The following is a 69,256-nucleotide window of genomic DNA, read 5'->3' as shown; positions in this document are numbered from 1 at the left end:
GAAAAAATTCTGGCTAAATTCTTCCTCCCGAATAAAATCTAGTGCAAAACTTCTCATCTGAAGGAACCATTCTACTGTATTGTCCTGTTAGTATGTGGGGAACATTTTCTTCCTGAATGGATGTTACTGTACATTTATTCTAACTTTATCAGAAAAAAACCCACTCTGTAAAATTCAGGGCTGTTCTGGAGATGTTGCTATCCTTCATTAACTAATTTGCTGTTTTACTGAAACCACAAAATTGTGGGGAGCATTTCTGTGCCAGGCCTTCTCAATGCCCTGGTTGTGCTCAGGTAAGTACTCAGTGCTGCAAGGGTTGTACAACTCAGTCCTTCAGCTTCTGTAAGTATCTTTTCACAAGCTCTAGGATCAGGATTCATACCTGCAATGCTTTTACTTTGATGCAGTTCTCTTAAGCAGTAAAGCAGTGTGCATGGCGTGTTTATTGGGGAAACACTGTGGCTTCAAACTCTGCAAGTGAAACTCTGTTTTATTGATTTTCACTGTCCCAGGCATACCAAGAGAAAACAGAAACACCGTATACAGTGTGGATCTTCAGATGCCATTTGGGGATAAATATTTACACGAGTTACAGGTAAAGAAATGTGCTTGTGGCTGAAAAGAAAGTCCAGTCTTTATGTTGTCCCCCTGTCTTTGCTGATCTGGCTCAGCCAGGGAAATAGCAGTGAGCACATGGCTGGTCAGCCCTGCCCTGGCACCCGGACCCAAAGCTACACAGGGAGCTGAGAAGGGATGTCACTGCTTTGCTCTGCTCTGTGTGTTAGCTGAAGAGGAGAGCCAGATGGTGTATTCATTCTGGGGAGGGAGCAGTGGACACAGCCTGCTGGGAAAAGATCCAAGCCCATCAATTCAATTCCCATGAATGGCGAGCGCATCGATTTAATCCAAGAGCTGGAATTGACAATGCCATATCCACGGTTGCTGATATACAGCTTTGCTTTTCTTGTGACTTAGCGCATCTGGAAAGTAGCTTTGAACTAATAGCTTGTATGTCTGCTTTCAGGAGGGAACTGGTGAAAGTTCATGCAGAGACATTTGCTCTGGCACAGCCCTCATGAGGCTGGAGGAATCCTGAGCAGATTGGGAACTGCCTTGGTTTTGGTCAGCTTACAAATTTCTTTAATTTGCTGAAGAAATCATACCTGACAGGGCTATAGGATTTCATAAACAACATTAATTTTCTTTTTCCCTATTCTTACTTAAATCCTCAGGCAAAGAAGACATGAAGTTTTAATTCAAAACCCCACATCCTACAGTTGATCTCCTAGGTGTCCCAGATTTAACAACAGGTTGATTTGGTTTCTGTGTTTTAAAATACACATGGAGATCTTTGACCTTTTCACTTGAGCTGAACTTACATGATAAGGCAGGGTATGATCACAGCACAGTTTCAGTGCTGCTGCCTTTTGCTGGTTTGACCAGCAGTGACTTGGATGTCAGCAAAGGGTCTTGAGACTTTCTACTTCAAAGGTCTGTAAAAATACCTCTCCTACTGTTGCTGGCACACCCCTGACTGTGCACACAGGAACCCCACCTTCACTGGCTAGTAGGTGGCTCTGATTTCCCATGCTTCTGGTGCCAAGTAATTTTGCAAATTTTTTTGTGTAACTTGGATGGAAAGTGATATTTCGGTATTTTTTTCTGTTATTGCTGATTTTGCTCTCCTTCCCCTAGTATATATCTTGGAGAGTTTATACATCTTAATGCAATTATGCAAAGGGAGGTGATGTGCAGTGGAAAGGAGAAAGTGGAAAAATTTATATAGGCCTCCAGAAATAACACAGAAATCTTTTCTTTCTTTTTTTTTTTTTCTTTTTCTGTAATACTGAAAGCCTGTTCCAGGTGACTAAATTAAAAGTGTTTGTTAATAATACACTGAGAAGACAATATAAGTGTATGGGTGTCTGCTAGGAATGCCCACCAGGACAGGATTCCACCTCCAGAAGCACTGCCAGCAGAGAATTCTGTGGGTACATCCAGGGGTTTTCCAGGGGACAGACACTGGGATGGTCCCTTTCAAATGCCATCTGATGAATCACACTTTTCTGAGGTGGTTGTGGATCAGTCTTTGGCTCTGCCTACAAATTCCACCGAACAAGTGCAGTGCAGGAGAAATTCCTTGAACGTAATACAAGGATAAAGCCACAGCCAGCCTAGCCCACATCAGCTCCTGGAACAGCCAACTCCCACATGGACTCTGCCCCACAGGGAGCCTGAACTGGCCTTTGCTTGTGGGTGTGGGCTGAGCAACCAGAGTGCTTGGGGCCAGTGTGAGCCCTTGCCCATGGTATGTACATTTCCAAAACATGGTATTTTGTTTGCAGGAATGCTGCAGGAGGCAAGACAAGCCCACTGCTTTACGGAGCACTAACCCTGGTGTTCTGGGTCTCTGGGCCTAACTTTATGTTAGATGTATATGTTTGCATGTGATTATTGCCTCTCATAGAAAAATACATAAACAGATACCCCTCACACTGCAGCTCTCTGCTAGTTTGCCTGTAGTTGCTGGAGTCATTATTGTGAAGAGAGAAAGAAAAAGGAAGAGAGGTGTATCTCAGCCACAGGTTAGATCTGGTTCAGAGCCCATAACAAAACCAGTTCACCAGTGCCCCTGTGTGGGGACAACTGAGCTGGGTGAGAATCAATGACAGGAGGGGGGAGTGTATGTGTCTCTTTTTTGTTTGAATCCTGATTTGACAATTCTGTCACAGAGTACTTAACTTAGAAGGTTAAAATACAAATCTTCACAGTTCCCTCCCAGAGCTACCTAAAATACTTCCAGGATTTGTGCAGGGGAATCTCAGCAGTGAAGGGGGTGAATCCATTAACCTAGCAGTACATGTCCCTTGGTAGCAAAATTAGGTGAGAAAACTGCCTTTGAATCCCCCATCACCACAATACACACTCCTGCCCTCTCTCAGAAATTCCCTTCAGGAGTGCTGATTCAGCTATTTGTGTGACTGCACATAAACTGTATGAAAGAATGAGATTTTCAAAAGCCCTCAAAAAGGGGGAAGTTGTGCGTGTGTGCAGAAAAACCATGTTGTGCATTCACATTAAGATCTATAGTTGTGGTTATCTGCTCTTAAAGTGTTTCTGGATTGGCACCACAGATGATGAATCTTGCTGGAATCACATGCCCAACAAATATATGACCCTGGAGCACAGAGCTGAGTGAAATCCACGTTTCACAAGGATTTTTGAGAGACAGCCAGCACTGTTTTCAAAGTGCTCTCAAATATTGTGGAGGAAATGTTGACAGATACTGCAGATACTGATGAATATGCTCAGGCTCTGTAAAGCATCTCTACATTCATGCCAGGACTTGAGATCCAGAGTAGCAAGTGAAGTGCCAGAGGAGGAGGAAGGAAAAGCTGCTAATGAGCAGATGCTTTTATCATTTCTGGATGAGCTGCTTTGGCCTCAGCAGAGACAGCTGTCTTCTGGCAGGCAGAGCTGCACTGCAGAGCAGAGCAGGCAGAGTTACCAGGGCACAAGTCATTTTCAGACCAGGGAAGAGCTGAGGGGATGTGAAACCTCCATCAGTGCCAAGGCACTCATATCCCTGACACCCTGAGGGCTGCTGCCCTGGCTGCTGACACGTGGAGGGTGGCACAGCAGCCACCTTTTGCACTGAATAAACTTATCCTGTCTCCAGACCAAGACTCCAAAGTGAGTTTACCAGCACAATTATTGAGCTAACAGAGTGAGTAATCATCAGACATTTCACAGAAACTGCAATATTTGTATGTGAGGCTCCTCACTGTAGATTAACTCAAAGCAAAACAAACGGGAAGCACAGAGAATCATTATTTTCAGCATTAAATTTTCACATTGCACTCCATACAAAAATCTGATTCAGAAACGTGAAGCATATGTAAGTTTTATGAGCCTTGAACAGTAAAGAGTTTGCTCAAACTTCTGTCACCCTTGAAGTGCATGGGAAGTAAGCATGAATGCAGTGTGAGAAAGAAGCTCTAGCTGTTTACTTGAGCTTTAAGTAACAATAAAGACCTATAAATTAAAAACAAGAAAAAATACTGCTCAGTCACGCTGAAAAGTCCGAGAATAAAACTCAAGAGCAAAGGCTCAGAAAGTGGCTTGCAAGTGTAAATATCTAAATACATGCTCAACCTTTTTTGTCCCCCTTACCCTTTTAAAATGTATTTTAAAAGTCTCTGTGACTGCATGGCAGTTTTGAGGAAGGAAGCACAGGCGCATGGGCAGTCTTGTACCTCTGTGAACAGTTCCTGTAGGAAACCCACATCCGAGCCTAGTGCAGCATGAAAGAAAAGGAACTGGGTTTGTGCTCTTTCTGATACAGAATTACCTATACAGAAGGTTTGAAAAATACTGACAATGAATATGTATGTTTGTGTTAGTTTATTGTCTTGTTGGGCTTTTTTTCTTTTTAAGGAAAAAGAAAATTAGGATGGGGTATGGTACAGGCATCTCTAACATGGGAGCAAATGGGCTCATAAGCAACTGAAAGAAATGCTCCAGGGCATAAGTGGGCTGACTGAGAGGCAAAGAGCAATGACAGCTCCAGTTCTGTCCCTGCTCAGGGCACCTACGCAGCTCTGCCACCCAGGGTGGAGGCTACAGGGCAAAGAGCCCGACCAGAGTCCCACACACCTCTTGCAGCACTTTTCTGTGTGCTTAGATAACAACTAGAGCTGGGCGTCAAGGAGTGCAAAGTAAAAACAAGTTGTAAATATAAAGAGCAATAAGCATAATTGCTAATGTTTTTTGTATTTGCATTCAAGAAAAGTAAAGCACTTCACTAATAATTTGACAATTACTAGAAAGTTGTTCTGCAAAGATCCTTTCTCCTCTAGGGCTGTGTCATAATGAAGCTGATATTCTGTCTCTATTCCCAACTAACCAGTTGTTGGCAACCATGCCAAAAACCAGCCCAAACCCTGAGATGGGTTTTGTTACCCTAAATTCAGTGTTCTACTGTTGCCCAAGAGTTACAGCAATGACTGTCTCTGGCAAATACCCACTGCTGCTGGTGGGATGCTGAGGAGGCTCCAGCAGGGCCACCCAGCGTGTGAGCTCCAGCAGGTCTGTGTTATGGCACATTTGAGGGCTTCTAGTCTTTCCTCAAAAGGAGCTACATAAAGAAGTTTATTAAGTTTGGTTGATTTTTAATCTATATTCTAAGTGGGGTTTTTCCCCTGGAGGAAAGGAGTACATGATTAGTTTCTGCATATAGGATGTTTCCACTCCCTCCTGCTGAATTTTAGGGCATCTTATATGCTTGTGTTCTCAATATATGCATTCAGAGAGCATATCTGAGCTTTCGAAATCCATATTATGGCTCTGATTTATGCTGTGATGACAGACATAAGAGCCCTGAAATCAGTGTGGCTCTGGATGGTTACCATGGTTCTTCTGTGAAGCCGGGATGGAAGGATCTGCTTCTATGTTAATACCTAAAAAGAAACAAAGGGGATTAGATTTCACGTTCTAGAAAGAATCAATGTAATTTTCATGGTCCTGCCCTACTCTCCATCATCCTAAAATGTAAAGAAGGCTACTTCCTAAAAATGTCAAGTGTCAGTGGACATCCATGTTAAATATATATATATATACACATATATACATACACACACACACACACACATACATATAAATAGCCTGGCTGTGAACACTGCTTTAATGGTACAGGAGAGAGGTGCTGTTGGAGAGATGTACTCCTGTAGGTTTAAACATTGTTAGCCACCCCTGCTCTAAACAGGGTTAATAGACATCTTCCATCAAAGGCCAGAAGAACCCTTTCTCTTCTTTTCAGTGAAATGTAAATCAACTCCACTGCAATTAAACTGTGTTAGTGTTAGGCCTCCACAATTGTTGGTACCTGGTTGCTAACCACTGTTCACAGTGATGGATAGTTATAAGACAGATTTTTTTCAGGTTTTAGACAAAGCTTTAAAAGGAAGGGCAGAGGAAAACACAGTACTTGGGAAGAGGAGGAGAGGGTGTGGGTAGTCACAGCACTGAACTGCAGAAGAACTGTATTTCACAGTAACCGTGCTGCTGTTTGTTCTTGGAAAAAATCACTCATTGTTCGCCTATCCCTGCACTGCTCTGAAGAATCTACAAAAATCCCCAAAAAAACCTGAGAAAACAAACCCAAGGAAACACTAGAACATGAATACAAGAGCAGAATGTAATTGTACAGGGAGATTCTACACTGAACTGAAACATTCATGTTTTGATCATTCAGAACAAATGAAGTACAATGCTGGTCTGTTCCCCTTCTCTTCTTATGTCTCCATTTTGTTTTACTTTGCTTAGCTTAGATTTTTTTTCCTTTTTGGAGTCCTGCAGGGAGAAAAGAAGGAGTCTTTGTTTTAAAAACTCTGAAACCAACAGTGGCCCATTGATCATAATTAAGTCTAAAATAATACGCTTTTGCTGACCTGTTTGTATTGAATCCAAAAAATTGTATGTTATACCTGTAGTTTTGATCTGCCCCCAGATCCAGTTTCTTCTCCTTGAGCTTCTGGTTGTGGGACAGTAAGCCCAAATAAACCTCTGTGTTTTCAGGGCTGTATTTCCTCTTCTGTATGAAACCAAATTTTTCATAATCAGGTGTTCTCTTTGGCACATTTCTTTGACAGATGCCTGTCCCCATAACAACCATCTCTGTTGTCAGTAAGTTCTTCACACCATGAAAGGACACACAGGACAGCAGTAGTCTTCACAGCAACACTGGAGAATTGCAGACAAATTTCAAGAAATCTTAACATGATGTGCATGGGCCCAGTTCAGAACCTCCTGAAGTCCATATGAAACTGATTTCAACGATCACTCATGTCTTCAGGGGCTGCTTCTGACTTTTTGAATTCAGATTTTTAACATAACAAACTATAGAGGCTTAACCCTGTGCACCCTTGGAAGTCTAGTATACTCTAATGAGTAATTTTGCTGATGATTAGTCACATAATAGGTATGCTTTAGGAGAATAGTGGAGAGATTCACAAAAATATGTATTTGGGCATAATTTCCTATGAATGAGGAGTGTTAGATGCTATGGACCTGCTTCTGCCAATCCTCAGTCTTGGTCTTTAGAGACCCCAAACATGCATATGCAGGCAGCATGGATAGCCGGATCCTGCTCCTAAGGATGCGTGCATAGGGAAAAATCCTTCAAGGCTCTCCCAGCACGTGTCTCCCACACTGCTGATGTGACTCACCAAGCCCACTGGCTTGGAGCTCGTTACCAGCTCGGATGCACGGGCACAGAACAGAGGGCACAGTCAATCCCCGGAGCCATGGCTCTGCCCGATCACACGGTACCTCTGGCGGAGAGGCCGAGCTGAAGCCGCAGGCAGCGCTCCCTCAGCGGGGATGGCGGCGGTGCCGGCGCCCCCCGGCGCGGGCCCATGCGCTCGCCTCTGCTGCCCTCCAGAGCCCGGCCGGCGGAACTGTGCCCGCCCGCCCCGGACTGACCGGATCTCACTCGGCATTCACCGCGGTGACTCAAATCGTGCGGGCCTGCAGTGGGGCTTTTGTCACTGCGGATGGCGAGAAACTGCTACGGCCGCCCAAGAGTGAAGGAAGCCCTGATTCCCCGGCAAGTCAAACCCCATGAGAGAGTGGCTTTGCTCGCTTATACAGCCTGAGAGCTCACCCACAGCCTGTCCTCAGAGACATTTTCCCAGGTTTTATGTACCAGATCTGCTCATTACCGTCTCATATGTTTTTTATTCTGCTTTTTTCTTACCCCCCCCCTTTTTTTTGTTTCTTTCAGGGTTTATAAAAAATTAAACTCTAAGGAGTGGCATATTCCTCATATGATCTTCACACAGGTCGTTGAGGATTTTTTGTATGATCGTGTGTCTGGATGAAGTCTGTTTCTTCAAATCTTTTGGCTGCATAAAGGAGCACAGTGTTACAACTAACCTCAAATGAAGTCTGTATTTAACATCAGCCATTTGGGGTGTTCCAGTGCAGCCTGTTACAGACACAAAATACTTTGGCTGGAGGCTGATGCATCACAGAATCACTGAATCATAGAATGTTAAGGGGTTGGAAAGGATATTAAAGGTCATCTAGTCCCAACCCTCCACCCCCCTAAGAGCAGGAACACCTCACACTAGACAGCGTGACATAATCCAGGCAGTAAAGAATTTCTTTGTTAGGTAAACTGGTGGTGTTAGGTCCATCAAAGGAGGCATCACAGAGGGCATTTCTTAAACAAACGGTTTATTTCACAAAGCCGCTTGGTTTGCCAAAGCCGCTTGGTTTGCGTAACACAGCAGCGGCTCACACTGGGAACTGGCCGGGTCCATGGACAGGGCACTGTATCTATAGGGGTGCCATCGAGGGCTCAGTCCCCAGGCATTGCCTGACTTCAGCGGAGCGCACTCTGAACCCCTTCACCAAGGCCCGCTGGGCGGGTGTGTGAGGCTGATGGTGTGGATGTCTCGCCACTCCTCGTCCTGCAGCGACCTCAAGCAGGACAGGGCCCGCCGCCAGAACACAAAATGGCGGCTGCCAGGGCTCAAAATGGCCGCGGCGCAGCCTCCCTCGTGACCCGGAGCCAGGCCCCGTGCGCGGCGCCGTGCGCGGCGGGCCCGCCGGCCCAGTCACGTGACGCGCCGGCCGAGCCAATCGCCGCGCGCCGTGGCGGTGCGTGCAGCGCGCGGGTCCCGCCTCGCCTCGTTGTGGTGGAGGGCGCCATTGGGAGCCGCCGGAGCCGCCGCCACCTTCCCGCCAGCAGCGCCCGCCGCCGCCGCCATGGACTACGGGGAAGGTGAGGGCGCTCCCCCGCTGCACGGACAGGGCCCGGCCGCCGCCGCCGCCGCCGCCGCGGGGCCCGGCCGTAACTCAAAATGGCAGCGGCCGCTTTGTTACGCGCAGGACGGAGCCCCCCTCACCCACGTCCTCGTCCTCCTCCCCCGCCGCCACTGCCGGCCTGGGGGAGCTGCGGCGGCGGCCGGCGGCGGGAGGGCAGCGCGGGAGGAGGGCCCTCCCCGGGGGCGGCGCGGGCGGGCGGGCAGCGCGGGCGGGGGCGGCGCTCCGCGGGCAGCTCGGCGCCCTGGGGGCGCGGGGCGAGCGGGGGGCGAGGGGGCGGCGGCGGGCGGGGGGCGTGGGCAGAGCCGGGGGGAGCTCGGGCGAGCTCTTGAGGGGGTCGTGTCAGGAGCCTGGAGATCCGACAGGAGAGAGAGCCGCCTCTTGGTGCGGCTCCCTGTCTCTCCCCTCCAGCTCTTGCTAAGCACTAAGTCATTCTCACTGACCCATCCTCTCCAGCTGAAGACAGAGATTGGAGATTCCCAGATACCCCCATGCATTGTGGTGTGAACATGCCCAGTGGGTCAGTCTCAGGTATGAGCTATAAATACGTCTAACCTGTAAAAAGCGTTGGGGCTGAACAATCAGTGTTAACAAAAACAAAAAAGGAAACGGGTTTTTTAAAGTGCGTGACATGGTTAAAGTGCTCATGTTGTTTTCTGGAGGAGTTGTAACTGTCTGGGAGTGAGACTTGATTTTCATCTTGGGCATGTCAACATGAACTGCACGTTCCAAATGAAAAATTGTGAGATAAAGGAGTGGGGATGGGGGGGTGGGGTAGAAATGCAGACTTTTTAAGATGATGCTTTTTGTAATATAAACTACTATATTCTTACAGAGTACTATTTTTGTTGAAAAGAAAGGATATTTTCCTTTTTTATATAAACTAGAATCTGTAAGTGCTTGGGTTTAATTTGCTTTTTGCCCCCATAAAGTTTACTTTAACTAACAGTTTGGAAAGGAGTATAGAAAAAGCACGTAAAGCCAAGACCAAAAGCTACCTCTTTTTATTTTTTTGCACTGTTAAAAATACTATGTAAAAAAAAAGGAGTGCACATAGTTTGATAGGATGATTAAAGGTATGATTTCAGAAAAGACTCAAGAAATGTTTTGACATCTCTTGCCAGCATGCAAGCAAGTGTTAAAAGGATCTTAATATAAAGCTTTACTGATACTGTATCCAAGCTGCGTTTACAGATCCTGTCAAGTAAGTGCTTGCTGTTGCTTCTCTTGACACTCCTGCTGGCTGTTATTTCCGTATAACATGTTGAATTACACATGCGTCTTTGATTGCAATATAATAATTTTGTTACACATTTCTCGAGTCTTAGCTTTTTTCTCCCCAATTATACTATTTTGTGTTTATCTTTTTGCGTAGTAAAATTAATAAGTAGTGAATAAATAAATATATTGCCCCGTGTTTTCATCTTCTGTATTGAGTACTAATTAAATATGCCCTTGATTTTTAGAACGAAAGGTTATTCTTAAGTGCTAGTTTAAGTATCTTATTGGAATATTCACTGTAACTACCAGAACTTGCTTTTCTGAGATCTGTTTATACAAATATTGAAGTTAATCCAGGCTCATTGTAGGGGAACTAACTAATCAAATGTGTATTGTACAATTAGAGTGTTCCTTTCATGTACCTCTGTAATAATAGTTTTCATTGTGTTAATTAAGCATTGTGTTATTTGTAATTATCACAAAAAGTTTAATTATGATGTATGCAGCTTGAAACTTTTACCATGACTGTTTATACACTGTATGTACATGAGCAAGGCATGCATAAAAATTGCTTTACCCAGGTTCTACACAGGGGACTGAAGGCTGTTTTGTGGGGCTCAGAAGTCAGGCAGCACAGGGTGGATGTTGGGAATTCTCATCTTTGCCTAGATTTCATTTGGGCTCTTGGCAAGGTTCTTCCTGTTGGAAACGTTCAGCCAGTGGGAAGCACTTTCAGTTGTATGTCTCATGACTCCTGTAATTGCACCATTGTCCCTTCCTGATGGCTCAGTTTGAGCCCAGAGTTGACAGGTCCTTTGGAATAAATTTTTAGTGTTGTTAGCACAAATATCAGTAAATATTCATGTTAATATTTTAGTTACTGCAGCTGTTGTCCTTTTAGTCTGGAAGGGGGAATGGCCTAATGACAAAGTTGTGATACAAACAACCTACACATGGTGTTATGAAAATGTAATGTGCCTGGAAAAATTACTGCTTCCTATTGCACAACAGACCCTTAAGCTTCTGGTTGTCAACATTTAGCTTTTTTAGTTTATCATTTATTTTGCAAGGTCTTTCTCATTTTCTTAGCCTTTTCATCTGCTTCACGTGGAGCACACTGTTTAAAATGATTCCTTGTCTTTATGCTGTGAATATGATTTCAATGTTCTCTGCTCTAAAGCTTTTTCTTTTAAATTGAGTTCTTCGTACCAAGAGGTTCTGAGTCTTACCTACTGTTTGTTTACTTTGTAATTCTTTTCCTTTGGAAAATTTGATTTTTCTTTACTGGCTATTGAGATTTATTTTGCAGCTATTTTAAAAGCTCTCTCCACCAAATATGGCTTCTTTTTTTTTTCTTAATTAATCTGAAGAAATACATATCCGTTAACATTTTAATTTTTAAATTAAACTTGTGTTTTAGTATACCATTCTTTTATAAATTTAGAGTTAATACATTATTTTCACCTTTGACATAGCTCTTCTCCCCTCTTTTCAATACAAGTTCAATACAATCTAGAAGTTTAAAACCAGATAGTTCTTTGCAAGTTCTTCTATTTCCCTACTTAGGTTCAATGGCTCATTGATCCACAGGGTATTTATGCAAGAAGCTGCAGATACCAAAACCTGATTTATTCTGGTAATAAATTCTTTGTTTCAGATGCTTTGATAAAACCTTCGTCTCTGAGGCTCACTCTCTGTTTTTGAGCTTTAAGAGCAAATATGGACAACTGGTTTTTAATTTCTTTTTAATTCTGTGGTTTTCATAGATACACAGATAAAATATTTCTTCAAAGGTTTCTTTGATAAGCAGTTACTATTTAAACTTAAATGAACTACTACTCTTTTGAAATTTTGGTTTGAGACACTAGGATGCAATTCCTGGTGTTTTTTCGCTAGTGCTTAAATACATGTTCTCTCAGCATGTGAAACAATTTCACATTTAGTCTGCACAGGCATGCAGCTTCTCTATATCTCTACTGGTGGTGACAGTGATTATCATCAGTTACTACACTAAGGTCCTTTCTGTTTTCATTTATCTGAATGAATATTTACTGTTGTCTTGTATGTTTCCCCCTTTTAGGATAAAGCCTGTCTGAAGAACATACTTTGAGAGGGAAGTTTAATACCTGGAGAAATACTGTACTTGTTAAGTTGAATGCAGTTTCTTTGTCATGCTCTGGGCATGAAGTATAAAATGTAGGAATCTTTGGTGAAGTTTGCAGCTGGTGACTGAAGCAGGAGGGCAGTGGTTGGAATGATAGATTAGCTGATCAGCAGTGTGGAACAGTTAATGATATGGTTGGAAGGAGATTATAAGATCACCTTCAGTAGATCAGGTCAAAAGTGTCTATCCTACCTCACCGATGTCCTGTATGTCACTCTCTGTTTGGAGGCAGGGAACAAATTGTACAAGTACTCCTTTGGTATATTTATACGCCTTCCCTGGTTTGCAGCTTGAGGACTTTCCCAGGCATAGTCTGTGTTTGACATGCTGTGAATTTCTTGTCAGTTGATTTATCCAATTTCTGTCTTAAATCTCTGTTAATCATTAGTAACTTACTACTTGTAACTCGGTTCTGGGACTTGTATGTCTGTTTTGTGAAAAGTGACTTGGATCCTTCTTTAGATCGTTACTTGTAAATTTCGTTTGCTCCCTCCAGTTTCTTGTAGTAAATCATTCAAGTGATGAAATCATCATCCCTCTTCGTGTCTTTGTACCTTTTGTATCCTGTGTTAACCATTTTCAAATGTGAGTCTGTTATAATGTAGGTAAATGCAGGGCAGTGAGTCTGGAAAGGGATGAATGAATTGTTCACTGTCAGGGAGGAGATGGTGGTGGTGTCCTGAAGGCAGGGGTTTGAGGTTTTGAGGATTTAGGGACTGGTATAGCTCTACAGTAAGACTGCTGATGTTATATAACATGAATTGATTAAGGAGTGTTAAACAAGTGTGGATGTCAGAAGTTATCCTGTGATTGTAAATTGTATTTTAGTGCTTGCTTTCATGCTAAAAATTTTAGACTAGAATACGTATTTAAAAATGATGCTTTTTAAACCATTTTTGGGAAGAGTTCTTTGCATATGAAAGTTTGTGTGTTTTTCCAATACTGAACTGCTGGCATATGCATAACATTGGTCCCTACTTCCTGTGCTATAGTAGAATTGCATTGCAGTGGCAGAGATCTTGATAGAGTGTTGTGTTCTTCCTTGTTGGATGACTTGATTCAGTTCTCAACTCTTAAACCTCACTGGTTTTTGTGCCATCTTAGGGCCTATGGATAATAGGGAGCCAGTGAAACTAAGGTAAATTATTGGGTGCTTTCAGGTCAGGTATATCAGTTTTCAGAATGTCAGTGTCTTCTGATTGATTTGACGTCCTGTATTAAAAAAACTTAACAACCTGGATCTGAGATTAAATTATCCCATGGTCAATTTTAATTTCTGTGCAACTGAGTTTATTTTCTTGACTATCTTCTCTTCTTGCTGTTCTGCATCTTTATGCATACAGTCTTGAGGATAATGTATTGGATTAGGTGGCAGATGATTCAGAAGCACCAGAGAGGAGCATTAGATGTTTTTATTAGAAGCCTCATCAGTTTCTTTTTGCAGTAACTCTTTGCAATTTAAGTTGATGATGGGTGGTGCTACATTATTAGTATTTTGGAATGGTTTTTTTATGCTTTGGTTTTTGAATCTTTCCTGTATGTTCAGAATATGAAAAGATAGTGTGACTTCTATGTTAGAAGTTTTTTTTTCTTTTCCCAGAAGTATCATCTTTAATTTTTGTAGAAAGTACCTGTGATCATTAGAATAAAAATCAGCAGTAGGTCTTTGTGTGTTGGAGTCTCTGTTCAGGCATGCTAAGAATATCTGTGTAAAAGTGATACAGTCATCTTAATATAATTTGCAGAATTTTCATTGTTGACAGATACAAGAAAGTAAATGACAGTGACTTGGTGCTAACAAGAACTAGGTACAAATGGGATATAATTTATATATATATTTTCAGCACTACAGTTATTTTCATGAGATGAATGCACAGAGAGTTACTGTATTTCTTTAAATAGGACAACTTCTTATGACTTCAGGGGAGCTAATTGTCCTGGAAAAGTCAGTGGTTTATATGTGGAGATACTGAAATGTATAAAATACTCTCTCTTGTCAGATTAAACAGCTACTTAGTTTTATTTTTATCCTTTCTTTGTTCATTGTGTATTCCTTCTCTGTGTTACTTTTCCTGTGAATCTTGACTTGCCAGGTTTTCTTGGTATTACCCAAACCTTGGTGTTGGTTGGTGTTGGGAAGTAGTTTTGGTCTCCAGAATGCCACTGAGGTGCAGATTGTGTACATTATAGGAAGACAGTGGATCATAGTTGTTATACAGATCTGCAGCATTGTTTTAGTGCTTTGAATTTGAGTGATTATTTGCCCAGAATTTTTACACAGACCTTCCAGTGCTGAGGAGGAAGTTGGTTCTTTTGCCAGATTTCATTGCAGGATACCGAGATGAAGATGTCATGAAGTGACATCAGTTTGTGAAATGCCAGCACCTTAGCACAGTTAGTGGGCTGCAGCTCAGTGCTGATTTGGGTTGATTTTTGTTTGGCTAGATGTCAGGAAGTTCTTTTGTTTGACTCTAGCCTATATACAGAGCCTGCACTGCAGCATGACAGCTTGTAACCTTGACCCAGAGTCTCTCAGTGAGAGTGAAGGTTTCTTGGAGCATTGGATAGAGAGAGCCTCTGAGCTCTTTGTATTATGAGAGGGTTGGAAGTGGTCATAATTCTCTGCAACTTCAGACATATTGTACATCAGCTGTCTTCATTTAATTTGCTTAATTTATGATGATTCCAGCTGATGGAACAATAATCCTGAGTTACTTACTATTGGAAAAAATAAGGAGCTTATTCCAGTCAAGAGGTGCTCAGATGATGACAAAGACGTGGCTTCTCTAATCACAGTGTCAAAATTGGTTTGCAACTGTCAATTCTGTATTTTGTTTGTAAGCACCGTGGCAATGATTAAACCTCTTACTTAAGAATTTAAGCTAGATTACTTAATAAGAATTCTCACTTGCTTTCTTTATAAACATTTTTCTGCTCTTTTTTTAGACATGGACCGGGATTATGGGCATGGAGGCTATGGTGGCCCACGATCCATGGACTCTTACCTTAACCAATCCTATGGGATGGAGAGTCATGGAGGTGGAGGCGGAGGAGGTGGTGGTGGTGGTAACAGGTAAAATAATCCTTCAGTTGTCCCAAGAATCGATCCAATACAATTTAAGTTTAAATCATTCTTCTAACTTAAGTGTTCCTGAGGCATGTTGTTATGATTTTGTATGAACCCTTTCATTCTAAGTCTTCATGTTTGATAAATACTGGCAAATACTAAACTGTAAGTGCTAGATCTTGTAATAATCAGCATTTTTTTGGAAAAGTTTGACAGTGGAACAGTGCGTCTGAAAGAAAATAGCCAAAGTTTTGTTTTTCAGTATTGTCTAGCAATTTGCAGCTGATTGGCCTGACACACCATTTCTGACATTGCAGACTAGACCTAATTGGTTTAGTGTCTTAGACTGAATCTATCAACATTCCATTTTCAAGGAACATTTAGGATATGTGTTCTTTGGTTTAAATGTGCAGTGCTCAAGTGGTCTTGGTATTGAATCTGAAAGTCATGTCCAGATTATTTCATTGGAAGGTACTGATTACACTTGAAACTGTGTGCATGTTCTGTGCTGCTTTGTAAGATGTAATAGTCTAAAACTAAAAATTCTCATGCAGTGGTCTGAAAGTTGTGTATTTAATGCTAGGGTACTATTTGCTCTTTCAGATGAAAACAATAGGGAGCAGCTGATTTGATTTAGGTCTTCAAATTGCATTCAAGAAGCATGCTTTTCAGAGTAGTGATTCTATCTTGGAGGAGATAAAATGCGAAGAAAACTTAGATAATCTGATGGTTTTCTTGTGTGCATCCTTGAATTTTTGTCTGGCTGTTGCCAGATTATTGTGTGGTTCCTGTCTGTAGTCACTGTGGTGCCACTGGGGAAGGACACTACTAAAGAGGGAGGCTGGAGAAGTGTTGTGTCTTGCTGCTCGGTTCTGTTAAGCATTTTAGTGAAGTATGACTTGTTTAATAATGACTGTTAATACTGATTTACAAGTCTGAGCAGAGATTGAGGAATGAGCCGTACCTACCATACAGTAATCTGCATATGATGGAGGTTGAATGACTTCTTGGACACAAAAATGTCGCTTGCTATGTAACCTGATGTTATGCATGGACTTTTTCTAGTGTCATTTTCTGTGTATCTCTGAGTCTTCTGAGATGAACAGATTTTAAAATGAAGGCATTCAGTTTGCTGTAGATACAGTTAGTAAGTTGAGTCTCTTTTAGGTTGTATTGTATCAGTTAGGGGATTGTCTTTCCCACCTGCTCAGTCACCCTGTTATAACCCTGCAGGGACACTAACGTGTTTCCCTTCCAAGCAGTTACAGATACTGATTTCTAGCCTGACACTGCCCATGTCCCAGGCAAAGCAAACTCTTGATAAATAGCTGAAGATTGTAGCTCCTTGTTGCTTTACTCTGACATTCCAAGGACTCTTTGTGTGTCCGCTGTGCATGCGTTGGGGAGACTTTCAGAATCTTGAGTTGCTAGACCTAATGGTCTGCAAGTGAAAGCTGGATACACTGAAGACCATGAACTTCTTTGAGTGTGAGACTGAATTTTACAGGGAAAAAATTTCAGAAAGAAAAGATGTGAACAGAAGAGCATATGTATTTTTCCTTTAAAATGAGAACTGTGGGATACTTGGAACTCACAACTGTACCACTAAAAAAGCCAAAACATTTTTTTTTTTCTTTGTTCAGAACTAAGCTGCCTCTTAACTGCTGTTTAACTGTTAGACTGTGAGGGTATGATTTTGAAGAAAGGGGAGTTTGACTAGGCTTTGAATGTCTGCAGGTGATTATTTTTGTGAGACTAGGGCTGGGCTCCAATAATGTTTTAGTAAATAAATGTTGCTGAAAATTTAAGTAAACAAAGTTCAGGTATACTGAACTTTAGAATTGTTTGTAGCAAAATGGCTCAGATAGCTTTCTGTCTGGTCATAGTGTGAATTGCCCAGCCCTAATCAAGATTAATCAATAACACAACTGTACAGATCAGTATAGTAATAAATTGATTTTAGTTGATAAATGTCAACTGCTAACTTGTCTTTTGAAATGTATAACATTAGTAAGCTTACTTTTTTTTCTCCTCACTGTGCAACTTTTCCAGGTTTGGACCTTATGAGTCTTACGACTCCGGGTCTTCTCTGGGTGGGCGAGATCTGTACAGATCTGGCTATGGTTATAATGAACCCGAACAAAGCCGCTTCGGAGGTAGTTATGGTGGTCGATTTGACAACTCCTACCGGAATAGCCTTGACTCTTTCGGAGGTAGAAACCAGGGCGGGTCTAGCTGGGAAGCACCTTACTCCCGTTCAAAATTGAGGCCTGGGTTTATGGAGGACAGAGGAAGAGAGAGTTACTCTTCCTACAGCAGTTTTTCTTCACCCCATATGAAGCCTGCACCTGTAGGCTCTCGGGGGAGAGGAACGCCTGCTTATCCTGAAAGTGGATTTGGAAGCAGAAACTATGATGCTTTTGGAGGACCATCAACAGGCAGAGGCCGAGGCCGAGGAGTAAGTACAGAATCTTTTCAGATTCTTTTCACTAGACACTCTTTTAAACCCTTTCAAGACCACTGCTTTAAAATGAATGCACTGTTCAGTACAGTGTGGGGGTTTTGTCCAAGCAAACGATCATGGTTGACAATGTTGTTTATCCCTTTGAAGCTGTCTTCAAGTAGAACCCAGTCCCTCTTTCTGCTGAAAGTATTGAGTAATAGACTAGTTGATAAGGTTTGTTAAATCTCTCCTTTTGTTTGAAAGGTGAAGATAAAAGTAGTAGGTTTGGTCTAAAAGGGATTAAAAGGACTTTCATTTTTCCTTGTAAACACTAGCATCTCTGCTGCTGGTGGGGAAATTTTTGAATATTGTGAAAGTTGAATTCAAAGTCTTTTGAAGTTTTGAGTAGGTTAAAGGTGCAATGTATAAGCAAAAAATAAAACCCAGGTTGTGAACGCTAGAGCAGTTTTTGGTTCATGTAAAGGAAAAAGTTGAGCTAATTCTTTAATATGTTGAGTATGGTTTATCAAACATCAAGTCTTCTTTTAAACTTAATTCTTACTCTGACTTGTTTACTGAAAGGGTGACGGGGAGGAAATGGCAAAGGTGAGTGGTTAGCAGTTACAGTGATTTTTTCTCAGAATTAAAGCATGGTTAAAGGGGCATCATCAACTTGAAATCAGGTCCTTTCACAGAACTGAAATAATTTCTACACAGTGTGCTTAGTCCTCTTACTTGTATTCGTTTTGAAGACTTAAGTTCTAAGTGCCTCTCAGCGGATTCCTTTCCAGTATGGGATGTAAAACGTGTATGTCCTAGAAACAGCATGATTAATTGTATGCAAAAGAGTGATCAGTTTGAGGAAGTAATGCTTAATGTTAAGTGACCTAGGGGAAAGAATTAAAAAACCCCCAAACCGGACAGAAATACTAACTTTGAGTTGATGGTGTCCCTTTGTCTTGGTTTTATAATCCCAATTTCAATTTTTTTCTTAAGCACAAAATATTCAGTGAACACCTTCCTGCCTGTGCCTCTAGGTGTAACTTATCTTTTAAAATTCCTGAGCGTGCTGTGTTTCTTTGGGAAGTGATTCTTTAAGTTTAAATTATACAGCTTGAAGTGTAGAGGACAATTATTTTTTTACTGGGTTTTTTATATGCTTAACATGCGTGGTGGTTTTGTTCCAGAAAGTCTACTTTGCAGCATTCTTGAGTATTGTAGTTGCCATATTCAACTTTTAGCTCAGATTTGCACATGGCTGTTAGCTAGCATGTAGCATGTATGAGAAAAAGATTCTCATCTTCATTTCTCTGCTTGTGAAGCTGAAAATGTTACATTCTTAAGCCTTTATGCTATTCTTTCAGAAATCCTTTAGATCTGAAAGCTTTGTGCAGAGTTACAACCGAGTTCTTTTTTCATTTGCTTTGGAAATTTATCCTTTTAGTCTTTTCTGTAATAAAGGAGAATGTAAAGGCTAGACTACTTACCAGATGTAAAATGCATTGCACCTTTAATAGGTAGATTGTCTGTTTCAAAAAACCCGAACTTGAAATTATCCAGTGCGTACTTCATGTCAAATTTGTGTCTGATGTAAATGTACGTGCTAGGCAGTCTACAGCTATCTCAGCTAAATAAATTAACATGGAGATCTTGTGCATGGACTTCTGACTAAGGAAAGTGCCTGTTTTGGTACATTCTGTCTGTCATTTAAAATCTGCTTTAAAAAAATCATGCTTTTCTTAAAGGTTTTGAATTTGTTTTTATGTTCTTTTGACAGTGTAATACTAATTATCTTCTCATGGAAAGAGATATATTTCTGCTTATCCAAGTCACTCATCCAGTCTGTGGGCTCTCTTCTGCCCTTTATTAATCAAGTAATTAAGTTAATATTAAGAAATATGTTTGCACTTTTGAAAATATTACAGCTACTTAAATTCCCCTCTTCAGATTACTCATTTATTCTGTGTCTTCAGAGAGGTAACTTTCATATATACGAGTATCCACAAATGACTGTGTGTAATTTTAGAAATAGTGGAAAGGTTTAGTCTTTCAATGGAATTTTCATTCCTATTGCTGCATTGTTGTTGTATCACTCTCTCCAGGCCCAGCTTAAAAATTCTGCTTTTTATTGAATTGGAAGATACTGGAAAGATAGGTAAAAGAAAGAATGGGTTTCCTTCAATTAATCAGTATTCCACAGTGGGCAACCTTCTTCACTCAGTTTTCAGATCACTACTATATAATTTCGCATAAGATGCAAAGCAAGGCAACTTTTTTGTTAAAGCCATTATTTTTTTAATTTTTTTTTTTTTTTGAGGCAGATGGAATTCATTATCTAGAGAATCTGAAGAGAGGAGCCAAGATGTTAGGCTGAGATATGACAGATATGTTCATTGCCTGGACAATGGTTCTGAATAAGCAGAAACACAGTTTATACATAAGTATTAGTTCTATTGGACAAACACCACAAAGCCATTGCACAAACGAACATCAGACCAGGAACTTAAGTTTCCTCCTACATTTTGCTCTAGAACACAGATTTTAGTTAAGGTCACAGTCATACTGTACCAAGTAGCTGTTTTGTTGACATTGCTTTCATATACTAATACCTTTCTCTTGATTTCACAAATTTTCAGCATATGGGAGACTTTGGCGGAATGCACAGACCTGGAATTGTCGTTGACTATCATAACAAACCCAGTCCTGCAGCAGTTGCTGCAAGAGGAATAAAAAGAAAAATGATACCACAGCCATATAACAAACCTGGTGGGACATTTATCAAGAAACCCAAAATGACAAAGCCTATTTTGAAGCTGAGCCAGAAAAAGTCACCTAGTAAGTAGCAAGTGTCAAAATTTTTAAGTTAAAATTAGTGATTTTTTAATTAATTTGAAATTACTTAGTTTAAATATTCAGGAAGAGGACTGTATGTGCTGTTCTGTAATTCTTTTCTACCTTTCAAGTAGTCCACAGTGGATTTTAGGAATTTACATATCTGACTTTCCTACTGCAAAGATAATTTGCTAAATGATTCTGAATATTTTGATGTGCTCAGATAGGTACCATTGAAGACTATCACATTGAGATTTTATGATGATACTTCCTGGAGGCAAATTTTCACCACTAAAAATAATGTCAGAGCTCAGGTTGTCTGAAGAGACAATGCCTGACAAATATTAAAATGTGCTCTTGCATGAGCCTGGGCCCTGCTATCCGCATTCTTTGGATATAAAAAGCAGCGCATCAGCTGCTGTGCAGTTAAAATAAAGATACAGGGCGTGGGTGAAGAGGAGAGGGAAAAGGAGGGAAACTGCAAAAATGGCAAAAACTGTTACATAATAATTTATGAGAGGCAGAAAGAGATTGCTCCCACTTGTAAATGAAATGCTCTAATGACAAGCAGAACTGTAAATGACATAGATAAACATAATACAAACTGCAAATTGTATTAGTGATGTTTGGTTAATTTAACTTCCATAAAGATATTCTACAACTCTAATATTAAAATTTTATATTGCAGTCAAAGTTGGAGAAAAAAGCCACTAGTGAGGTTTGAATAAAGTACTTGCTTTAAGGGAATGCAATATCGAGTATTATATCTTGGGAACAGTGTGTACAGCAGTCAGATTTTAGTTTTTATGCTTGTGATTTCCTAGTAATTTTGATGTGCAATGTTTTATGTAGTTTGGTTTTAAATGACCCATGAAAATAGTTTAAAGTTGGTGTAGCTCACAGCTTGCAAGGCAAATGCACAGACTTGGCAGAAACTTTGAGGCATAAATTCTGTTTTTGATTTCATTATTCTGGTTACATTATTTTGTATTACATAACTGTTCCCTTAACTGTAATGTCAGGAGTACTGTACCAGTTCCAGGAACTGGCTGTATAGAACACACTCCTCTGCCTTTTGTATAGGGAGCTTTATTGATGGTCTCATCAGCTTTGTTGTTATGAAAAGGGTCTCTAAAATTCAAATTCTTTCAGTACTTTTGTACATTCTCCTTTCTAAGCTACATCCAGGCATAATGCTTCTAATTTATTATTTCGTCCCCTTCGCTGATTTCCCAATCCAATGACCAATACATAATATTTGGGTCACTTTAGGAAATGGGATATATGTAGTACCTGCAAGAATGCAACCTGTCCTGTGGCTCTGAGATTAGGGGGAAGAAAATGTTGGATAGTTTAACACAGTTTCTGAAACTTGAACTGAAAGACCTAAGCAGTATCATGCAGTTGAAAACTAAAACGTGCAGTTGGTATCTATTGTATGAATGAAAATATATCTCAAAATACTGTTATCCTTTCAACCTTGAAATTCTTGTTTTGGAATTAGATACAGGTGATTGCTTCTAAAAGTGTTTAGTTTGTATTTCTAAGGGTAGCTGATTTTACATTATTATTAAACTATGATAAATTGTAAATGTAGACAATCTTCCCTGCATAACAAGCTGATTTTTTTTTTCCTAAATATCTTATTGTCTTAAAATGAATTGTCAGTGACAGCAGTTTTGCATTGTTTCTCATTTTATGTTAATAGACACGAAGACATCTTACCAGGATTCCACTGTAGAGGTAAAGATTCCCAGAACTGGAAAATTTTTTGATTTTTTGATTCTTTGAGAAGTTTGCATAGCATACCTGAAGACACACAATTCTTAAACTAGAGTTACCAAATTGAACATTAAACTAGATAAGTTTTTCTGAACATGATTTTGGGTTTTTTATCTAAAGCTGTCTTATTTTGGTGGCAGCTGATTTTGAGTGAAAGATGTAGCTTGTGCAGATAGCCTGGAAAGTGAATTTTAAGGTGTATTGGTAGACCTTACCTGTTCATGTAATGCACAAGAGCAATATGAACACTTCTCATGTTGCCACAGGTAGACAGCTTGAGCTCATGCAGCTCTGACTGCTTGGGTGGGTGCAAGGGAGATCACTAAACAGAAGTGAGGAGGAATGGCTAAGTCATAAGACACATCAAGGAGAGAGGGTAAATAAAAAAGAATCGGTGTTAAAAGGTATTCTCTGGTAGGGTGGGAAGATTGGTCCCTTCCTTCAGACAGATCAGTTGCAACACTATTTGAGAATGTTAGTAGTAAGCTAAGCATGTGTCTATATATATCCTGGTTTAATATTGCAGGACTGGAGTGGCATTTCCCTTCTTGTTGAGTGAGGGTATTAACACCTTCTCAACTAAGTAAAAGTCTGGATTGGAAGTCAAAATATTTATATAGGAAACTATTTTGATTGTGAAGATAATTTAGTAAGGCATTATGGAGGAATGCAGAGCTAGAAATGTTTGTACATGGATTTCCACAAGATATTCACTTTCTTTTGTTGTCATATTTAAAAAATAGAAAGTAACAGATCATTCGAAATAATGTAAATTACACTGCCTTTCTGGATTTAGAATGGCTTTTTTAATTTATGGATTTGACTTTTATTAGGAAATTGAAGTTGATACAAGTGGTGCAGTTGTTATATATGAAGACTTCACAAGAGATGCTTATGATCTTGGTTATCAGACTTTTGGAGGTAAGTCAGTTTGCTTTGTCAGGTGAGGTATTGTAGGTATTCTGTTTATGAGACTTTGAGAGATTACATTTTGTAAGCCTGTATTTATGACCTCTAGTAGTTATTTGGTAGCATGGCTGCCTGGTTTTTGTTTAAAGAGTTTAAAAATTTAGACTGTGGAAATATGGTTGTTTGTAATACCTATCTATAACTTGTTTGGTTTTTTCATGCTTACTGTGTCTCTGCTCTCTGATCATTTCAATATGTTGCTGTTTGCCCTTTTTTTTATTTTTGTGGAAAAAAAGTGGTTTTCTTTACCCACTACCATTCCATTGCATTGAATGTTGTTCATCCCACTCGTTCCTTACCCATATCCTATTATTTATCCCACTAGCTGATCAACCTCACCCTTAAACCCTAGGTGAGTCACTTTTAATAAAGTGGATTCAGGTATCCTGGAGAGCTGCTCTTAGGAATGCGGGGTCTGTTTCATGTACAGTTTTAATGAAGCAGGTTTATTATTAGTTTACAAAAGTCAGTTTAAGTGTGTATGAACTGTAGTGATTCCAGACACATAGAAAAAGAAATCCTGAAATTACTTTTAGTCCCCCTTTCCTTGTATGCTGCCCTATTGCATATGGCATAGTCTCATTTGAGGGCAAGGAGGGCTGGAAGTTTGCAGCCAAATGAGTGTTTCTTTTCTTGAAGTAATAGTAAATATTTTGAGTTTATTTTTAAACTCTGTGAGTTTCTTTTTGTTTTAAAAGTTTGCATAAGTGCACTGAAGGAAAGAGGGAGTTGTTAGTTTATATATAAATTCAGGTCTCTATTCCCCAGCTTCTCACAGGACAGGCACTTCAGTTTATGAGCTTGAGGGTCAAAGTAGAGGCCATTTCACAGCATAGAATATGATACCAGATGGTTATTACAGCAGTAAAACAAATGGTCCTTTGAATATTTCTAGGGTTAGTGGTAATGCACTAAATGAAATTTAAATCCTGAGATCAGTATGGGAATTTCTTCTATGGGTAGGTAGGTGTTTTTTTGTTTTCAATTTGATTTTTTTTTTTAATAGTCTCATGGACAGGAGTTTTTCTCCTCTCTGGATGACAGTAAATTTTGAAACTCTTTGCTACAAAATGGTAGACCTTGGGATAATCAGGAGCTGTTAGTCTAGAAGATTTTTTTAGTGACACTTCTTGATCCACAGAATGTTTTGCCATCTTGGTGTTTGTGCGTGATGCTGTTGTACCTTCCTTTCTGTTGCTGTTTGGATGGAGGTAGATTTCCTGGAGGTTGACCTCTCTTCAAAGGTTGATCTGTAAAAGAAAACGAAGTGGTCCTCTTCTTTTTGGTCTAAAACTACCCACTGGATAATATTGTAATTGTTTCTCTTTGTCCAAAGACTACTAAAGCAGACATAGGAAAGACAAACATAAGGGCACTTATGCAAAAAGTTCATGTCCTTGGAAGTCTTAAATGTTGTAGAACTAAATTCTATTCATTTACTCATTGACACTTTCACTTACATGCTAGGTAGTAATTTAATCAAGTTCTTCCCTGAAGGTCTGCTTGGGTACTTTGTGTGGTAAATCTTTCTGTCCTTGTCTCTCCCTCCTTCCTGCCTCCATTAACTGGTTTATTTCTTTGGCTGAAAATCTTCGGAATATTTTTCTGTGAAACCAAGTGAAGTCTAGTGGGTAAAAATAATAAAGTTGTTGAATAATAAATTCTTGAATATTGGGTACCATATCTTGAAGCAACACTGTCTTGTCTCATTTATGAGAATATTTGCTTTCACTTTTGAGAACTGCCTTCTCAGTAGAAGAGACAGCCTTTAGATAGTTTCCTTTTTTGTAAGGGGACTGTAGCAGTGGTGCTCTAAAAGCATGGGAGAGTTTTAAACAATGTGTTTTTCTCTGTGTGTTTCCAGTTACCTTTTTCTGGTCACATACTTGAAGAGGCCTTTAATAGCTAGGCACAACAGGGACGGAGTTGCTTTAACTCAGAATTTCTTATATGATTGTAAACTAGAGTGTAAAACCTTAGCTGCAAAGTTGAAAGCAAGTGCTTAAATTGGTTGTCTCTAGAGGAGGACAATGAAGCAAAATTTTCAGAACATTTAAGAAAGCCATCAAACTATGTTGTTACAGGGTCTTTCTCTGCATTTTGAAGTGTTTGTGGAGGAGATAGGTACTTCTGCTGTTGTTTGTTTGATGTGAATTTGGTTTTTAATCCTTCAATTGTATGTTAAGATGGCAAAGGAGAAGTTAAAAGTGAGGAAGAAGAGAAGCGGCGGATTGAGGCCAGAAGAGAGAAGCAAAGGCGCAGAAGAGAAAAAAACAGTGAAAAATATGGTGATGGATACAGGTTTGTGCTCTAACTTCTGTGATGTGTACAGTGTTTTTCTTGCCCTTAATGCCTCTCTAAGAACATGATTTTTTTCCTTTGGACTGATATTAGGAAAATAAAATGCAAGAAAGAAATGATGGAAAAAACCCACCTCCTTCCACCCGCCGCTCCTCAGCAAAAGCAAAAAGCTAACCCAAATAAAGAAAAAACCTCAAGCCAAAACCTGGCACACAAATTCAGTGGTGTAGCCTGGGTGTTTCAGTTGACCACTGTTGTATCAGAAAATCCACAATTTACTAACCCCTTTTCCCCCACAAGTGCACTCTTCAGAAGCAGATTAGAATGGTACTGCTTTTGAAGTATATGTTCATGTTGACTTAAAAAGCTGTTAGAAATTGGTTTTATTTCTGTTTTATATATATGTGTGTGTGTGTATCTGTGGTCAACTGTTTTATAGCAAAAATAAGTGCATAGGTTTGTAACTTTCTTAGTCTTGCCCAGTGGCTGCACCGTACAAAACTGTTCAATGTCAGTGCAGTATATGATCCTAGCTAGTGATTAGTGACTGTTCCTCATTGTACTGAGGAGTTTATATTTAAAGATTATATAGTTTATTGTATGGAAAATGAGCTTTAAATGAATTCTTCTAATTACAATTAGGAATTCATGGCCTGGCTGGACTATGATTCTGTGCCTACGAGGTGACAGGAAGTAGAGAACTTCAATAGATGAACTCGCAGAATAATGGGGCTTTTAAATGCCTGGCTTCTGATTTCAACAGTTTTTGTCTCCTGAATAGATAATTTGTTACTCTGACACTGGCCTAATTTATATTTGATTCATGTAGCACTTACCCTTTGTAATAGAAAAACTCTAGGTTGTTTTTTTTCTTCATTTTTTTTTTTCACTTAGGCTGCTTCAAAGAATGCTTTTCCTGTTCTCTTTCTGATTGGGTTTGTCAAGTGTCATTGTTTTGAGGAGTTTTAACAGTAATATTTAATATATTTCTCTTGATAGAATGGCATTTACTTGCTCATTTTGCAAGTTTCGAACGTTTGAAGAAAAAGAAATTGAGTCACATCTGGAGAGTGCAGCTCACCAGGAGACATTGGATCATATCCAGAAGCAAACAAAATTTGACAAAGTAGTGATGGAATTTCTTCATGTAAGACAGCTAGTTTTGATCTGTATAATACTTCTACGTAAGAATATAGTTACAATTTACCATTTATTTTCAAAATACACTTTACTTACCATTAATCATTTTGTAGATGACTTTAGGTGCAGCACATACTACCGCAAGTTGAAGCAAATGAAGCAATTTCAAAGTCTCTAAAGTACCGTTACTTTTACTGTTGAAAGTAGTTCCTTAAGAAGTAATAGCAATTATTTACTCTTTGTTGTAAAGAATTTTCAAAATCTGGGTTAATATTGGAATGTAAACAATTGTACATCACAGGTATTTACAATTTTTTTTCCCTTTGTAGGAGTGTATGGTGAATAAATTCAAGAAGACAGCAATGCGTAAGCAACAGACAAGTAACCAAACAGAGAATTCCCAAGCTGCTGAAAAAGATATAATGGAAGGTGAGTAATTTGGAGCTCTCCTGGTCTGTTTCTCCTTTCATTCTTCTTTAAATTTGATAAAATGCATCAAACCAGTTGGTTTTCACGTCTTTTCTGTACCTGGTTGAGATTCCTTGCTTCATTTCTGATCCCATGTGGAAAGTAAGCCCAGCAGTAGATGGCGGTCCTTGTGTGTTGGGTATCCAGGTAGCCTTATCAGAAGGTGAGAACATCCTGCTGGGTACCTGACAAAAAATTCTGTGGGCTCTGCCACGGTCTCATTCAGTATAACGCATGAGGAGTGACAGCAGGTGGATGCAGTAGATATAGAGAGAGTATAATAAAGCAATAAGGTGACAGTGGTCAAATATAAGGACTTGGAAAAGTGCAAGTAGGAGAGTTGCTGTGGTTTGGAGGGACAGTGCCAAAAGGGAGGAGTTGGAGCATTTTTTGGTTACCCAAGATATCTGGAATTTTTTTCCCCTTGACTGTCCTACAGGCATTTTTCTGGAGCAGTTAATGTGTCCCTGCCTTACTGTGCCATATCCTCCCCTTCTTTGCTTGAGGGATTTCAGAATATTGGCTAAAACCAAATGAGACATCTTTATTTTAGGCAATAACTATTGCAGTATTACCTAATTTGAACTTAAATACTAAAAACTACTTAAAAATGGATATAGTTAACATCTTAACAATCCCACAAATTCTTTTGTACTTCCCTTAAGTACTGGAGGGCCTTTTTTCTTTGTGATGAGAATGTTCTATTACCAAGCTAATACTTAAAATTACAAGAGGAGTTGGATTCAATGTGCCTCTTCCTGATGGTGAGGGAGGGCAAAGAAGTAAATTAGATTTTATAAGGGGTAGAGTAAGTGCAGTTACTTCAGTCAAGCTTTGTTTGCTGTATCAAAATGTGTATTTTTAAGGATATTGACTACTGTTGATTAAAAAATCAATGCTGTTTTTGTACTTTGCCTGGGTCTCATGTGTAGTCTGTGAAGAGGTGGAATGTTGAAGTGAAAAACTTCCTCTTCCAATGTTGCCCACAGAGAGCCTAATTTAGGTGAATATTCCTCAGTGGTTTAGTTTGACATGTTTAACTGAGAGCTCTTAATTTTGGGGTAAAAACCAATCAGGTTACTTTTCCAGTTGCCTAAAGTAACATATTTTGTGTTACTGATTTGTTGCATCTTCTTTGGCAGGGGTTACAGCTGATGACCATATGATGAAAGTTGAGACTGTCCACTGCAGTGCTTGCAGTGTCTATGTTCCTGCATTGCACAGTTCTGTTCAGCAACACTTAAAATCTCCTGATCACACAAAAGGAAAACAGGTAAGATATTTTATATTATTAAAAAAATGATGAAAAGTGTTACAGCTCTTGGTGTAAGTAATTTCTAAGTTCTTGTTGATGTGGCTTGTTCTCTAGAAAGCTGTAATGTCCTTACTGCATTTTGTAAGTTTAACACCTCAGGAAGTAGCCAGCACTTAAGCACCCCAGCTAATGAAATACTGGTGTGCTTAATAGCTGCCAGTAGAAAATCATGGGAAAGTTACTAGAAATCACTTCTTCATTTGATGAGGATGTGCTTTATAGAGTTTAATTATTGGAAACATTTTGTTATTCAGATTGAAAAGCAAAACACATGAGTTTCCAGCAAGATAGACATACTGTCTCTTTTCTTGGCCATTGTCTTTTGAATTTGAAGGCAACTTAGAGCAGTTTAGAATTAGCAGTTGTGTTGTATTTGTCCCTGTTTAAATTTATAGTGATAAACTTTATAGGGCTGGTAGAAGAGTTGAAAGAGTAGCATGAGCATGATAGTAAGCAAGATTGCCAAAGTTACGGGTTTTTTTCATATGAGCTTTTGTGATTGTGGGATGTTGTGGAATGTTCTGAATTGGAAGGGACCATGAGAATGAGCAGGATCACCTTCAACAATATGTTAGACTGTGATAGAGAAGCCTGGATGTTGTCTGTAGATGAGAACAGATAACAGGTGGTAGTCCCTTACATAAGCAAGATCCATCTTTTGATCAAGTTAAAGTAACAAGATGTAAACACAACTAAACCTAATTGGTTAGTTACTTTGGGCTTATGTACTAAGAACTAGCAGTTCACACTGTAGTATGTTCATTATTTTATGTACAGAAACTGACCATGAATTCAAATTCCTGTGGCAGTTGTTATAGGAATGTGATAATTATTCACTGTTAAATTTGTTTCCTAGGCCTACAGAGAACAAATAAAAAGGGAGAGTGTTCTTACTGCCACCAGCATCTTGAATAATCCTATTGTCAAGGCACGATATGAGCTGTATGTGAAGGTATGATGCAAATGAAAAGAAAATAATTGCTGTTTTCTCCATGTTGATAGAGTTTAATCTCAGTCCTCTGTTTCTTAGATAGCTCACAGATTTAATGTATTTTCAATGTATTTTGCCAGATAAATTATTTTGCAGCAAAAATAACCACCTCCAGATTCACCAACTTTTGGTTGTCATTTAAAACTTGTATCTAGGCAATTTTTAATTGGATTCTCTAATAAAAAAAAAAAAACTTCAGGCAAACATCAGCAGTGTCTTTATATGTAATGTTAACTGCAGAGCACAAAACACAATCTACTTCCATCTTCACATTTGGAAGCAAAAGCTCCAGCATGTTGGTTTGTACTGAAATACAGTGTGCACACTACTCAGCTACTTTTTATTCTTCAAAATGTTTAGGGTTCATGACAAAAACAAAAGCTTGCAACAGTAGTTGATGAGATGAGAGAATTTAAAAGGCATGGAAGCCTATGTTGTAGATACGTGGCCTGAGAAACAGGTGAATTCATTTTAGCAAAATGGAGAGAGTTTTTTTCTGCTGGGTCACTTACTTTGCTAAGTGACTCTGTAATACTGTTGTTAGCTATTTCTGGATTACCTTTAATTGGTTTATGATTCTGCCTGTACCATAGCAATAAGACTCCTTCAGACAAAGCAATACTGTCTTTTGGAGATATGGCAAGGTATGAGCCAGTGCCCAAGTTAATTGTGATTTAAAATGTCAAATTAGTTGTGTCCTGAAAAATTATGTATGGATGGGTGTGTGAATCAGTTTCAGACAACTGTTGTGGATCTGTTAAGGAAAGGTTGCAGATGGCCAGATAGCAGAGCCTGGAATATCTGCTGGTGTTTCCAGCCACCTCTTCCCAGTTCCTTTTGCCTGGTGTGCCTTGTCCAATACAGCCCCCTAGCGAGAGACTGGCAAAAGGGAGAATGGAAATTTGCCATTCATCAGTTCAAAAATTGAGGAGAGAAAAATTTGCAAGATTGTCTTCACAAGGAGACCATGATGTTTTCACAATGCCTAGCACTGGTGATTTCTGTAGTGGACTGAACTTAATACACTTTCACCAGGACCCGCTCAAGGAGATGTGTCTGGCTCCTGGTTGTGCAAATATTTCATCCTTATTCAAATTTAGAATTAACTGAAACTGAAGTAGTTCAGTTAGCATACTTGACTTTTTCACAGTGCCATTTCCACTTTCATTGAAAGAGTTTCTTGGGATCCCAGTTTCCCATGTGCATAAAGATGTGATGTTGCTAGTTTTAAATCCAATGTGTTTTGATTTTCTTGCTAAAACCCCACAACTATTAAAAAACTGTATAAAGTAATATAGCATTTCTTAGTGGCTGCCCCTTTCATTCACTGAAATGATGAGTATGATCTTATATTTGAAATAAATATCAAAATGTTTGTTTGTAATCTTCTCCTTCAGGGTGAAAATCCTTTTGAAATTAATGATCAGGCTCAGGAGCAGCAAACGGAAGAAGAAGAAAAAGCTGATGAGCCAGCTGAGGGTGAGGAAGAGGAGGAAGAAGAGGAGGAAGAAACTGAAGAACAAACTGACTTCACTTTAGACCACACTGAAGATAACTAAGTGCAAGAAAATGAAAATAAATTAGTGGGGGCAAACCAGCTTTTTATTTCTGCTCTAAAGTGGCTCAGACTTTTTAATAGTCTCAAATGGATCTGAAGGTTCCCCACAATATGCATGCATTCCATTCCATGGAGAACTTGTTTATATAATTCCTCTGTGTTTCTGATTTTGTTAAAATGAAATTAAGACTATTTTAGTTGAGCTTTTTATAGAAAACTGACTGTTAAAGCTGATCAAAACATTGTGTTGTATATTTTTTTAAGCATCCTATTTTTTGGTGTGTGTACTGAAAGCTGGATATGATAACTTCTGGTCTAATCAGTTGAAAAGGAGGATGGGTCTGTGGGGTAAAGATTTTTAAGGTTTTATGGTGTAAGCTTATAAATATTTACCTCATAGTACAAGATGAGTAACTTCAAAAATTGTGCTGTTGAGTGTGGCTGTTTGGAGGACTGCATTGCACTCTGTATAATAGAGTATGTGTTTATAATATGCCTTGTAGCTTTTTGTGATAAGATGTACCAGTTTGTAGCAATAAAATACATAAGAGGTATTACTGTTTTAAATGTCTGTAGTTTAAGTATTTCAAAAATTTCCCCATGCTGACTACTAAACTGGTTTCAAATTAAATCTTGATTGATATTATAATTGAAGTTTGTAGTTGCATCTTAAGTGACTCATTTATTGCTGAGTTTTTATATATTCAGAGTCCACCTGCCAGGACAGGTAAGTACTTGGGCCCTCATAGTGTGCCTGGGGAAAGTGTGCTCTCTGTGTGTTTACATGTGGTGTACTCTTCTCTATCTTAGGAATTAACAGCATGAGCTGTATAACTTTTTAGGGTCTTGAGTGGAATCAGTAGAGGAGGCTTGGTGCCTCTTATCTGAGTAGTCAAATGGTATGGAATGTTTCAGGTGGTGATTCACATTATACAGGAGTGGCAGAGTTTTTACTTGCATGATGATACTAATGCTATTTTTATTTCTGCTGGAAACATCCTGAGGCATTTTTAGTCTTTCATAGGACTGAATGGTATTTTTGGTTTATAGTTGTGCTGAAGAGTACATACAACTTGTCTCACATTCTATCTACCTCAATCTTTTTGCTCTGAGAAGTGTTGACAAATGCTACGTGTAGTTTTGTGGTTTTGTTTCCTTTAGGGTTGAACTTGCAAGATAGCCAGTAGAGTAGTAAGAAATATGGGCACTAATCCTTGCAGTTTGCTCACAGGGCATAGTTACCATATTTGCAAGCTCTTATGTGCATTGCAGCCAAAATGCACTAGAGTTTTTACCTACAATTATTTTTTGCTGCACAGTATAACTCTAGGATAATTAGTATCGTACTTGTGTAATACTTGGTTTGATTTCATGCTGTGTGAAGGATTGAAATCTTGAAACAAGCCTGTAGATTCTCTTGCTTTGGCTTTTCCTGTTTTTGTTACAGTTAAGAATGTGGGAGATATGGAGACTTACCATCTTCGTTGCTGTTTACCCTGGATATCTTCCTTGTGGACTCCAGAACATGTATTCCAAACTGTTGCTGTGTCTGTACAGTGAAATCAGTTTTCAGCTTGCTGAATAGAAGCTTTACATTTTCTTCTTGTTGTCTATCAGACTTTTACAAAAAAAATGAAGCTTTTCTTTAAATGTATTTTTCAGCTTCTAGAATGTCTTCTGCTCTTTTGAAGTAGCCCCAGAATAGAGGATCCAGAGCTTTTCTTCAGTTGGTTATCCTACTAACTGAAATCCTCACCCACTCAGATATAAGATTGTAGGGAGAAACTTTATTGTAAGGAATGCCCCTAGCAAGCAGGGAGTTGGATCTCTCCTACCCTTGCTAAATCCCACATCCTCTTGAGTCAAAAGCCTGCAGTGAAGTCCCTCAAATGATGTGAGAGGATTAGCATGTTACATTGAATTTAGCAGTGAAGTCTGTTCTGACCTAAATGTAAAAATGAGTAATATAGCATCTGTTTAATTTCTTAAAAGTTAATTTCTAAAATTGTGTCATGTTTTTAGGCTTACAATAGTGTATTTCTCTTTCAAGTCAAGTCCTGCATCTCAATTCAAACAGATTTGTCTGGTTTAAAGTAAAGTTAGCTGATGAATAATAAGCCTTTTGGTATAAATAAAAAGGTGTATAAACTGAAGTCCAACATCTAATACAAAAGAGCTTCTGATCTTACTCTGCAAATCTAAGCTTTCCTCATCCCATTCTTTGTTACTTCAAAGCTGATGCCAACAGGGAAAGGAGTAAATATCCAGAGGGTAAATTTGAGCATCAGAATCTGCTGAGACAAAAACAAAAGAGAAGACTTCTTAAGACCCCACAACCCCTTACTATACTCTGATTCTGATTTAAAATAAAGTCCTTTCTGTATGCAGAAGTGTGATTGAGGGGTTTTTGTGGTGGTGGTTTTTTTTTTCCCCCATGATTTGAGGATTACCAAGTGTTACAGGAGAACAAGGAATAAGTAACCTGCTTGCCTTTCTGGTCCCCTGCAGGTGAAACATTTGGGTATTTGCAACAAACATGCCTGTTCTTTTTATGAAGACTTATGATCTTCATTCCTGTCTACCCTGGACATCTTCCTTGTGGACTCTAGGACATGTGTTCCAAACTGTTGCTGTGTTTGTAGAGTTCTTTATGTACCCAAAGCTGTGAAGGTAAGTCAGCAATATTGAGAGTTTTTGTGGGTCATCAAAAAAGCTAGGGATGGGTAACATGGTGGCAGGAGCAATGCATGTACTGTGAATAAGCATAACCTACTGTTGTGTAATAACTGAATATTTGTCAAAGATTTTGAAGAGCAGAACAGCTGTGTGGGCTTGGGAGAAGGGCCACAAGTGTTAACACGGCCCATTTAAAAAAGAACACCTTTTATGGTATAATCCTTTTCAATCTTCTCACTTCAGATAGGTGATAAGAAAGGTGTCCTTCATCACCAGCTAATAACATGATTGTCCATATCCTTTTGTTTTCTTTTGTTGTCAGTAAGGCTGCTTCATCATTAACCATCAGTTAAAGTTCCTCCAAATCTACCTGTAAATCAATCTTTTTTTCACGCTGAAACACTTTGGAGCCTGTTTGAATGTCTTAGAACACAGCTAAGATAATTAGCTGCTGCACATGTGGGAGGACAGTTAATAGTTGCCTTACCATGGGAGTTGGGGTCAAGCAGTGCTGGATGTCCTGCTCCTTAGAGCTTCTTATCTGGGCCTGCTCTCCATATGTATCATGGCACACTAGAGTCATTGGGATGGAGTGATGTCTGTGGCCTGTCCCTCTTCTTGCCTTACAAACATCTGTGTGTCTGGGTTTTTTATTTCTGGTCACAGTTTGTATTTCTCCCTGACTTTATAACAAACTGTGTGTAGCATTTGGAGTCAGGCCAGGTTGCAGGCCAGTGTTGTAGTGTTTCCTAAGACACAATTTGCAGGATCTCTCTGGTATTCCAGTTCTGAATCTGACTGACTGAACACCCTCTTGGTAAAACATAAGTGCTGTGTGAAATGGGTGTATTCAAAGGATGATGGCTTCCTACTTTTGTGTCCAGTCCCTGAACACTGCATTATAAATGTCTTCCAGTGAAGGGTTTATTTCTGCAATTGAATTTTGCACCTTTTGAAGTATGAAGATTTCTATATATTTCTGTATAAATGCTTCTATCAATACATTTAGCAACAAAAGGAAGGATAAGGAGACTCTCCATCTTCTATTGAATGTAGGAGGAAACAATGACAAGTGATGGGGAAAAGGCTGAGGTACTTAATGCCTTCTTCACCTCAGTCTAATATAAAAGCATATATATATATATTCTTGTCTGGATAGCCAGCCTCCTGAGCTGGAAGGCAGGGACAGGCAGCAGGAAGAAGCCCCCATAATCCAAAGGTAAATGGTGAGTAAAGGATCAGCAAGAGCTACCAAAGGCTACTGAGGGAGGTGGCAGAAATGCTCATCCCTACTTTCCATTGCTGACCTGCAGTCCTGGCTGACAGGGAGGCCTAGATTGTTGGAATTTTGGTGTCACATTTGCCATCTACAAGAACGGTGAAGGGAGGATCTGAGGACCTACAGGTGTGACAGAATGACCTCAGTGCTGGGGAAGGTCATGGGGCAGATCTTGAGTGCAATCACACAGGGGATCTGCACCAGCCAGCAGGGGTTTAGGAAATGCAGGTCCTACTTGACCAACCTGGTGTCTTATAACACAGTGACCTGCTTAATGAATGGGGGAAAGACTGGATGTTACCTGTCTAAACTTCAGTAAGGCCTTTGATGCTGTCTCCCACAACATTTTCCTTGAGAGGGCTGGAGGGTTGGGCCCAGAAAGTGGTGGTGAATGGAGTTAAGTCCAGTTGGTATCTGGTTACAAGTGGTGTTCCCCAGTATTGGAGGCCAGGGTGTACTGGGACCAGTTCTGTTTAATATCATTTTCAATGATCTGGATGGGGGGATTGAGTATACCATCATTTTGCAGGCTTTCTGCCCAAATTGAGCAGGGGTCTTTCTCCTGGAGGGTAGGAAGGCTCTGCAGAGGAATCTCAGCAGGCTGGTGTGCTGAGGCCAGTGGTATGAGGTTCAACAACACAAAGTCCCAGATCCTGCCCTCAGGTCACAATGACCTCACGCCCTACCATAGGTTTGGGGAAGGTGAGTGGAAGAAAAGGAAAAGGAGTTGGGGGTGCTGGTTGACAGTGGCTGAACACGAGCCAGCAGTGCCCAGGTGCCCAAGAAGGTCAGTGGCACCAGTGGCACCCTGGCCTGCATCAGCAATGTTGTGGCCAGCAGGAGCAGGGCAGTTGTTGTCTCCCTGTACTTAGCATTGGTGAAGTTGCACCTTGAATACTGTGTCCAGTTCTGGGCCCCTCACTATAAAAAGGACATTGAGGTGCTGCAGCATGTCCAGAGAAGGGCAACAGAGCTGGGGAAGCATCTGGAGCACAAGTCCTACGAGCTGCAGAGGGAACTGGGGATGTCTGGGGTAAAGGAGGCTCAAGGGGAACTGTGTCGCTATCAAAAACTTCCTGAAGGGGGGGTAGTGAGGCAGGGGCCAGTCTCTTCTCCCAGGTCACAGGCAGTAGGACAAGCAAGAGGAGAGGGCCTCAAATTGCATCAGGGAAAGTTTAGATTGGATATTAGGGAAAATTTTGTCACTGAGGGGTTTATCAACCTTTGGAACAGGCTGCCCAGGGAGATGGCCGTGTCACCATCCCTGGAGCTATTTAAAAGACATGTAGACGTGGCACTTAGGGTCATGGTTTAATGGTGCACTTGGCAGTGTTAGGCTAGTGGTTGAACACTGAAAGGCCTTTGCCAAACTAAACAATTTTATGTTTCTTTGACTGTCAGTAGCATATGTTAAATAATGTCATAACATTTTGTGTACAGCAATTATAATTTAAAGAATATCCCTCATTCCATCTATTGCTTGGCTGAAGGTAAAACTTAGTGGTAAAACTGTTTCTACTGTTAGAGTGCACAGCAGTCTTAATGCTGGAGTTCTCAACCCACTGTGTACCAAGGGGTTAATTTGTTTCCATCACTGGGGATTTGAATTCCTTGTCTGTGCTGAGGTCACTGTCACTGTTAAATGACAGATGTCTTTCTGAAAATCCCTTGCATCTTTCCTTGTGTTGTAAAGTTCAGTGACTGCAATAACAGGGTGTTGTTCTTTAATAACTGTTAAATTTATTCTTTAGAGAATTTACAAAGATGTCCTATTGCTCTGGGAGAGCTCCCTTGATGCCGAACTCTGCATTTTCTTTTTGCATAATGCCTACAGATTTAGAGCCACTGTACTCCCAGTTGTATAGCTGCTGTATCCCTTGTTCAGTGCTGCTGAAATACTCGTAAATCTCCTTTCTTCTAGTGGCTTTGTGCAGCAGCTGGGGTATGACAATAAGGTCCCTGATCTATAATTCCAGACAGCCCCGGAGGGTGAACAGATCAACCAATCCTCATCCCCAACGTAAGCCCAGGGAACTCACTGTCCCTGGGAGGTAGTTGTCTAATGCTTTCTATTTGTATTCTGCATGAAACTCTTCTTGATGCTGGACTGTTGTTCACTTAGAGAATTATCCAGTGCACAGTATATAAACTCCCACTAGAGATTGAATGCATGTAAATAAAGCATGCCTTAAGTCTAGCATAATGTAACTTTAAGTGAGAAGAAATAGACTCAATCTAAGCACCTTGTAAAGCTGCATTCACTGCTAAGATCTGCACAATGCAGTCACAATCTGCATTTCTATGTCACACGGATAAGAGGTAAGGAAGACAGCTGTATAGGTTTTCTAATTCCAGGGATTTCCTGGCTTTTTATTGATTTAATGAGAATACAACACTGGCCTTTTAAAATAACATCTGTTTTTAAATACTCTTGTGAAATAGCAACATTTATGTTGTAACAAAGAGACATAGTTTGAAAAATGTGGTTGATTGACCTTTATGCTGCACATGCCTCATGAAAATGTTACTTTATACTCTGTTTTCACACCACCTAAAAGCCTGGCAGGCATTTCAGAGTACAGACAGAAGATGATCCCTGCCCTATAGCTGTTGCTATCTCCTTGTAATCTCTAGCTATTTTCACTTCGGCTGTATGATTTTTGCAACTTTCATGTCTGTGTAGCAGCATTGACATGTATTTTAACTATAAATTATTTAGAACATATCTACTTGAAAGCTAGCACTCGTTTACTCCTAAACCTCCATCATCTGCTTAAACATTGAGATTAATGAAGTGTAAAAGGCTATTTTTAAGTGTGAGGAGTTATGTACATGCTATCAGTCTTTGACTGCTCTTGGTTTATCCAAGCATCTTTAATGCTGACAAAATTGTCATACTATTTTTATTTTCTGCAACATCTTTAAAGGACAGGAAACTGCTTCCGTTTGGTGATTTCCTATTTGCCAGAAAAATATATTCAGCATATGGAAAGCAGTCACATTTTGACAGAAGTAGTGTGCTCTGTGCCAAGGCCCCCCCTGCACTGAGGCCAAAGGCAGCAGCACAGGCAGGGCAGCTCCCAGCCTGCTTTAGTAAGGCTGAGTGCTCATCAGCACGAATCTTGCAAAACTGATGGTTCTGCTGATACTGCAGAAGTACAATTCCATACATGTTCTGTGAAAGCTAATCTCTAAAGAAAATATGGAATCTTTTATTGTTTTCATCTGTAATTTCGCATTGGTTTCTTGTGCATATTTTTAAGAACTGGTAGTCTTCTCTGAAAGGTAATGCATGACTGGCCAGCTAGAAGGTGTAAGAATAGCTTACTTACAGAGGACAAACCATGCAAGTCTATCTGACTTGTGTTTCAGTCCTTTTTGTAAAGATAGCTCTACATTTATGGTCTTTAACCTGTCCTTTGTCACGTGGGAATTCCCGAAGGCTGAGAAAAAAATTTCAAACAAAGGATTCAGTTTCCCAAGTTAAATATCAAACTGTATGAATTCATCCCTTATAAACTTGGATTTGGACTGAGTTAAAGATTATTAAACTACAGTAGCCTTTTTGAATGAGGGTGGTGTTTGTTTTCAGATGATCTAAACAAAGGATATCTCAAGCTCTGAAAGTAAATGTAAAGTAATCAGTATCTTTAGTCTTAGTTAATTGCAGCAAAATTTAGCTGGGACAAAGTCCTTGTGAATGTAAGAACATTTACATAAAGCACTGTTGAGAGCACTCAAAGTTCCATGCCAGAGCACTGTGGTTTCCTAATTCCTTTTGCATAAGAGCTGAGCACTGTGCTTGTTGTGGAGATGGACATTATGGTTACAGTATTTGTGTAATGTATGATGTAATTAACATAGTCTTGGTTAGCTAAAATGAACATCACATCAGCATTAATTTGTATTTCTTTTATCCTTGCTGCTTTCAGGAGGTTTGTTTTATCTGGAGATTCATGACAATATGATTTTTTGGACATTAAGTATGGCCAAAACAAGGAAGGGCCTTCATTGAAGAGAACTAGCTTGCTTTCATTTCACAGAGTTTTCAAACAATCACATTATCATTTAGTTTCTTATAAAAAATGCTCACAAACTTATCAAACTTCTTTAACAGTGTTTGAAACATTTTTAATTATGATTGTTTTTCGATAAAGTATTTCAGAACATTTAAGGTATGAAAGATAACAGCATGGGACATTTTAAATGCAGTGGGCTTTTTAGTGAAAATTTTATTCTTACAAAAAGGCATTACTTCAAGCAAAAAGCACCCAACTTCCTGCCTTACAGATATTGTGGGTCTCAGAATGTGAATTTTGCCTGCTGTTTTTCTAGATGCTGTAAACTTTACTTCTGTTAATCCAAATAATGAATACTTATGTAATTTCCACAGAAGTAAGCCAAGAGAATATGTCAAGATCAGAGGCGGCTAAATTCCACATATTTGTGAGAATATAATCTACATGTACTCTTTTGCTCTCTTCTAAGTGTCTTTTGCTCCCTTCAGAACCCTCCATGTCTCAGGCCTGTGGAGGCTGCCATAATGTGCCAGAGTAGCCTGTTGTGCTAATTGTTCTTTCTGCATATTAGCTTTGTCAAATCTCATTTCTTAGGTTGATGTCATTGGTGTAAATCAAGACTGACTTACGTTCTCTTCTGCCTCTCTTGGTTCCTTCTGCCTGTATCACATTTCCTTTTCCACTCATGGTCTCTAATTTGTCATTAAAGAGGTAAGGATATTTTATACAGACTCATTTCTTCTTGCTTTTCCCACAGTTGTTCTATCACTACTTTTGCCAACCTGAATCAATGATAAATATTGCTGGAAGTGTAAGTATGGACAGACAGGTAAATATTAATCTTTGAGAGAACACAAAAAAGGAGTTGTCCACTTTCCAATATTTTTATTTACTATACATTTATAGTAGAAACTTTATTTAAATCCAGATGCAATTGTAGCACTGAACACATAAGCTCAGATAGATCTAACTTCAGTGTACCTTTTGTATTTCAAACTAAAGTGCCTGAGATTTTAAGTAACTAAAATAAGGCACACAAAATGCAGAACAAGAATGCAATGTTTCGTGAGTCCTTTCATTTAATTTCAGACCCCTACTCACTTCCTGTAAGAGGTTTTTAACTGTTTAACTCCTGAGAAATGTATTTTCTTTCCAAATGGAGTTTGGCCGTAATTTCCCCCCTCCTCCAAGTTATTGGGAAATAATTTTTCCTAACTTCAGAAAAATAATCCCTATTATAAAGGGCTTGATTTTTATTTTTTGTAAGTTTAAATCAATGTTCATATTTTTTAAAATCCTTTTGGACCTTTTTGGCAGACTGTCATAAGCTCAAGCTCCTTAGCCTTTTTTAGCATTACAGTAACAGCATACAAATGCAGAATATTTATATTTTGCTAGTGATATTCCCTAGCAATAGTACATTTCCACTCCTAGTTTTGTTGCATTTGCATGACGGAGTGCAGTTGTGATGATACTACTTTAAAATCCTTAACTGTCCTCACAAAACTTCTTGTATTTTCTCCTTTCCTCTGAGGGGGTCAGAAAACATCACCCTTCACAGGAGAACAGGCTTCAGGTTGCTGCACTTCTGTCAGTGGAGGTAAACTGCCTTCTTAAAGTTGTATGGTCCTTTACATTGACCTCATTTGAAGAGCTGCTATGGGTTAGGAAAGGATTGCTTTGAAGAAGTTTTGTTGTGCCCCTTCTAGTTTCTTATTTGCTTGCCTGCTATTTGGGAGCACTGGTAATTAACAAAATAAGACCAAACAAAAAAGCCCCAAACAAAACACCAAAGTGTTCTTGAATGAGTGGTAGTAACACAGTGAAGCATTGCTTTAGGAATAACTGAATAGGAGTCAAGCAAGGATTCTTCCTCTTCCAAGCACTTCTGATGTTTTGTGGGAATTCATTTAATAATGATTAATCTTCTCATTTGGATAAGGAAATTATAAAAGTTAATAAAGCAGCTGAAAATGTTTTGAGATTCCAAGTGAAAGTGTCTACCACAGAATCACATATTTTGTTGCTACTATGATTTAATAACCCCAAGACTTCTGTGTTCTTTCTTGAAGAAAATGCTTTCATTTAATTCCTTTTTCATGAGCAAAATTTAATTCCTTTTCCATGTGCTGGCTCAGTGTTTCAGTCCTTGAATTTCCAAAGTGGCTCTCCATGGTTTCCATTCAAAAGCTTGTTATTTCTTGTATTTGAAGCTCATCAGGTTTTCAGGTCCTCTTGAAAGACTTCGGGTTTGTTTGTTTTTTTTTTTTTTTTTCTTTTCTGGGAAGTTCACAAAAAAAGGAGTTGTTCTTTAAAACAAGCTCAGGATTAAAAAGAAACCCCAACAAAGTCTGAATTGCTGAGTCTGTCTGGCTATCTGTCTTTAGACTTTATAATGGAGCCCACTGGTGTAGTTTCTGTGCAGCTGTGTGGTTAATAAAATGAGATCCCAAGTGAACTTGGAGGCTTTTTATCCTCTGTGGTGGTAGACAGCAGAGCCTGGTGTCATCTCAGATCCTGAGATGATCAGTGTTGATTTGTTAGCTTTGTCAGGGAATGGAACCCAGACCATGACTGAGAAAAGGCCTTTTTGCCCCTTCTCACTCACTGGATAGTGTACGCTCTTCTTACATCTTTACAAGCTTTACAGAACAGGAGCTGTCTCAGAAGTTTTGCCATTAACCCTAACAAAAAGTAACTTTTGCTCACCATCCTGATTTTTGGATTTTAGTAAGAAGCAGATCTGAATGGCTGCTTATATGACTGGAATAAAACATGTTGAGACAACCATTAGTGGGGTCTGACTGTGAAGAAGGGCTTTTCTCTGGAGCAAATCAAGACCATGTCTAAAAAAGGTGCACTCAATTAACAAAGAGGACGTAGCCTCTGTTTTTACACTCAGTAGATGCAAAAGCTTCATTACATTTTAAGGTTAATGACTTGCTCTGGATGTTTGACCTGATGTGCTGCAGTGTGTAATACAAGTAGCATGAGTCATCTGTCTTAGCTTAGGACTTCATTAAAATACAGTGGGTGTTCATTATATTCCATGTACACCTACTTTTGGCTGATGGCTTCAGTAACAAAAGCTGAGCTGACAGGGTGGAGGGTGTCTCCTTAGCTTTTAATTTCATATCAGCAACAGCTGGGTAATTGCTATTTGGTTTTAGCCATCATGATACTAAGGATGTTGTCTGTCTCTTGATTTCATAGAACTGACTGGGAATATTGGAAATATTCACTGGAAGATCTTCTTACTCTTCAGTAAGAGAGGAGGATGGACAGAAAATGGCATTCAAAGAGGAGGTTTTTTCTTTTGATGTTTTAATTAAGGGAGTATTAGGAGAAAGCAGTGAACAAACTGCAGGTTTAAAAAGGAGGGGTAAAACTGTTGACATCTAAATTAACAGTGTCTGAATGTAGTAATCATTGTATTGATTCTGTGATCACAAGTATTTAGCACAAATGAAACGTAAATTTCTCATGGAAAAAGGAGAGTAATGAAGAGAGGTTTTCTTCTGTTTCAGTGATTTCAGTCATAGATGTTCAGCACTTTTTTGTGCAACAGAAAGAAAATCAGAGCAGACTGATTCCTGCTTTCTTGTCCAGGTCTTGCCTTATGTAACAGCAAAACAAACTCAGAATTTTTGTAAAAAGAAAAAGACTGTGAGAGAAAGCAGAGGTAGAAACATTGATGTTGTCCTTCATGCACTGACATGAAGTGTCTTTGGCCTGTGGGAAACCACGCTGGTAGCTTTGGTAAGGGAGGACTGAATGAGTAATTTTGGGATAGTATCTTTCAGCTGAATATGATTAAAAGCATTTAGCAATCATTCCTCCAATGGGACTTCTCATGTTTAATCACAAACTGGTTTGTTGGTCAGCTTTTATTATATTTTCCAAATAGTTTTAGACAATTCATAAAGCATTTACAGCATGACAGGCTAGTCAGTCTCATCTCAATGCCTGGCACGATCATGCAGCAGATCCTCCTAAAACTTGTGCAAAGACATGGAAAATTAGGTGATTGGTAACAGCCCACATGGCTCTGCTAAGGGAAAATTATACCTGACAAATTTTGAGCCTTCTACATACGGAGTTGGTGCTAGTGGATGAAGGAAGTACAATTGATGTCATCTACCTGGACTTGTGCAAAGCATTTGACTCTACCCTAACATGAGATCCTTGTCTCTAAACTGGGCAGGCATGGATTTGATGGATGGACTACCTGGTGGATAGGGAATTGGCTGAGTGGCCACATTCAGAGAGTTGAGGTCAACATGTCAATGCCCAAGTGGAATCCAGTGGGTAGTAACTGGTGGTGATCCTCAGGGGTCAGTATTGGAACTGGCTCTGTTTCACAGCTTTGCCAGTGACACGGACAGTGGGATCAAGAGCACCCTCATTGGTGACAATGACACCGAGCTGTGTGGTGTGGCTGGCACGCTGGAGGGCAAGGATGCCACCCAGAGGGACACTGGCAGGGTGGGCCCTGTGAACCTCGTGGAGTTCAACAAGGCCAAGAGTAAGGTCCTGCTCCTGGCTCAGGGCAATGCCAAGCACTGACAGGGCTGGGCAGAGAATGGATTGAGAGCAGCCCTGGGGAGGATTGGGGGTTTGGCTCTGCATGAGCCAGCAATGTGCACTCACAGCCCAGAAACCAACCCTGCCCTGGGCTGCAGCTGGAGCAGCGTGGCCAGCAGGGCCATGGAGGTGATTCTGCCCTCTGCTCTCATCAGACAATACAGAGAGAGCTGTGGGGCCCCAACATCAGAAAGAACTGGACCTGTTGGAATGAGTCCAGTTGAGGACAACAAAGAAATCAGAGGGCTGGAGCACCTCTCCTGTGAAAACAGGCTGAGAGAATTGGAGTTGTTCAGCCTGGAGAAGGGAAGGCTTTGGGGAGAGCTTAGAGCCCCTTCTAGTACATGAAGGGTCTGCAAGAGAGCCGGAGAGGGACTTTTCACAAGGACAAGTAATGATGGAACAAGGGGGTATGGCTTTAAACTGAAAAAGTCTAGATTGTATTAAAAATAAATTCTTTACTGTGTTGGATGATAAGGCTCTGGAACAGGTTGTCCAGGGAATCCTTGATAGGTCTTTGAGAAACCCATTCCATTGAAGGTGTCCCTGCCCATGGCAGGGGGTGTTGGAACTGTATGATCTTAGTCTGCCTCACTGGAGATACTAAAGAACCATCTGGATGCAATCCTGTGTAGTGTGCTCTTGGGAGAGTCTGCTTGGGCAGGGAGGTTGGACCAGATGATGCCATTGTTCCTTCCAACCTTTCCCACTTGGTGATTGTGATTCTGTCATCTTCAAGGTCCTTTCCAACCCCAAGCATGCTATGGTTCTATTTCCTCATTTAAATTCAATCACTGGGGACAAGAATTGAGACTTTGGTTTTCTGCTTGGTCAAGACAGGTTGTGTAAATGTAGCTGAATTCTGACCTCTCTTTAGAATTCTGTGGCGTCTGGGACTTCGGACCCACTTTTGATTTTTTCTGTCTTGTTTCACAATCTGGGAGTTGACAGGTAGAGGGCAGCAAAGTTCTATTTTTTTAAGTGAAGTTCAAACCGTTTTTTTAAAAAGATAAATGATGATTATGTCAGTTTGATGCATTGGTTAGTACTCTTCTGATTCAAAATTAGTACAAAAATTGCATTTGAAAATATTTGCTAAAATACAAATAAATATGAAAGAACCTTGCTGCAGTATGTCTTAACTGGTTGTGAAATAGCTACAATAAAGGAAAAGAAAATCATTTGCAAGACCAATTAAGGACTAGCTTTTTGACATCATAGTGAGAAACTTGTGCTGGTTTGTGCCAAAATCTATAATTAGAGACTGCATGCTGAATTTTTTAACTGGAAGCCAAATGACATCACCCACAGATATTTCCACTTCACTAAAGAAAGAAAAAATGAAAGGGAATCTTGCATGCAGCTCTGGATTGATTTTTGGATAAATGCCCTATCTTTGCCTCATTTATCTCACAATGTGAAATTATTCATTATTACTCAGTGGTGACACTCAATTCCCCTGTGAGTCCTTAAGTGTAGTTATGAAACGATGGCATTGAGTTTGAAATCAGCTACTCCTCCAGGATCAGTGTGTGAGCTGTAAACATTTCACAAGAGGAACAGAAAAAGCATTAAAATAAAACTACAAGTGGAATTTAATTCTCATGAATTCACCCAAAAGGGACTACCCCGTGCATTACTTCTGCCATTAATAATGAGTGCTGATCATTAATGCAGAAAGTAGAATTTACTTGTTAAATGCATTGGAACATAGATATTATCTTTCAGAGTGGTTATGATGTTGTACTGTTTATCTAGTACTGCTGCCTGGTAGTAGTTCCAGCCTGTTACATACCATGAGTGTGCCCTGAGTTTGAGCTCAAAGCCCTGGATTGGTGAGGAAGATCAGGGTCAGAAGCTGGCAACATCCTTTACTGTCTGAAATACATCTGTGAAAAAAACCCCAACCAAACAAAACCCCAAATCTCTATTCAAATGTTGTGGCTCATTTTCAGAGTCAACTTCCATGTCATGTATCTTCTCTGAAGACAGGGAGTTGCACAGCTGTGTAAGGACTTTGACTTCATACCTCACCAGGTATGAAGTGTTCAGCTTTTCTGCAGTCTGATTGAAGCTGCCAGGTTATGCATACTTGAAACCTGTACTTTCAGCCATGTACATGTTAGCAATTAATGTGACTTCTTTGTGCATAGTGGATTAATGAATGTAGGGAAGAAGTTTGCAAAATGGAAAAATTAAGTCTGAGTTTGAAAGGTGTAAACACAAAGATGCTGTTTGTACTTTAATTGCATATTTCAGAGGTGGAAATATTTTGCAGATTTAAATTGTGAGACAATGTTAATGCCACTCAAATATTTTTAATTATTTTTGGGAGGTTTCTGTCAAAGTGGTTTAATTGTTTTAAACATATTGCATTAATTTTATCTCACGTGCTTGGACTTTCACTGCTGTCAACAGGTGCCCTCTGAATGCTGTGGAGAGCACAATTTGACATTCACAGTCTCAGCCTTACTGTGCTTGAAAGTTTGCATCATGTTTTGTTTTCCCTCTCTGTTCATTCATCAGTTCCTGGGGAACTAGTACTGTTCTTAGTTCTAAAATGTCTTTTTGAAAGACATTGTATTAGATTTTCCTTGCCCTTCCTTTGGATATGATTCCTCTTGAATCTCTCCCAGATGAAAAAAAACCACTCTTGCAATGCTTTTTCTGGCTGAAATTGTCACCCCAAATTATTGCAGATATTTTTAAATACTTCCTGCTTTATCTAAACCAAATTTTCAGGCATATTGCTTTGAACCACATCACATCTAGATAAATAAATCTTAAGTTGTGTTTTGGCAATGGTTTTATTTTAAAGTCTTGTTATTTATTTATGGTAACAATTTCATATACATCAAAAATGTATTATCAAAAATGAATACACACTTGTAAGTACTGTATTGAAGTAAGAACTATTTAAGTATTGGATTAGGAATAGTGTATATTTAAGTATTAAAACATTTATTGCATATTAATTCTTCATATAGGTGACAAATATTTGTATCTGCCAAAGAAATTGTAAGAAATGTATTAATTTTCTACACAATAGTTATTAAAAAACAACAATCCATAAATCAGAAAAATAACATTAGCTAATGTATTGCATTGCAGTCTGAAGTTACATGAACCTTTATGCTGTAAGAGCATAAAGCAGCTCTAAGCAAATTGGCTGTTTTAATTTCTGCATGGCTAACGTTTAGGAAGTATGATTAATGAATTTTTAATGCATGTGTTGGTTTTGTGATTATTTTTTTAGTTGTTGTTTTGTTTTGTGGGTTTTTTATAGCAGAAAATTGCAAGGAGGGTAAAGCCACACTTAAGGCATTGCTAGTGTGAATCCGAGGTGGGTCCAAGACACACATTTTTGTGATCAAATCCTATCATCTAAAAATAAGCTGCACTGAAAGACTGAAACACCCTTTACTATGTAACATCACAAAAGCACAGCTACTATAATGTGCAAAATATTGCATTTTTCATTGGCAAGGCTACGTCTGTAGCGCTGCTGGTAAAAAACAGATTGACATTTGGTCATTATTTCTTATCAAGGGTGTTTTACTTGTAATGCTATTTGACAGCTATATTCTAGGTCTGACAGCATTGAACCAGCTTAATTCCCACTGAACTGCTCTAAATACGTGGTATTGCAATCAGTTTAACAACCCCTGGAGGCAATAAAATCTCTCCTTTGAACACACACAAGGGGAAGAAATCTAAGATTTATAAAGGGCAGCAAGTATTCAAGATAGGGGCAAAGTTTATGTGTGAGCCTATAATTGATGTTTCCTTTGTTGGAAAAGAAAGCTTGAGGATGCTTTAAGAATTAATCTTTAACAAGATCTAATCTGCACTAACAAGATCTGCTCAAGATGAGTGAGAGTAAGATATGATACCAAGAGTTTTGTCATATTCAGCCAACAATGAAAATTCAAAGGTACTCTGTAGTTTAGGAACATTTTTGAGCAGATCAAGAAACTTCACAATTAGATGTGAAATCTGCTAGAGCTCCCTGCCGCAGGTGGAGGAGAGCAGAACTCCTAACCTGGGCTGCTTTTTCTCTGCCATCTATTCAGGTGAGCACTCCTGAGGCTGTAAGAGCTTCCCATTATCCACTGAGCATACTGAATAAGTGTGAAGGTACTATAAGTTTGCTCCTTTTGTTCCTGCAACATATAATTTGGCAGATCTGGTAGAGGCAAAACAAGGGTAGATGATGATGAACTTATCAAATAGTATCTTACTTTCTAAAGGATACCCATTGCTTAAAAAAAATTACTGTATTTTGTATTACCCCTCAATAAAATGTAGCTGCCTTTTGAATGAGTGATGGTCTTTCACCCAAAGAAAGAAGAGTATTTTGGGAAAACATAAACCCTGTCATTTTTGTATAATTTAATAAGATACTATTAATGCCATAGGAACATGTCATTAAAATGTTTATAAGAACTTTTTATCACATATCTAGGAAGAGCATGATGGAAAAAGGTTTTCAGAGCCTTCCTGGCTTCCATTTGCAGAATTACACTACAGGACTCAAACATAACTGTCTAAAGGAAGACTTTTGGTTCGAGGTTACCACCTGACCACTGCTTTTATATCTATAAAGTATCAGTTGATACAGTGAGCTTGAGGACAGTCTCCCTTGTGAGCAGTGGTATTGAAGAGGACAGAAAATCTCAGCTTGTCCTAACTTGTGTGAAAATCTCTCAATATGGAGAAAATGAGCACATTTTCTCTGATATCAGAAAAGTGGATGCTATCATGGCTTTGCATGGTGGAATTGTATCTTTGGTGGTATCTGCTATTGCTGTGAGAGGGAGCAGAAACTTGAATGGGTGGCTGTGGGACTTTGCAGGCAAAGACTGAAGCAGTGTGCTGTTGTGTGGTGGGCATTGTTCCAGCAAAACCAGCCAGTTCCTCAGTGTGCTGCTTTCCTTGGTCTGTGCTGCCACACATTGATGCAGACAAGACAAGGTTCTAGGAATTTTCCATCTGTTTTTTTTTCCAGAGGTTGGAGAAAACTTATCTGAAATAATTTGTCTGTCAAAAACAGTTCCTTCTAGTTCTGTTGAAGAAATAATCTTGTTTAATTAATCATGTCTTGAGTATTTTTGTGGCAATAGTTGAGATTTGGGGCTGTCAGTCTGCTTCAGTAGTGTTTCCTTTTCCTTCAGAAATAAAGGGAGCCTTCTTTTTTTTAGAGATAGATTAGCAGCTGGCTTTTGAATTTCTGTAAAAAATTATTTAGGTATTTATATGGCAGGATAGATGGTTGCAAGTTTGATACTGTGCTATATTTTGTGTTTATTTTTCCTTAATCAACTATAAATCTGATCATTCAGGGAAAGGGACCATAATGTGTTACAGAGAGAGGCCACTTCAGTCTCTGAGCAATAACTTCAGTTTGTGTGGAAAAGGGGAATAGGAAAACCCCTCTTGCCTGTGGTGAATAGATTACAAGACAACATTTCTCTATAGGTAACACTAATGTAACTAAGTACTTGTAAGGTACTACAAACTGCTAGGCATATCTTCTAAGAATATGAAAACTACCTCTGCCCCAGCTAGTGTCACTAGAACTCTTGAGAGTTTTCACCAGATGAGAAATTCTCGGATGTTGCTGTCTTTTCATGTTCAGTTACAGTTACTAGGTCTTGTCAGAAAATACTGTATTCAGAGGTTTCCAGCAATGCCTTCTGGCGAGCCCTTGGCCACTGTACTGCTTCCATTTGGAAAGCTTCTTTTCCTTTGCTATCACTTCTGGTTTTACAGATCTTTAAGCTGGTTTTGTTAGGGTGGGTGTTCTCATGCAGCCCATGTGCCTGTTTCTGGGTGTAGGGCTCTCCTGTAAGCCCAGCTGTAGCACAGTCTTGATCAAATCATTGCCATGACAATCAAATACACTCTGTAATGCAGCTAATTTCATTTGGCAAAACAGGCTACCTGCCTGCTTTATTCGCTTCTCTTTGTGCTCGTATTCTAGTTTCTGAGACTAATTTAGCAGTGTAGTTCTATCCATAAGCCCATTTATTACTATAAATTTTGTTTGCTTATTTTCTACTCTCTCTCCTTATGAAGGGTTGCAGATAGTGACTAACTAGAGACCTTTGTGAATCTGTCTTGACAAGTGCAGTGCTGTGGCTTTTCAAGCTGTTATTTTGGTCAAAACACAAAGATGTTTTTTAAAATCAATTGATTCAGTGTTTATTGCCACTAGAGAAAAACTCTAAGCTCCTGCCAACATAGGCTAGTTTCAAAGAAATTTCAATGCCCCTTTTCTAATATTACAGTAGAAGCTCAGCTATGCCTTTCATACCTGGTAGTTTTGTGTTATCCACACACCTCCTGCAGGAACAGCCTATCCCTTTCTGCCTGACAGTAACCTGTGCTAGTAAAGTGCAACTGTGATACTGATATAAAATGTAATGTACTTAATTCTATAATGCAATACTTGTATTATTAAAAAAAATTTGGTAATCTTTTATTTCTTACATAGCCAGAAAATTAAAACAAATCTGACCAAAATCTCCTCAGCAGGTTTTGAAGAGGTTGTTACTCATTAATGTGAATGAGGAAGGTTCTATCCTAAGTAATTAAAAACAAATTAAGTAGAGGCACTAAATCTTTGTCTCATAAATGAAGGTTTCATCAGGGTGAAATTATATCTCATTGGTCATGGAATGAATAATAAATGAACCAGTGAATCTACTGGATCATTTCAAATGACTAATCTTAGTCAACCAGGTAAGTGAAGATGGCTATAAATTGGGTTAATTACTGTAGCTTGAGTTTTAACTCAACAGCTCTTAATTTCAACTTTCAAAGGCTACACAAACCAATTTTGTACTCTTAGATTATAATGAGCAGTCTTTATTCTTTAATCAGTTCATCCAGTATCTGGCTGTCTACTGTAACATTCCTTTGAAGTCGAGAAAGATCTAACATAATTGAAGAAATGTCTAACTACTTGACTCCCTCTTTTTTAATATAAAGGAATTAAACATTAATCAGACTTGTGCATCTCAATTAAGCCAATTAAAATTATCACAGAATGTAGTGCACAGAGCAATAGGTAGCTTTAATGTTTGAATACATTATCAACTTTTACCTAATGTTCCTTATTTAAGATGTTTGTTACTCAAAATGGGAATGCACGCAATGCATTAAAGAATACTACCATTATTTTAAAAGTTTGACTAACTTAATTTACTTAGTGTAATTGCCTACATTTATGCGCAAGATATGTTAAAATTTGTTGCATTTAGTTAAGATTAATACGTGGATTACTTTAGGTCTTCCTGTGCCAGTATAATTTTCATATGTTTTTGTGCTGATTGGTTTTTTGCTAAGAAAAATATTATATACTATATCTGACTTAATTTATATCACAGGGCAGTATGGCTTAGTCTTTACTGGCTGATGTATATATGCAAAGTCCATATAATTACTAATAATTTGTAACAAGTGTTAATTGATAAACAACTCCCTCTGGTAGCTTAATTAAAGCTGTAGGATAGCAAGGCGATTTACAACTGGGATTGATCTCAATTAGTCAACAAAATCTGTGTAGTCTGTTCAAAGAAGAAGGAGGAAATTTAGCCTAGCGAGGCTTTGGGGATTTTGTCTTGTATTTTTCTTTTTTTTTTTTTTTTAATCAAGAGAAATAAAATCACAAAGTACAGTAATGTTTTCTGCAGTTATCTACCTACTGTACACTGTGCTTATCTTTTACACAACCCAGCACTTGTTCTTTCATTTGTTTGTTCATTGTCAGGTTACAGAACAATATTCAAACATTTCTTTTCATTATACACAATGTGATAAAAAAGTAATTTCATACAGGGATGTACATTTTAGAATAACACCCCCAGGAGACCACAAACTAGAGAATGAAAAACATTTAAAATATGTCAGTTTTTGATCTTACTTAGAGATTTGTTTATAAACTGGCATTATGCAGCCTTAATTAAAAGATAACACAGGAAAGATGGCATTAGGGAATAACTGGATATGTGGAAGCACAGTGATCTTATAAAGTCAGCTATGCTGTTTCAGGATTCACTACTCTTTTATCATTTGGACTGATAGTAAGAATATAATCTACGAGTACTTGAAATTGCCCCTGTGGAATAAAAAAAAGTGTCATCTCTGTTTAAACTAGATCACAGACTGGCTGCAAACAGCTGCTGAAACATTAATTAATTTGTTTGCAAATAAATCATGGATATGTACTAGCTGAAAATACAGATATAAACAAGCATGAATGTTGTGCTTCTTAGATTACCTATGGATCCCTGGTTTGCCTACATTTTTAAAGATAATTGTATATGCACCAGAAAAACAAACACATAGACCAAATAATCTGAAAGAGCTGAGCCTTTTTATTAAAGTTGTTCCATAGATACATCGATGTGCTGAAATGCAAATCAGTTTCAGTGCTTTAAAAAACACACATTCATTTTACATTTGTGTAGGACTGAACCTCATTTAAGAAAGATTTGTTAATCAAAGAGAATGAAATATTTTGGTGGAGGCATATGAATGTGGGTTTAACAAGTTTGCAGCTAAAAATACAGCTTGATTTCAGCTCTGCAATTTATGTCCCTCTGTATCCTGAATGCTCTTTTGGTAGCTGTGTGGCATCCTCTCTAAACTCTGCATTTCTTGCTACCTGCTTTTCAAATCCCACCAAGGATGCTGTTCAATATCTATGGATTGTTTAAGGAAACAGGCTAAATGCCACAGCCTTGTACTTCCCTGAGCTAGAGGAGAGGCAGATGTACCCAAATTCACACTTGTAAAGGACACAGGCACCTCCGTGGGGCAAGCCTGGAGCTGTTGTGGTGTTTCTCGTTGTAAGGGCAAATCCTTGGCTCTTCCCAGTGCTCCCCTAGGCTCTGCATATGGCAGGCAGAGAGGGGGAAGATGGCTCTGCAGGCCTTGACCCCTTGACATAGGGTTTATTTTGAAGAGTGGAAAAATATAAAGGTTAGATTCTGCCAAAGGATGGGACTTGCATGTGCAATATGAGCAATACAGGGAGGCAGTGGATCCTAACTAACCTTCAAGTGGCAGGCTGCTCTGCCACAAACCAGGCCTGTTGGTGGAGGTTATAGTACATGGCCAGGAAATGTTGCATGGTCCAAATTCTGCATTCTCCAAAAATGTTATCTGCCTCACAGAGCTGCTGTCTTATGTACACAACTTTTTCTCTGCTTTTTAAAGAGGCTTTGTTTTGAATATTTTCTAACATGATGGGTATCCTTTTTAGTCTTTCGAAAATTAAGTGTTTGCTAACAGGAAAAAAAAAATCACATTTTGACATGAAAAAAATGAAGTCAGAACCCTAGGGAAAACACAAAACTATAGAGGAGCTAACATGATGATGTGAATTTGATTTTCTTCTTCCTTCTAGGGTCTGTTTTTTTGTACACTATCTGAACTGCCATATGAAAGATCCTATTCCAAGCAGATCCTGCTATCCAGATGTTTTTGTTAGTGAAGGGATAGATTTTCTTAAGTTTGGCTCAAAATTACTTGAGCAGTATTGATTTTTGCGTACTGAAACTGCATCATGTCTTAAAATCACCTTTTCTGTAGACAGTGCAAGCTTTAGTGTTGGTTCCAAGAGCAGTCTTTGACCTCGGGGAGCATATTCCTGCAAAGCACTCAGGTACTGCTAGCACCCAGCTCCCTCCTTCATGCCTTCCTTTAATCCTGAAGAGAAAGCTTCAGGTCATTCAGTCTTTGTACTCGAGTTAACTATAAGCCCTGTGCTTGGGCTCTCAGAAAGCACTGGCTGGAGCAAGAGTTCTTTCCACATTCAAAGCCTGTTAGGGCTTTATCAGAGGTTAATGTGACCACTCTAGATAGTATCAGTCATGTTTGTTTACCAGTCCTGCCCTAAGGTTCACCCACCAGCTGCTCCAGGTTCAGCTATTTAGCTTCTTGTGGCATAGCACTTCCACAGTCTGATTCAGTGATATTATCTGTCTAGAAGCTTGACTTTCATATGTTTAGGGAAAGAAGGAGAAATTTTACTTTATTTTTCTTATTACTTTTGCCAGTAATACAAGCTAAGCTTTCCTTCTGTAGAAGATCTGAACCTTTGGGGTTTTTTTTGTGAAGTGGGGGAAGAAGGGTTCATCTGAACGTGTGGGCAGGAGTGGCAGTACCTGCAAGCCTGTGACCTGAGGGAAGCCTTGTGCTTCTACAAGTTATGATTTTACATGAAGGATGGTGACAGCTTCTGGAAGCCAGTTTTTGTTCCCTGGCCAAATTGCTCTGTTACATCAGAGGAGAGAAGTCAGGAGAAAAGGTTTCATGGGTGGTGCTATTAGGAGAGATTTTATTAATGCTTCTGTATTTCCAAAGAAATATAAAAAAACTGAAAACTCCAAGGAAAGTGGTAACCATCACAGTTTTTTGGATCAAATTATAGAGGTATAGATTTTGAGAAGTCTTTTTGCTCCTGTATTTGTCAAGAAAACAGAATTTTCCTTTTATTTATTTTTTTTAGGTCTGCTTTTGAACTTTAACTGTGTATGCAATCATTTTGGATGAAATGTAAGTTCATTTCTGCTCACAGCAGTTAGTAAAGTCAATGGGCAGCCAAGGATAAACAAAGTTCTCAGAAATGCTAGCAGTGCAGTTTGCCATTCACTGTTAGAGGTCTGTGCTGTTATGATGACTGGATTAATCTCTAATGTCTCCTAACCTACACAACATGGTGTCTGTGTGGTGTATAATGTTGTCTGAGTGGAACTTTGCCGTGCGCCTCCCGTTTGATATTCTTTGCAAGGTCATAATTGATGGTATACCTTGTCATACCTTGGACTAAATTTGTGTTGTATTCTCAGAACTGACTCCTCTTTGAGTGTCTCAGGGATGTTTTGTTGTATTTGGTTGTTTGGGTTTTTGGTTGTGCTGCCTCCTCTTCCCCAGTGCTGTACACACGCATTGACCTAAAGGGACTTCAGACAAAGCCGAGGCATGAACTGGGGGTTCAGGCTGGGAACTTTCCAAATAACTCTGTGCTGCTGGTTTCCTTGAGAGCTTATGTCCCCTCTGTGATCAGCTTTGGAAGGCTTCATTGATTTATGTGCCAGTATCCCTAGCTGCAGTGTCTTTCCTTGCAGGAGGGCAGAGCCCTGTGCCAGCACGGCCCACGAGCTGTCTGCAGGGCGCTCCTGGGGCAGGCGACGAGGCAGGGGCTCTGATCCTGCTGCCAGACCATGAGGATCTGTTCTTAGGACCTGAACACAGCCCTCCCTCTGGCTTTGTCTGCTTGTTGTAGCTAATTATAATTGTAAATTTGCCCTTAAAATCAAATTCTGTTTAAAGAGCAACTTTTGCCTTGGGGCACCCTTGTAAGCGGAAAATACTTATCCAAAAAGCAGTTTACTTGGCTTATGATTTCCTGTAATCCCTATATTGTTCTTCAAGAAATCTGTATGAGACTTAGGAATTGCTTTTCACAGTTTAGCCTCCCCTCTCTTTATGTCTGATCTTGTACAGGAATTGTCACCTTTTGTTTTATGGTATCACAGCCAGTTCCATTGAAATAGCTGGATGCTCCCAGGTTTTATGTCTTCCAGCAGGGTCTACCTTTTAAGCTACCACTTTCACAAATTAATGGTTGGGACATGTCTTCTCAGAAATTTATGCTGTTGGTCCTTTCAGCTTAGGACAGTTTAGATAGAATTGCTGCCCAAAACTGCATGTTATTCTGGGCTAAAACAACACATATTTTTCCCTGTGGCCACACTACTCAACAATTTGGGATCAAGAAGCAAAGAACAGCATCATGCTTAACTGAGGTATGCTCTGACACCTTGAATGTCTGAAGTCTGGTCCACTCTGAAACTGGGAAAAGGTTATCTGCCCAGTGATGTAAAGTCCTGTGCTTATTTGGGAGATTTAAATAAATTTGGATGCATGAAGCTATTTGTGCAAAATAGGCCATGGAATCCTTGAGTACAGCAGGTGCAACTGCCATTCTTCCAGCAGGTCTGGAAGAGGGCTTTGAGCTGCATGGGTTCTTTCTACTGGCACTCATCAAGAGGAAGTAGAAGGAATAACTAAGTTTAGCTAACCCTCCTCGTTATCCCATGTCCTCCTGATTCATAGAGAGTGAGTTTCTGAGCAGTTTTGGCACAGTTTGTAGCTTTGATTCTTGATTAATAAGTTAAACATCAAGTAATGGCTTGCAGGGTCTGTCAGAAAAATACACCTGCTAGGACGGCAGCCCTGGTAATTTGGTGTCAGTTTGAGCATAGTGCACTCAGATTTACGTAAGCTAAACGAGAGTCACTTACGTAAGTGTGAAAGCGTACCTAGAGGGATGCAAGCTGGGAAATAAGTAAAGAAAAACATATTTAAAAAATAAAAAGGTCCCAAGAATGCTATTCTGTTCCAAAATGCCATATGGTCAATTGCTTGGCATCATCTTCCCAAGTGTGTTAGCAATGCTTTACAGGTTGCTGAACATCAGTGCCTGGATGGAAGGCAATGGCTGAAATAGCACGGTATGAAAAAGGGAGCAGCTTGAATGCTTTCATCCGTGTGTTAGCAGTCAGACAGCATGGGACTGTCACTGCTTCAGAACTTCCTTCACTAAGAGTCACTAGGAATTGTTTGGATGTAAGTGATGGAAAGATGTTTTAACATTGTCCTTAGTTTGGATAACTTTAAGGAAAAGTTGTCAAGGTTTTTTTTTCTATCTAATTATTTATTTTTGCAATGAATAATTGGATTTGTTGTTGGGGGCCAAAACATGCATCAAGCTACTTAAGGGTGAACAACAGGAGTAAACAACACTTGTGAGTTATGATGCACATAATGCAGGGAAACAAGGAAAGATATTATTGAAGCAAAACTAATTTTTGTTCTTGTATAACATTCTGAACAGAACAGTGAAGGACATCATAAATCCATTCATTTATTTCAAAATTTGCAAAACAAATCCCTTCTTACACGTAGTATTTGTACAACATGAAATTATTATTCAATAAGTTGACATTTTAAACCTATTACTGCCTAAACCCATCTATTACTGAGCTATTCAGAGCACTAAGTTAACATTTACCAGAACATTCATCCTCACATCATGGGGAGATCAAGCTCAAATCCTTTATTTCATATTCAGATCTTGTTGGGTCAGGATTGAAAACTGCTACCTTTCTGATACTTTACCGAAAAGCCACTCTGAAATCCACAAAAGAATTATTATCAAGTTACTGCAGTTATTCAGCTAGATGTTGACTTTGATATGTCAACTCTCTGATCTTTAATAGAAAATTGATGGTCTTGCACTGAGGGTCAGTCATATGCATGACCAGGACAGGCCAAGGTTTGCATTAAATTACACCCAGCCTTGCATTTTATTCTCTGGCAGGCAAAGTCAAACAAAGCCAAATGGATACCTTGTTAGTTTTGTTTTCTTCATTGTTTTCTGTTGGCATATGGATTTAATTCTGTAATGGGGGACTGCTGGGCACAATCTGCTTTATTGATTTTTCTGGGGAAAGTTTTTGTGAGAGCACACAGAAGTATGACAACACAAAAGCAACTGGTGCTATTTTTGTTCTTGTTGCAGTAGGTGTCCATTTATTTAACAATTGACTGTGTCACAAAAAATCAGGTTGAATTTGTGCTTCTAGTAATGTTTTCCTATAGCCTTGGGCTGAAGTTATGAAAACCACTCTGACTTTTTTTTTGCTTCCTATAATTTTTGTTCCTGTGATGACTGCAATGAATCATGCAAACTTTGGCCCTTTTCAGTGTTGTTGGCTGTCAGCTCATACAAAGCTGCATTTTTAACTTGTCTGAGGGAGGAGTGCTGTATGGCAGAACTAGGGTATCCGTGGTCTAGGACTGCATTTTGAGTCCCAGCTTCTAAAGTGTCAGCTGAAGCCACAGGGGGTTGGGTGAGCTACTGCTCTGTGCATAATTTCTTTGATGGCTGCAGATGAATATGTTGTATGGCAGCAAATAGGAAAATGAAAGCAAGGGAATGCATTTGCCTTTAAAAAAAAAATAATACCAAAAAGTGTTCTTCATCTTCTGTTTCCTGCAACTGCTATTATGCAAACACCACATCAAATATGCCTATAGAGACTTGAATGGCTCAGCAGCATCTTCTGGTTTTATGTGTAGCTTCCTGCAAGATTTTCAGGTTTGCTGTTCATGTAACACTGATCAAAATAATGACAGAAGGTGAACATACATTCTCTCTTTTTCAGAATGAACCAAAATTTTCCTACCAAGTCCTTGTAGGAAAGCATGGACAAGTTTGGCCCCTTTGGTTAATGGCAGCAAAGAATGTCTCATTTCTTTGAGTGGAAGCTGGCCAGCATGGAGCCCAACACAGTGAGCCTTGTCTGGACAGTCACATGAAGCATCTGTGGATGAACTGGGGCATCCCTTTCCTCATGAAATCTAGAGAGGCTCCTGGATAGAAGGTAATTGTTTTTGAGATGTCTTACCATTGTCTAAGTGGACTGATCACGGAAAGACTCAGTTTACACAACTTTTGTCTATTGTTTGTGTTGGTTTTGTGTCAGTGTTTTTTTGTTGGCTAGATTTTTCAGAGCCTTAGCTGGGAGGCAGCCAACTCGCACTGAAGGGCATAGGATCTAGTGTTCAGAAAACCCAAATGATTTAGGAAGATGTCTCAGTGACTTTCAATAGGATTAACATGCCTGAGTCTCTTAAATGCTTCTGAAAATGCCAGCCTTGGATTTGAAAGCCAACCAAATGTGTGCTAAGCATTTTCACAGAAGCAGACTGGTCACAGTACGTCCACTCTGCAGGACCAAGTTTCTCAACAGATGCATACAAGGCATTTAGCTGTTAGAGAAAGGATGTCAGACTTCAGATTTGAAGGGGAATGCACAGACTCATGTAAGTATTAATGCAGCCCTTAATGCCAAGTTAAGAACATCAGTGAATTGATAGGAATGATTTTTAGGAATAGTCCGTGTTACTACTTTGATGTGAATCTCCTTCATCAAACTCAGAATTAGCTTTGCTGAAGTCAATAGACTCTTGCACCCTTGTAAGTGACTGCGGTTAGGCAACCCTCCAAGTATGTATGCTCTTATAGAGCAAAACATACAGATTATAAATAACATCACAGGGAGACTGGGTCTGCTTTATTTCTGCAGTAATTCTTCTGATATGCTTTGAGTTACATCAGGATAAATTTGGCCCACTGAGATTAGTATAAAAAAGCAGGTAGTGTTTCTTAGCTAGAAAGGTGCATATAAATCCCTGTATCTCTAACTTTGATCAGCTTAACACTCAGCTTTCTATGTGAATCCTTTACCTTCTCTCTTATTTCAGAGCAGCTAATGCTGGCAAATGCCTGCTGGACCTACAAAATTACTGTGCTGTACAGCAAAGGTGCTGTGAAACTCCCAGAGCATACAAGTGATGCTCAGATCAAACTGCCTTTCTCTTCCTCCTAGTCTATGAAATTGTGTAGATGACTCCTTCAAATCTCTCTTTCATTTTAGAGCCTGATCCTGTGACCCACTGATTCGTCTCATCTCCCTTTAAAGCTAATGAGAATCAAAAGTGCTCATCACCATTCATGGTGCAGGATTAGGCCCTTAATTATCCTCAGAAATAGTAATTCTCTCCTGGATGATGAAACAGTGTTGTACCAGCCTTACCTGGTGATGGTAATGCTCTTCATGTTTGTCTTAAGATGCCTTGCTTTGTCAATACAAGGAAAATTTCTGTGTGTGCCCTCCCCTCCCCAGTCATTCCCATTATACAGGAATGTATGGCACCAGCCTGGTTTCGGTTTGTCCCTAAGGAAAGAAATGATCATATCCATGCTTGAAAATAGCTCTTCACTTAATACTTCCCTGTGTAATTAGGAAATGATGTTCATCTGACAAAGTACATTCATTAAATAATTTCAAAATAAGCCAGAGGCATTGTTTAAACATAGTGTCAACATAAACTGTAAAAAAATTTGCAGAATAGTTAAATTTTAGCCAAAAGTCTATGTTAATGGAGCAAGAACACTAAATGTTTTTTCTGCTTTTTAAGGCATCGAACTATCTTTTAGTGCAAGTTCTGCCTCACAGCCAGATCTGGCCCCTTCTTCACCCTAGCCCTTTCATCTCCCTTTGTTCCATGTCTATGCTGAGACTGAGATTTTCCCACCTCTCTCAGTCTTACTGTGGCTCTGAAAGATGATTGCCTTCCGGTGAAGCCCTTTCCCCTTCTTCTGTACCCAAGCTCCATGTTCAATGAACATCAAAAAGCCTTATCATACCCTGATGGTTTAAATCTTTAAACAGAGAGTAACAGCCTGAGTACATCCAGACCCCTCACATCCTATAGTCTTGTCACTATGTGTTCCTGCAACAATTACCAGGAGAGGGAGGCTGCGGAGTGAATCAAGTAGCGTGTGTTGTCTCCCTGGACTCCATGCTGATGCTCTGATCAGGACTTCAGCAAAATTCTGTTTGAAATGAGAATAGACTAATTTTCATCAGACTCTTCTCAGAGGAATCCCATGTGGGCTAGCATGCCAAGGGTCATCATTAGAAAACTGCCTTCAAAAGAGCTGAGGTTTCTTGTGGCAAAGCTCTTTCCCTTTACTAAATTTATAAACATTTATGTAAAAATGTATACATTAATTGTTCTGCTTCCTTGTATGCCTGCGAAGTAATGTCCAAAAACATACTTGAGGAAATAGACTTGTAAAAATAGCCCAAGTAAGGACAAAAATGTCCTCATTTTGACTGAAAATTCAGAATACTGTGATCAAAGGATGCTGTAACTCCCAGCTGTTCAAAGGGACTTGTATTAAAAAAAAAAATCAGATGTGACCAAGAATAGAAAATAACTCATTAAGAGCTTAACTAGATGATGACAGGTGAAGCCATCAGTTGCTTAAACACTGTAATGTTTTTCTAAGCAGTTTCTGTTATTTTTCTTTTTTTGTTTTATTTTTTTTCTTCCCCCTGGAATCAATTTATACTTTCTAGAAATAATTATGAGATCAAGCAAAGTTTGTCTGCTATGTGAAATAAATAGATACACAAGACACTGGGCTGTGGGGTAATGAAGACATCACTTTACTGCATTTTTTAAGCATAGATAAATTACTGAATTTATTTTACCATTCCTATTTATCAATTTTCATCTGAAGTAGCTGCAGTTCTTAAAAGGCAAAAGAAAGGTAATAGGAGTCTGTAAGTAAAAGAACCATCTCTGTAAGTTTTAAGCCTTTAGACATAAAGAAAAGGTCTTTGCTCTGCCTTTTGTGACTTACAAGCAATGAATAGTAGGTGGATATGATTCTCCTCATTTTTATACCCATTGTTTTGCTACCACAGTGTTTGTAAAATGCATTAAAAAACTCTTTATAATTCTCTTAAGCAGCTTAAATCCCTTTTCACTTTCCCCAGGCAAAACCTGATTCACTTGCATGTTTTTGGGCTCTGACCTTCACAACGCTGATCTCCCAACAGTAGTAGCCAGTTTCTTATTCTTTAAGTGCTGGAGGAATCATGAAAAATTCAGACACTGGGTTTCCCTGAGACCAATCTGGTGGCATTGTCTTTGTGCTAACTGCTGCTTTCTATGCATCATTCAAAAGGTACATACTGTTGTCAGCCCCTGAACTGCTACTTGGTGTTAAACATGAATATTTGTAGCTTAGCAAGGGACTAAATTTAAAAAAATTAATATTTGACAACCTTTGAGAAGGCATTACTGGCATGAAACTATACGAATGAAAGACTGTGTTTGTGAAAAATGAAAACTTTCTTCACTGGGGCAGTTCTAAACATTATCAGATCTGTTTTGAAACAGCTCTGGTTGCTGGACTTTCTTCCTGATGCACAGATTATGATTGTACCAAAGAAAATACTACAGTACATTTGTTTTTTCCTGTGTACTGCAGGGGAAAATTCATTCTGTGCGTGTGCCACTAATCCTATCTGACCAGAAAGCAGAGAAAGATGGCGTGTGGCTTACTCTGGCTACACATCAGAGATACATCCAATGGTAAAATTGCCTTTTTCCACATTTCTTAATTAGAAATAGAAATGGCTTCAACTAATAGAATCTCTTATTAATAAAAAAAGGAATTGCTAGCTCTCTAGTTCAAGTGGCATATCTGCATAACTTATAGCCTTAAGAGCTTGTAGAGTCACTCACACTCCTGGCAGAATGCCTTTTACTCTCCCATATTAATGAGTTGTTCTAAATTTAGTCTACTGTGACAAACTAATATTAATACAGTATTTTATGGCCCAGAGCATTGTTAATGCATAAGAATGAAACACTGAATCAGAAGAAGGGGAAAGGAGGCAAGATTACTTAGTATGATTGTCAAGATATAAGATAATCCAACTGTGTAGATATTAAGACTTAAATATAATGCTCTGCTTATAGATTTATATTATGTGAAACATTTTCTATTATTTTAAATCCTTGCAGTATTAGTTTCTTATTTTCAAAGGTTTATAACTCGGTCATAAAAATTCACTCTGGGCTGAAACTTGGCATACAAGGTCTTAACCTGGGAGCATTTTCTTAAGTAAATTTTCAAACAAATCAGTGTTTTCCTTTGGTAAAAATTAGACAACAGTCAACATGTATGCAATTTTCATAACAGCTCAGAAAACAATGGAAACAAATAAGCAAAGCTAATTTAATTGATATTTTTTGTATTATTTTAATTCTTTTTAATTGCAAAATGCTAACAGGACAACATATTTAGCAGGTAGTGGCTATTTTGATGTCAGAGTTTCTTCTGCTGCAATCAAGGAGGTTTTTGTCACTCTTTGAAGGGTAAGCAGGATACATTACTCCATTTGATACCTATTTGACAGTGATGATTTTACTGTCTTAGTATTTACCCAAATAGATATTTGCATGAATTTTAACTAAGTATCATTTTACAGGAGAAAAAGATTTTATGCAGAGCTTTTATATGACTTCAATAGCTGTGTTTTATAAACATGCATATGTACAAATGCATTTCATCTTTGCAACCTAAAGCCTGATCCAAACAGTTAAACCATCTACCTGTGTAAACTAAGGGGAAGAGAAGCATTTGAGCCTAACTCATGGGAGGGATGCTGCTCCTAACCATGCCAAGTGTGTCTGGTGCCTGCCAGAATGCTGCCAGTTGTAAGGTGGAACATGGATTTTTACAATGAACAATGAACAATGAACAGCAGGCAACAGACCGCAGAGGAGCTGATGTGGAAGCATAGGGTCAGCAATGGATTCTATAAGGGGCTTGACTACCTGTGCCATTACTGAAAATCCACCTTAAACAAGGAGGGATGATGAAGTTTTTCAATTAGCTAATGGAAAAATTAGCTATATTGGGTGATTTTACTGACAAACTTTGGAAATGGTATATGAACAATAATTCCTGATTTACTTTGTATTTCTGACCCATATAAAATTTAACCCCTGATTTGACTTCTCTCTTCTCATATTTATATGCATTAGGAAGTTCTATCTCCAGTGTTTGCAGGAATGCAGATTAGTTAAGGAGTCTTGAGTAAAGGTGAAAATTGAAAGGCCTGGTATGTGTGATTTTGGTGCCCAATAGACCTTGGAGGAAGACAGATCCCTCAGCCTCAGCACAAGCCTTGGGTTGTGCTGCAGAGCTGTCAGAAAGGAAGTTGTCTTTGTGCAGGTGAAGAAATGTTCCTATTGACATTCTTTTCAAGGAAATATTTAGAAAAATCAATCTACTTATGGCTGCTGGTGTGGGTTTCTCAAGGTTGGTTAAACTGCATCCAGTGCTTGTTGTAATGTGCTGCTTTGGAACATGCAAAGCATTTCAATGCTTGGTTGTGGGGTAAGAACTGTGTTTTGGGAGTAGTGGCATAACCTGTAACTGGTGACATTCGGGAAAGAAAAAGCAAATTGCAGTGAAGTTTTGGTGGACAGGGAGTTATGGAGTTAGCAGGTGTCTAACCAGCACAGAAGCCCAGCACAAAGTGGGTTGTTAATTTTTGTGCTGGTCAGATGGGAAACAGTGTGCAGAAAAGAGCAAAGCTCTCCTGCTCTTTGTGCAGCTCCCCATGCTCCAGGAGGAGGGTGAGCACTGGGGTTGGGTGCATGGCTCTGCCCAGGGCTCCCCTCAAACTAATGACACTGAATTGCATGGGCAGTGGCAGGTCCATGCCTGGCTGGGCAGGGGAAGCAGCAGAAGTTCTGTGTCAGTGACACAGCCTGGGCATCGCAAGGAGCAGTGGTGGGGGCTGCAGCTCGCTGGAGGCAGACTTTAATGAGCACTGCACCAACTGGGCACAACATTTCCAGCACAGCCCTCACTTCAGCACTGATTCAGTCTCCAAAAGACCCCTCTGTGCTGACAGACAACCACAGGCAAGAAATTATCTAAAACTGATGTAATTTGGAATAAAACCACAAGAACTGGCACTAGGGATTGGTTGCCTTGCAGGTTATGTTGCTCAGGTTGTAGGCAGCCCCTCAGGTGGGCGAGGTGCAGCCAAGGCTGTTGCACTGCATCCCACACACAGTGCTGGGAGTCTTCCTGCAAGAGCCAAGCCTTGTTTGTTCTGAATTTCTTCATTGTGTGGGATACCAGTGCATTCCACATTGCACAAGTTACAGAGTTCCTTAATCTCCCTATGCCATAATGAAGTCTGTTTAAGTCCACAGTGCAGTCCATGAGCTCCTTTTAGTGGGTGTTTGGGGAGCAATGGGTCAGTTTTTTCTCTGCTCTCCCTGCCAGTGCTAGGCCTTTACCCAGCAAAGCTAATGCTCCATCCAGCCATCTTTGTCCCTGAATCCTGGTCACACACACTCACTGGAGAGGGAGCAGACTGTCATTTTGAGGCAGGAGTGCTGCTGAGGACTCTCTTGTTGCCTAGAAGGCAGGATGAAAGGAAGGAAAAGGCAGTCTTCTGTCAAAACTGAAAATAATTCCCACACTTGCTCTGCACTCTTACAGAAACATGAAACAGATTATTGAAACTTTATGTATTTGGACAGTATTTTGGTCTATCTTTTGGCTTTTGTTTCCTGCTTCTATTCCAGTCATGCAGCTGTGTTCCTGCATACCCTCCTGAAAAATCCCTGCAACACAGTCAGGTCTAAGGACTGAGTGGCCCATGATGGTTATGAAGGAACAGTCACTGCCAGTGCTGCATTTTGTGCATCACCTTCCACAGATATTTGCATTATGTAAAGCCTGCATTTTGGCACATGTGGCAGATCTTTTTACATGATAGTGATGTATATTTTGCCTGAAATAATTTGAACAAAAACCTGAATTTTCTATTTTCTGAAATATATTTCTCCCTATTTCTCCCAGTTTGTTGTTTTTGTTGCTGGGGCTCTTTTTCATCATTCCTGGCTTTTTCAGATGTAGATATAACGCTAAAATCAAAGCTGCCACACCAGCAGTTTCAAAAATGTGCTGTGCCACCATGCATCTCTGTTGGGTAGTATTTCATCTGAGAAGCTTGAAAAGAGCCTATTTTTAAAGAGCTAAGTGCTAAGCATGTTCTAAAAGGCAGATCTCCCAAGCTGTATGGGGGTAGCCACCTGGAACTGGATGCCCTCAGATTTGCCAGTTCTTCTGAAGACCTGCCATTATTTGTCATTGCTTCTCCTTTGCAGTGAAACTCTTCAGCATGTTGATATTGTGGAAGAAAAAAAATCAAGCAGCTGTCAAGATCTGACTATTTCCTATGCACAAAATGCTGAAACCTCCCACCTTATGAATCAATAGATCTCTAAGATGAATTGGAAGATGAGGCTTCAAACTAATTCACATGACTGCCTACCACTGTAGTGGACAGAATACCTATTTGGTAGCAGTGACTGGAAAGGTAATTTTTAATGTTACATTTCATGCACCTCTAATAAAACACAAGTGTTCTGTTTTTCAAGAAAATACTGGGAGGCACAACCTTAAAGAAATGCTTGCTTATGACCCTGTTACACATGGAGTTTTGGACTGCAGTGATAAGTGGTGGGTTGATATTTTATTGCTGAAAGAACTTACTTAGCATATGCAATATGCAAAAGCAGGAAAGCTGAGCATTGGAGCATATTACCAGTGTGCACTTAAAAGAAAATTATCCCATAAAAAACAAACCCCTTGACTTAAATGCTACTCATAAACTATAAGGCAACTACCTTAAAGAGTGATATTAGTACTTGATGTGGACAAAAACTACTAAAATATTGAGCTACTGTAAATGTTGACAGGTTGGAATCTATTAAATGCATGTTATTGTGGGAGCTGGAGAGGTGTAGTTTGTGGGTTTTTGAGTTTTTTTAATTATGCCTATGGTTTAGGAGAATTCCATTCTTTTTTTCTGAGTCTGTCAGTGCAGTACTTTTCATCAATGGGTAGGAAGCAGAAGCTTAAATTGTGTAAGCAAGTGCAGCATGGGAGATATCCTTTTCAAGAGAAAGGGAGAAAGAATAATATGAATCAGACATGGTGGTAGGCATTTTTCACTGTTATTTTTGTTCCCTTACACATTTGTTTCAATACGATGCCATTGAACTCTGCTGTCTTGCAGGCTAATTTAAGGCTCAGAATTTAACTCTGAACAGGCTTACCTGTATGATGTTGGAGTCTCAAGAATAGCGAAACATATTTTTAAACCTGAACCCATGAAATCCAAATGTCTGACAGCGAGGTGCTGGAGACATGGAGGGCACAGAATACATGGAAATGGCTAAATGCACTTAACTCAGATGGTTATAAAATAGTAATGGAGAAAAAATCACCAGCAATGATAGAGCAAGGTAAGAATTTCTCCTAATGAATCAGACACCTCTTTTGACTCCTTTGTCTCGACTGGCGTGCACTTTGGTGATTTTAATTAAGTTTCTCATTTAGCCCGTGCAGCTGGTTCAGCCGGCGTTCTCTGGGAGCCGCTCCACGCTAGAGGGCAGCATTTGATAAAATGTTCAAAGCCAGCTCCCCACGAGCGAGGGACACACATGCAGATCCCCTAATAACTCTCCTAACAGGGATCTCTGGCAAAAGTTTTCATATCTGTTTGTGGTCTGGGGCCTGGAACAATGTTTGGGTAGATGAGAATTTTTGAAAGAATTGTAAGGATTTATTCCACTAATAAATACGAATTGGTGTGAGATGGATTTATTATTTCAGGTTTGCAGAAATTGCACCCTGCAGCCCTATCTTCTATCCTTAGCCTTTTAAATGTACATAAATTAATATTTTAAATTTTATATTATTGCAAAAGAATAAAACATGAATATGTTCACTTGTCTATTAGCGCTTCCCTTTTATTTTATTTTTTTTATTACTACTGATTTTCAAGCAGTCGTCTCAGCATTAGTATTTTATTCAGCAAAAATCTCTGGTTGCTGCAGAGTCTCAGTAGATCTGTATGGCTGGGCACCTGTGGAGCCCTGTCATGGTGCTAGAGGCAAAACCTTCTCTTGTGCTGGTGCTGGTTCTCAGTTGTGTGCAAGGCTTTGCCCTGGCTTTTCCTGGGCTTCCAGCTATCTTGGACAGGCCAGCAGCTCCCTGCAGCCTCCACAGGGCCAGGGATGCAGATGGCCAGGAGGCAGCCTACCTGGAGTGCCTGATCAGACAGGAGCCCTTGAAGAGGTGTGATTTGGCATTTAAGGTTAGATAAACAGGTATTTTCTGATTCATCACTAGCCAAGAAATGCCATTTTGCTTCTCTGAACTAGGGGCATCAAATGAAAAGTGACTTCTGCCACCAAGCATTAGGGATCTATTCGAGGAGACTGCATCACCCTTGGCTTTCTAGTTGTGGGGGAGGGAGAGATTGTTAAAAAGGACAGTTTAACTGACCTAAGATTTGAAATGCCTTCTGGAGATGTGCATCCTCCAGAGAAAGCATTTGAGTGATAAGACATATCATTTGTATGTGTCTAAAATGAGGGGTGTAGCCTGGACTCCACAGCCACATAGGTCACTTTTAACAGGGATGCCAATGCTTTTCCCTGGTGAGCAGGAGGCAGATATGCCCAGGGTCTGTGCTGGAACCATTATGCTGCTGGGAAAAGCTCTGGTGCTTTAATAGACTTCTCTTTCTTACCAGGTTAAGTGGCGTTGACTTAGGTGAACTCTTTGTAAATGACATCTTTGCTGGGATTGCTGTGTGCACAGGCAAGGTGAAAGCCTGATCCTGAGGATGTGTGTGCTCAGCCTGCAATAAACATGCCAAGGACTCTCCCAGCTCAGGGGCTGAGCTGTGGTTAAGCACATTGCACCCCGTGTGGTTCGCATGCTGGATGCCGGGTGGGTAAAATTCTGATTTCCTATTTTAAGCTGTTAGTCTCCAGTACTGGCTGTAGCTTTATGGTTACAGATATTCCTGTGTAGTTAGAAAACCAGAAGAATTCATTTGGATAGCATGAGATGTAGAAATGGAATATCATTGTCGTTATCTTTAGGATTACATCTTTCACATGCCAGGTAAATCCAGGAGGCAGCTAAACATTTTCCCCCTATGACATTATCACAAATGTCATTTGGTGCTTCAAGATTATTTGAGCAAGATAAATCACCGGGCAAGTGATGCTTGTATCATCATATGTGTGTTACTTTTTGCTGGAATAGATTGTCACAAGACAGACTTTATTCAGTTATTCAAAACAAAACTGTTTTTTTGTTCTTAATGGTGGATTTTTGGTTTTTTAGCTGTTGTTAAATACCTCTCAATGTGTGCCTGTTTGTCTGGAAGCTATACAGGTCTTTGGGCTGACAAATGGCTTAGATGTGTTTAGAGAACTTACCTTATTTATGCACAATGTAAGATACTTTTGTCTTCTGTCCCACTTGCATATTTCTACCTGGTTATGTGATGTCTCTGCTCAAGACCTGCCCCAATAAAAGAAGAGGAAGGAACCATCTGTAGCATCCCTGGGAACTGTAGCTTCCTGTGACCATTCAACAAAATCTTCAGTCCATTTTTGTGTATCCTGGCTGGTTAAACTGTTGCTGCCTGGTGAGTGAAACACCATGGTGCCACTGAAGATCCCAGCTCAGGGCTTGAGCGGTCTTCACCCACAGCAGAAAGAAAACAAACCATTGCTTTACATTTTAATCATGCTAAGAGCGTGTAAGAAATGTCTGGCATGTGGTGTTAAGACAGAGAGGTTTCTCCACATACACCAAAGGCATAGGCACACAGCCCTGTGTCTTCATTTCATTTTAAATTAATAATCTTGCCAGTTCACTTTGAAGCCTGCAGTCCAACCTCCACAAAGATCACTGCTTACCAATGAGATATGGGGCAGAGCTGGTCTAATTGTACAGGAAGACTGAAGTTTTATGCCATCTTTATTATCAATGCTTGCTGAGGAGCACTGTGCTTGCTCTGTGAGCTGTGATATAATTCAGCCAGCTCACAGTACTGATCCTGCCTGCTGTGGCTGGTTGGTGTAACTGAAAGAACAGAGTGTCCAGAGGAAACTCTTCACAGAGAAAAGGGCTAGAGCCAGATCTCTTAATACCAAAGATCACATGAAATATGTAGTAGTACTTAGTGGTCCTTCTTGGACAGAGATTTATTGAACAGTAGCTGCATCTGATGAAGGAATGAAAACATTTCATTTTGTTCCAAATAGCATCATC

At 39.5% G+C, this 69,256-nt stretch overlaps 1 protein-coding gene across 1 annotated transcript; it reads left to right on the top strand.

Moving 5' to 3' along the window:
- Positions 1-8,687: 8,687 nt before the first annotated feature.
- On the top strand, positions 8,688-31,729 carry ZNF326 (zinc finger protein 326). The gene is made up of 13 exons (XM_059478568.1): positions 8,688-8,788; positions 9,286-9,360; positions 15,161-15,287; positions 17,334-17,739; positions 20,361-20,559; positions 22,265-22,299; positions 23,172-23,259; positions 25,494-25,608; positions 26,608-26,755; positions 27,078-27,177; positions 28,359-28,489; positions 29,388-29,483; positions 30,920-31,729. The coding sequence occupies exons 1-13, from the start codon at positions 8,773-8,775 to the stop codon at positions 31,079-31,081; spliced, it is 1,698 nt and encodes a 565-aa protein (XP_059334551.1). The 5' UTR covers positions 8,688-8,772; the 3' UTR covers positions 31,082-31,729.
- The last annotated feature ends 37,527 nt before the right edge of the window (positions 31,730-69,256 follow it).

This window comes from Ammospiza nelsoni, chromosome 9 (assembly GCF_027579445.1).
Source record: "Ammospiza nelsoni isolate bAmmNel1 chromosome 9, bAmmNel1.pri, whole genome shotgun sequence".
Lineage (NCBI taxonomy): Eukaryota > Metazoa > Chordata > Aves > Passeriformes > Passerellidae > Ammospiza > Ammospiza nelsoni.
The sequence above is the reverse complement of the archived record's forward strand: the minus strand, read 5'-3'. Positions and strand labels throughout refer to the sequence as shown.

What these genes read in the sequence shown, in the direction of transcription:
- ZNF326 (XM_059478568.1), top strand. An exon ending in GAGCCAGAAAAAGTCACCTA is followed by an intron (nt 20,560 to 22,264) that starts GTAAGTAGCAAG and finishes TTATGTTAATAG; the next exon opens with ACACGAAGACATCTTACCAG. An exon ending in ATCACACAAAAGGAAAACAG is followed by an intron (nt 28,490 to 29,387) that starts GTAAGATATTTT and finishes TTTGTTTCCTAG; the next exon opens with GCCTACAGAGAACAAATAAA.